The 72,089-nt window shown below is 37.7% G+C and overlaps 2 protein-coding genes across 2 annotated transcripts; both read right to left on the bottom strand.

The window, feature by feature from the left end:
- Positions 1 to 52,747: 52,747 nt before the first annotated feature.
- LOC128133037 (uncharacterized) lies at positions 52,748 to 55,923 on the bottom strand. Its single transcript, XM_052770049.1, has 7 exons — positions 55,649 to 55,923; positions 54,401 to 54,534; positions 54,066 to 54,313; positions 53,670 to 53,996; positions 53,521 to 53,604; positions 53,218 to 53,421; positions 52,748 to 53,019 (listed from the first exon to the last, which is right to left on the bottom strand). The coding sequence occupies exons 2-4, from the start codon at positions 54,525 to 54,527 to the stop codon at positions 53,769 to 53,771; spliced, it is 603 nt and encodes a 200-aa protein (XP_052626009.1). The 5' UTR covers positions 54,528 to 54,534; positions 55,649 to 55,923; the 3' UTR covers positions 52,748 to 53,019; positions 53,218 to 53,421; positions 53,521 to 53,604; positions 53,670 to 53,768.
- A 10,814-nt stretch (positions 55,924 to 66,737) lies between these two features.
- LOC128132634 (uncharacterized) lies at positions 66,738 to 69,943 on the bottom strand. The gene is made up of 7 exons (XM_052769327.1): positions 69,641 to 69,943; positions 68,391 to 68,524; positions 68,056 to 68,303; positions 67,660 to 67,986; positions 67,511 to 67,594; positions 67,208 to 67,411; positions 66,738 to 67,009 (listed from the first exon to the last, which is right to left on the bottom strand). Exons 2-7 carry the CDS (start codon positions 68,515 to 68,517, stop codon positions 66,887 to 66,889), a joined length of 1,113 nt encoding a protein of 370 aa, XP_052625287.1. The 5' UTR covers positions 68,518 to 68,524; positions 69,641 to 69,943; the 3' UTR covers positions 66,738 to 66,886.
- Between the last annotated feature and the right edge of the window lie 2,146 nt (positions 69,944 to 72,089).

Consider the following 72,089-nt stretch of genomic DNA (forward strand, 5'->3'; position numbering starts at 1 on the left):
CTAGCGGCGGCGGACTAGGGTAGCGACCCGTATGCATTTTGCTCGGATCCCCGAAAGCAGCCACCCACATGGTGGCATTCAACGAACGACAGAGACCCACGAAGGTGGCAGTAGCGATCAATGATCGAACAAAATCGGCAGCCACGCTCCAGCTCCCCGGCGGCGGCAGCCGCAAGGTAACAATGGCAGTTGGCGGCTCGTAGCCACGTCGTCGACTGATGTTGCGGCTCCACCGACGGCGTAGGCGACAGTCGGTCCATGCGGCGGTTGAAGAAGAAGAAGAAGAATAAGAACGGTGGAGGCTTGGAGGCAGTCGATCGATTCTTCAGCGTGCCTCGGGTTCTTTGGCACTCGTCGGGGAAACATCTCCGGTCTCGGTGGCCCTCTAAGCCACTCACAGCGTCACCGACAGCAATGGTCTCGACGGTCTTTGGTTGATCGGAACAAGAAGGGCCGATGGGAGTGGCGGCTACGCAAACAAGGCGGCGGCTGGAGAATTAGGGCGCTTATGGTTAGGGTTTGATGGACGCTAACACCATATATACCGCTGCCTTAGAACTTTGAACCAAAATGACATAATTAGTCCCAGCCCTTCAATTTTCTTTCAAATGAAATCCAAAACCTACATTACAGCCCCTAAGCCTATAAAATCCCTTCAAATAAAGTCCCAGAAGTTACAATTTAGACCCCGCCCTCATTAATACTTACAAATTAAGTCCGGATTTTACACTTTTAACCTCCATCTTCTAAACTTGTGACAATTATCTCCTCGAGACCATCCTTTGATATGTAATTATTTATTTTAGGGCTACCATTTGTTCAATAATTTATTTATTTATCTAATAAATAAACATGGTATTACAACTCTCCCTCACTTAAATTAGATTTCACCCTCGAAATCATTCCTTACCATTCCTTGCTCGCCCAACCACTCTAGTAGCATGGTCACCAATCTGGGCATGCCCTAGCCTTCCCAGGGTAGCCATGACCAATCCTCGTAAAGCCCTAAAATCCGCAGGTGCCGAATTCCTTGCAACAAGACCACATGTACTCTGTTCGAAATCTGCTGTCTCGAGATGGTCTAAATCCCTGGTAGACCACTCATACTAAATCATTACCTATGGAACCAGCCCGCTTATCCCTCAACTGACTACTTAACTTCTGATAGCATGTGGTTCCCACCATAAACCTGGGTCACAAACCCAATTACCTCTGCAGATCACTTATTCTCGACTAAGGCTCAGCTAATCCCGGTGTGGGTGACTTGCCACTCCCCAATAAACCAGCTATTTGTGCGCACATGCACTAAAACACACATACTATCACTGCACAAACGTTGAAACTGCCTGAACCCTGAACTTCCTGAAGCAGTATACGCTGCTACATAGCTGCTTACCAAAAGCTATCGAGACCTCCTGGGTCTCAATTCGCTTGCCAATCCTCTGAAATACTGGGTTTTCACCCGGATGCTGAGCCAAAGGACTTCCTACTTAGTCGCCTCACACGACTTTCGAACGAAATCCTTCTCTGGAACTGGTTGTCACTAGTTATCCTGCCACTATGGCTCTAACGACTTTCTGATCTAACCGATCGGGTCCATGCATCGCATCCTGTCATCATCCAATCCAAGAATAAAAGTGATCGCTACCTAACCAATGGTAGCCTTACATCACCAACGCCCTTACGCGGTCCATTGCTTCCCTGATCTGATAACTGTAGTGGCGTTCCTACAATCTTATCACTGGCTCAACCAGATCTAATCCATCTGGGTAATACCGAAATCCAGAATGGGGATTTCTTTATCCTCACTGCCGCACCCGAACTGGTGGGTACTACTGTTCCTTTCGCGTTCTAACAACACGCTCATGCCATCTACCAACCTAGTGAATGCTACGGCTACACCCGCAGACTTACAACATTCTATCACTATCTAACTGCTAGTGAATGCTACGGCTACACCCGCAGACTTACAACATTCTAGTACTATCTGCCAACCTGGTGAATGCTACAGCTACACCCCCAGACTTACAACACCCCTCACACGATCTGCTGCTAGTGAATGTTATGGCTACACCCGCAGTCTTACAACAGTCTAACACTATATGATCGCTAGTGAATGCTATGGCTACCCCCGTAGTGTTACAACACTTCCCATGATAACTGACTGCTAGTGAATGCTACGGCTACCCCCGTAGTCTAACAACACTTTCCATATTGGGTCGAACACACACTCGACCTAACACACAACTGAACTTGAGTCCTAACTGGAATTCAAATCTGGTTCCCAAAACCTGTTATCATGTGACCCCATTCTATCAGTATCGTACCCATGTCCGTGATCAAAGCGTCACGGTAAACCACGAAATCATCAATACCCTCTGACAGGGTGAGAATCGGTGCCTCGCACAACTGCTGTCTGAGAGTTTCGAAGGCTGCCTGCTGCTCAGGCCCCCAACGAAAGGTCACCGACTTCTTGGTCAATCGGGTTGAAGGAAACCTCAATCTTGAAGAAGTCTCGCATAAATCTCCGGTAATAACCCACTAGACCAGGTAATTCTGAATCTCAGATGGAGATCTCGGAATCTCCCACTGCATCACGGCCTCTATCTTGGACGAATCAATTAGAATACCCTTCTGGTTGACAGGGTGCCTAAGAGATTGCACCCCGTGCAACCAGAACTCCCAGTTGGAGAAATTTATAAAAGTCTCTCCCCCACTTGGATTCGACTAAATCTTCACATCACATGAGAATTGAAGGATTCCTAATCCTTCTCTCTTTCTAATATCCCACTGATGACAACATGTGCCTGCCAATGCTGGCGTTTAATCGTCGATTAAACCTTGAGATCTACCATCCTCGGAAATCTCGATGAGTACTCTTGGAACCTGATCCAGTCTGACACCTCGATCCATCTATCATGTTGTCAATAGAAGATCTCAATCTTCACTCTGGCTGACGAATCCTCGTTCTCATTTCCAATATCGCAGTACCACTGAACTCTAATCGATCATAGCCCATGCGAAAACACAATTCTCTTGAACATCCAGTGACCAACCACTTATGCATCTAACACCCATGACTAACACTACCCTCTTCCTGTCACCAGTTATGTCCTAGCAACGATAGTGCCTTGAACTCCAAGGTTCATCCATAAACAATTACCGACCATACCTGAACAATGATAGAACCTATGAACGCTGAGTTCATTGGAGAACAATCACTCCAACCCTGATCTAGTATCCTCTAAATAATACTCCTGCATAGATCCCGACAAAGATCCGAAATGATAATGGTATGTGTGGAAGCCACTCTGCAAGATGCATCCCTCTTTGGGTTCATCAAGGACTTTTCAGCATGCAGAATGGCATATATGATCCTTGGTAACCCAAATACTAGCAGAAAAACCGACCCGAGGTCTGACTTACCCAAACTCGCTCACAATTCCAAAGCGGTACGTATTCTAAGCATCCACCTAATATCATAGAAGATGACATTCTTACAACATCTGGAGGAACCCTAGTCACCTCCAGCTGACATGATCAACCTTGCCACACCCGTAGCAGCCTAAACCCTTGGAGTGAAAAACTCCCTCATGCACTCTCTCATACGCATTGCACTGACTCTGGCCCTGCTGGCCTTCCACCCGATGATCAAAAGTCATGGGTCTCTTCCCGGGATCCTCTACTATATCCGCCTAGCACAACCCTCTCTTTCTAGGGTGCTCCCAAATCGATCCCGCATCTGCAACTCTTGGAAATCATATCCTTCAGGGTCTAACACCCTGTCACGCACCCTAGCTCGCTTGCCAATGGCTAAGCTGCAAAAACTGGAACATCCTCTGTCCCCAAATTGGGTCACAAACTCTTCTGTGAAACTTCTTAGATTCTCCAAGACTCTCGCTAATTCGAGTATGGATCCTGTGCTTTTAGTAGTACGGGCCCAATACTACCTTCTACACCTATCCATACTTTCCTCAACAATCCTCCCGGATCCTCCAAGTCACTTCCTCAATTGGTACACCCAAGTCTAACTGAGCCTCACTACTAACTCACTGAAATATATCCTAGGTTTCCCTAGGTTCCCGAACTCACCCAGTCCTCAGCTGCTGAAAGATTCCCGGTAATGTCAACTAGCTACCTCATGAATATAGCCACATGCAACAGAGATCAAATAATCCTTCAAGTAACAGACTCATCCCTATAACGGTTAGACTCAAATGAGATTTGCGCAATAGGGTCAAATCTATCACTATGAGATTATCCAGCCTGTGCCACATGTGACTTAGCATATTCACTTAATAGCTAAATCACATTACTAAGAGTCCACAAAGCACAAAGCAAGCAGCATTCAGACAATGGAAAATCTAACCATCATACACCAATTGAATCATTCTATCTTCTAATTAGGAATCTGTACATGAAATTCAAAGGCTCATACAATCAGGCATAACCTAAACAGGCTATCCTATCACTGACTGCTCAGTACTAGCATGCAAGTCTACAAGAACATACAATAGGCATAAAAGGCATCCTCCGAGATCCTCAGTCCTACCCTAGCATGCGGTTCTCGTAACCATATCATATCATAAAATATCATAACATGTATGGGTATCTTGGGGAAAACTTACTTAAGCTCGGCTGATTGCACGCATCACACACCTTATTCTTTTCAAAGTCATTTTCTCTTTTCAAACTTCTTTTTATAAAATCATTTTACTTTTGAAAATTTTCATACCAAGACCTTAGTTTGAGATCAGACACACCTGTGAGTGTGCCCGAATCCCTCAAACCAAGGCTCTGATACCAACATGTAACATCCCAAAATACAGGCCAAAAATTTTATTTTTAAATACATTATTATATAAAACCATCGGTATAAAAAACATTCATATTAATATCTCATGTCAAAACCAAAGTGTCAATAGTCAAAACACATTATCATAAAACCATATCAGAGTGTAATCCCAAAAATCACATGTGCGGAAAACATAGTGTGATGCGTTGCGACCAAGCCGACTCCTTTCCTTTGAAAGTGAGTACCTGTAACCAAAACTGTAAACCGTAAGCACAAAGCTTAGTGAGTTCCCACATCATACCACATACCATACGGTCATATAACATACATATACTGTCAGACATATATGGGTGCCCGACCTACCCGTTTGGTCCTCTCGACCGGATACTGCCTAGCATATCTGGGTGCTAGCCTCCCCTTCGGTCCTCTCGACCGGATACTACCTAGCATACCTGGGTGCTGGCGTCCCCTTCGGTATCTTTCAACCGCTAACTGGGGACTATTTCATCCCTAACACTACCACATAAAAGCATAGCATAAACACATAAGTCATATACTGCCTAGCAGATCTGGGTGCTGGCCTACCCCTTCGGTCTTGTCGACCAGTAAGTGGGGACTATTTCACCCCCTACTACTACCACATAATATCATATCACATATCATAATCTGTCTAGCATAGTTGGGTACTAATCTACCCCTTTGGCCCTATCGATCGGTAACCGGGGACTATTTCACCCATACTACCACTATCACATATCATCATATCATGCTAGCACATAAACATAACAGGTAGTAGAAAACATAGTCAATTATCACAAAGACAATCATCTAACAACAAATCCTACTGGTGGGTCGACATTGTGGCCGTAGACCCACCGCTACTGGAGGGTAACTCACCTCACACTGCTGAAGTCTCGTAGACACAATCCCACACTGCTAAAGTCCCGCAGACCTAACCCCAGCTGCTGGCTGACAGATTCCCGAACTGTCAACACCAAAATAACACCCAATTAATAATTGGGTCCCACTACATAACCATAAGTACATTCTTTGGATAATTACTACATTACCCCAAGCTTGTCTTATTTAATCCAAAGGGCCAATCCATAGGCCCAAAGTCAATTAGGAATCAAAGCCCAACACATGGCCCAATTTTCCAAATTGGGCCCAACCCCCTTACATGGGCCTTACCCTAGGCCCATTACATTATTCTAGTCTAATTTCTTGACTTTGGATCGCCAATTAATAACCCGATCATCAAGGGCCAATAAAGAGGCCCAATAATAAACCCAAATGAGATTAGGGTTTCACATAAAATGATAATTAGGGTTAGGTTTCCTACTTAACCCATTAAGGACTTAATCCTCTAAGGACTTTAATCCATTAAGTCTAATATCGTTTAGATTAATTTTTGCCAATGATTATTATTTAATATCTCAAGTTATTAATAAGTCCCGCGTGTCTCGATTAATTCCCCAAAATTAGGGTTTTGATGGCATTAGGGTTTTCCAAACCCTAATTAGGGTTTCAAACCCAATACTAGCCCATTTATTAATTTATTGGGCTTTTAGATCAATCAGGGCTTTATTGGGCCTATTAAGCCCACTAAAATATCATTTAGCCCATTAGGGTTTTATTGGGTCATTTAAAGTCCATTAGACTCATTAGGGTTTTCATTAAGCCCATTTGGCTTCATTGGCCCCATTAGGCTAACGAGGCCCATTAGGGTTTCTAGCATTCCCAACCGAGTCAACTCACAAGACAAGCACACCGCGACCCGACATAGCGGCCGGTGGCGGCAGCCACTAACCAACGGTGGTGGTTTGAGATTTCATTTCATTATTTCGACACTATTACAATTACAATGCAAAATCTCAAAATAACACACACTCACACTAATACTAACATACACACACAACCACCTAATGGTGGCCGGCGGCGGCGCATGGTGGTAGCCACCATGGCTGGCGGCCATGGTGGTTATCTTCATAGTTTCCGGCTAACCAGCATCCACACAACACCCACTCTACTGCAGCAATAAACCATACACACCAAAGCACACACAACCACCTTCTCCGGTGGCTAGCGGCGGCGGACTAGGGTAGCGACCCCTATGCATTTTGCTCAGACCCCCGAAAGCATCCACCCACATGGTGGCATTCAACGAACGATAGAGACCCACGAAGGTGGCAGTAACGGCTAATGATCGAACAAAAGCAGCAGCAAGGTAACAATGGAAGTTGGCGGCTCGCAGCCTCGTCGTCGAATGATGTTGCGGCTCCACCGATGGAGTAGGCGGCAGTCCGTCCATGAGGCGGTTGAAGAAAGAGAAGAAGAATGAGAATGGTGGAGGCTTGGTGGCAGTCGATCGATTCTTCAGCGTGCCTCGGGTTAGTCGACACTCGTCGAGGAAACATCTCCGGTCTCGGTGGCCCTCTAAGCCACTCACAGTGTCACCGGCAGCAATGGTCTTGATGTTCTTTGGTTGATCGGTACAAGAAGAGCCGATGGGAGTGGCGGTTATGCAAAGAAGGCGGCTGCTGGAGAATTAGGGCGCTTACGGTTAGGGTTTGATGGACACTAACACCATATATACCGCTCCCTTAGAAATTTGAACCAAAATGACATAATTAGTCCCTGCCCTTCAATTTTCTTTCAAATGAAATCGAAAACTTACATTACAGCCCCTAAGCCTCTAAAATCCCTTCAAATAAAGTCGCAAAAGTTACAATTTAGACCCCACCCTCATTAATACTTTTTCAACTCACAACACTTTTTCATCACACAGCCTTTTTTCTTCATACAGATCTATCTTAAAAAAAACATAATCACACATCACACAGATGCAGTTTTAATCACACAGTTATCTGATTTTGAACTCAGCTCACACAGAGCTTCTACTTTCTCTGATCTCTATGGTTCACATAGAACCCCTTCGGTTTCCTCCTCAAACATTCACCACAGGTTTCATCAGAACCTACATCCTTGGTTCGCTCTGATACCAATTGATGGAGCATTCTCTACACAAGATCAAACATGCAATAATACTCACAGTAAAAGAAGGAACATGCAATCTAAAGATAGGACAATTTTCTGTGTATTACTCATTCATGAAAATAGAAAATACATACATACACGTCCTACACCCTAGAAGGTAAACCCTACTCTATTTATAATAATAAACATGCTATGAAAAAGGAGAACTATGAGCTAAACCCATAAACATAGGACTACTAAGTTCACGTTTATTGAAGCTCCACCAAACCAGGTCTTTCATTAGACCAAGTCATGATTATTCAACTTGTGGAAAAGGAAATTAGAGCGACCCATTCAAATCCGTACCCACGAACAACTTAACCCATCAAGATTACCCAACATTCACCCCCGTAATCTTGATGCTTCTTCACCCGTTTCTTCACCACAACAAAGTCGGTTCTTGCTCTTGTTGCATGCTTCTTCTTTCTTTCTTGCTAACATACAACACCCTTCTACTCCTTCTACTTTCTTCTGATCAATAAGAGTAACCAACCTGCTACTTGCTTAGTTGCTTTCATTCCTTCTTTTGATCACCCTTCCTGCTTGCTTTCTTTCTTTCTTGCTACGTGCTACAGACTACATGCTTGCTATCTTGCTTGCAACCGGCCCTCTCCTGCTTGTTAACCACTTCCTGCTTGCTTTCATTCCTCTGAACACGCCTTCTTGTTTTCTTCCTCAACAGTCGTCTGCTGCCATCTACGGGATCAAACCACCATAGCTAGACCTTCATCAGTCGACACCACTGTGAGCCTTTAATGCCACAGTAGAACTGGAATGCATCACAGCCAAGCATCACTCTAGTTTGATCCTATTTTTTCTTTTTTCTTTCCTTCAACCCACCCACACATACTTGCAGGTGAATAATGTTCCCATCTTCTGATCACACAGATCAACATTGTTCTCGTCTTCTAATCACACATATCCATTTTTTTCATGATGACTTGCTTTACCACATAGATTAGCTTCACCACACATGTTTCTTTCTTCTTGGTTCACCAAGAACTTCAATCTAGCATACAGCCTTCCTTCAACTCACGACACTTTTTCATCACACAACCCTTTCTCTTCGCACATATCTATCTTCAAAAAAAACATAATCAAACATCACACAGATGCAGTTTTAATCACACAAATTTCTGATTTTGAACTCAGCTCACATAGAGCTTTTTTCGGCTCACATAGAGCTTCTACTTTCTCTGATCTCTATTGTTCACATAGAACCCCTTCGGTTTCCTCCTCAAACATTCACCACAGGTTTCATCAGAACCTACATCCTTGGTTAGCTCTGATGCCAATTGTTGGAACATTCTCTACACAAGATCAAACATGCAATAATACTCACAGTAAAAGAAGGAACATGCAATCTGAAGATAGGACATTTTTTTGTGTATTACTCATTCATGAAAACAGAAAATACATACATACACGTCCTACACCCTAGAAGGTAAACCCTACTCTATTTATAATAATAAACATGCTATGAAAAAGGAGAACTATGAGCTAAAACCACAAACATAGGACTACTAAGTCCACGTTTATTGAAGCTCCACCAAACCAGGTCTTTCGTTAGACCAAGTCCTGATTATTCAACTTATGGAAAAGGAAACTGGAGCGACCCATTTGAATCTGTACCCATGAACAACTTAACCCATCAAGATTACCCAACATTCAGCCCCGTAATCTTGATGCTTCTTTACCAGTTTCTTCACCACAACAAAGTCGGTTCTTGCTCTTGTTGCATGCTTCGTCTTTCTTTCTTGCTAACATACAAGACCCTTCTACTCCTGCTACTTTCTTCTGATCAATAGGAGTAACCAACCTGCTACTTGCTTAGTTGCTCTCATTTCTTTTTTTCATCACCCTTACTGCTTGCTTTCTTTCTTGCTTGCTACGTGCTACAGGCTACATGCTTGCTATCTTGCTTGCAACCGGCCGTCTCCTGCTTGTTAATCACTTCCTGCTTGCTTTCATTCCTCTGAACATGCCTACTTGTTTTCTTCCTCAAAAGTCGTCTGCTGCCATCTCCGGGATCAAAACACCATATTCAGACCTTCATCAGTCGACACCACTGTGAGCCTTTAATGCCACAGCAGAACTGGAATACATCACATCCAAGCATCAATCTAGTTTGATCCACTTTTTTCTTTTTTTTTTCCTTCAACCCACCCACACATACTTGCAGGTGAACAATGTTCCCATCTTCTGATCCACAGATCAACATTGTTCTCGTCTTCTGATCACACAGATCCATTTTTTTCATGATGACTTGCTTTACCACACAGATTAGCTTCACCACACAGGTTTCTTTCTTCTTGGTTCACCAAGAACTTCAATCTAGCACACACAACCTTCCTTCAACTCACAACACTTTTTCATCACACAACATTTTCTTTTCCCACAAACCTATCTTCAAGCAAAAAATAATCACACATCACACTGATGCAGTTTTAATCACACTGATTTCTGATTTTGAACTCAGCTCACACAGAGCTTTTGTCGGCTCACGCAAAGCTTCTACTTTCTCTGATCTCTATGGTTCACATAGAACCCATTCGGTTTCCTTCTCAAGCATTCACCACAGTTTTCATCAGAACCTACATTCTTGGTTAGCTCTGATACCAATTGTTGGAACATTCTCTACACAAGATCAAACATGCGCTAATACTCACAGTAAAAGAAAGAACGTGCAATCTGAAGATAGGACAATTTTCTGTGTATTACTCATTCATGAAAACAGAGAATACATACATACACGTCCTACACCCTAGAAGGTAAACCCTACACTATTTATAATAATAAACACGCTATGAAAAAGGAGAACTATGAGCTAAAACCACAAACATAGGACTACTAAGTCCACGTTTATTGAAGCTCCACCAAACCAGGTCTTTCATTAGACCAAGTCCTGATTATTCAACTTGTGGAAAAGGAAACTGGAGCGACCCATTTGAATCCGTACCCATGAACAACTTAACCCATCAAGATTACCCAACATTCACCCCCGTAATCTTGATGCTTCTTCACCCGTTTCTTCACCACAACAAAGTCGGTTCTTGCTCTTGTTGCATGTTTCTTCTTTCTTTCTTGCTAACATACAACACCCTTCTACTCCTGCTACTTTCTTCTGATCAATAGGAGTAACCAACCTGCTACTTGCTTAGTTGCTCTCATTTCTTTTTTTGATCACCCTTACTGCTTGCTTTCTTTCTTGCTTGCTACGTGCTACAGGCTACATGCTTGCTATCTTGCTTGCAACTGGTCGTCTCCTGCTTGTTAATCACTTCCTGCTTGCTTTCATTCCTCTGAACATGCCTGCTTGTTTTCTTCCTCAAAAGTCGTCTGCTGCCATCTCCGGGATCAAAACACCATATTCAGACCTTCATCAGTCGACACCACTGTGAGCCTTTAATGCTACAGCAGAACTGGAATACATCACATCCAAGCATCAATCTAGTTTGATCCACTTTTTTCTTTTTTTTTTTCCTTCAACCCACCCACACATACTTGCAGGTGAACGATGTTCCCATCTTCTGATCACACAGATCAACATTGTTCTCGTCTTCTGATCACACAGATCCATTTTTTTCTTGATGACTTGCTTTACCACATAGATTATCTTCACCACGCAGGTTTCTTTCTTCTTGGTTCACCAAGAACTCCAATCTAGCACACAGCCTTCCTTCAACTCACAACACTTTTTCATCACACAACCTTTTCGCTTCACACAGACCTGTCTTCAAAAAAACATAATCACACATCACACAGATGCAGTTTTAATCACACAGATTTCTGATTCTAAACTCAGCTCACACAGAGCTTTTTTCGGCTCACACAGAGCTTCTACTTTCTCTGATCTCTATGGTTCACATACAACCCCTTTGGTTTCCTCGTCAAACATTCACCACAGGTTTCATCAGAACCTACATCCTTGGTTAGCTTTGATACCAATTGTAGGAATATTCTCTACACAAGGTCAAACATGCACTAATACTCACAGTAAAAAAAGGAACATGCAGTCTGACGATAGGACAATTTTATATGTATTACTCATTCATGAAAACAGAAAATACATACATACATGTCCTACACCCTAGAAGGTAAAACCTACGCTATTTAAAATAATAAACATGCTATGAAAAAGGAGAACTGTGAGCTAAAACCACAAACATAGGACTACTAAGTCCACGTTTATTGAAGCTCCACCAAACCAGGTCTTTCATTAGACCAAGTCCTGATTATTCAACTGATGGAAAACGAAACTGGAGCGACCAATTTGAATCTGTACCCATGAACAACTTAACCCATCAAGATTACCCAACATTCAGCCCCGTAATCTTGATGCTTCTTCACGCGTTTCTTCACCACAACAAAGTTGGTTCTTGCTCTTGTTGCATGCTTCTTCTTTCTTTCTTGCTAACATACAACACCCTTCTACTCCTGCTACATTATTCTGATCTATAGGAGTAACCAACCTGCTACTTGCTTAGTTGCTTTCATTCCTTCTTTTGATCACCCTTACTGCTTGCTTTCTTTCTTGCTTGCTACGTGCTACAGGCTACATGCTTGTTGTCTTGCTTACAACCGGCCCTCTCCTACTTGTTAATCACTTCCTGCTTGATTTCATTCCTCTGAACATGCCTGCTTGTTTCCTTCCTGAACAGTCGTCTGTTGCCATCTCCGGGATCAAAAAACCATATTCAGACCTGCATCAGTCGACACCACTGTGAGCCTTTAATGCCACAGCAGAACTGGAATACATCACAGCTAAGCATCACTCTTGTTTGATCCTCTTTTTTCTTTTTTCTCTCCTTCAACCCACCCACACATACTTGCAGGTGAACAATGTTCCCATCTTCTGATCACACAGATCAACATTGTTCTCGTCTTCTGATCACACAGATCCATTTTTTTCATGATGACTTGCTTTACCACACAGATTAGCTTCACCACACATGTTTCTTTCTTCTTGGTTCACCAAGAACTCCAATCTAGGACACACATCCTTCCTTCAACTCACAACACTTTTTCATCACACAAAATTTTCTCTTCACACAGATCTATCTTCAAAAAAACATAATGGCACATCACACAGATGCAGTTTTAATCACACTGATTTCTGATTTTGAACTCAGCTCACACAGAGCTTTTTTCGGCTCACGCAAAGCTTCTACTTTCTCTGATCTCTATGGTTCACATAGAACCCCTTCGGTTTCCTCCTCAAACATTCACCACAGTTTTCATCAGAACCTACATCCTTGGTTGGCTCTGATACCAATTTTTGGAACATTCTCTACACAAGATCAAACATGCACTAATACTCACAGTAAAAGACGGAACATGCAATCTGAAGATAGGACAATTTTCTGTGTATTACTCATTCATGAAAACAGAAAATACATACATACACGTCCTACACCCTAGAAGGTACACCCTACTCTATTTATAATAATAAACATGCTATGAAAAAGGAGAACTATGAGCTAAAACCACAAACATAGGACTACTAAGTCCACGTTTATTGAAGCTCCACCAAACCAGGTCTTTCATTAGACCAAGTCCTGATTATTCAACTTGTGGAAAAGGAAACTAGAGCGACCCATTCGAATCCATACCCATGAACAACTTAACCCATCAAGATTACCCAACATTCACCCCCGTAATCTTGATGGTTCTTCACCCGTTTCTTCACCACAACAAAGTCGGTTCTTGCTCTTGTTGCATGCTTCTTCTTTCTTTCTTGCTAACATACAACACCCTTCTACTCCTGCTACTTTCTTCTGATCAATAGGAGTAACCATCCTGCTACTTGCTTAGTTGCTTTCATTCCTTTATTTGATCACCCTTACTGCTTGCTTTCTTTCTTGCTTGCTACGTGCTACAGGCTACAAGCTTGCTATCTTGCTTGCTATCTTGCTTGCAACCGGCCGTCTCCTGCTTGTTAATCACTTGCTGCTTGCTTTCATTCCTCTGAACATGCCTGCTTGTTTTCTTCCTCAAAAGTCGTTTGCTGCCATCTCCGGGATCAAAACACCATAGCCAGACGTTCATCAGTCGACACCACTGTGAGCCTTTAATGCCACAGCAGAACTGGAATACATCACAGCCAAACATCACTCTAGTTTGATCATCTTTTTTCTTTTTTCTTTCCTTCAACCCACCCACACATACTTGCAGGTGAACAATGTTCCCATCTTCTGATCACACAGATCAACATTGTTCTCGTCTTCTGATCACACAGATCCATTTTTTGTCATGATGACTTGCTTTACCACACAGATTAGCTTCACCACACAGGTTTCTTTCTTCTTGGTTCACCAAGAACTTCAATCTAGCACACAAAGCCTTCCTTCAACTCACAACACTTTTTCATCACACAACATTTTCTTTTCACACAGATCTATCTTCAAAAAAAACATAATCACACATCACACAGATGCAGTTTTAATTACACTGATTTCTGATTTTGAACTCAGCTCACACAGAGCTTTTTTCGGCTCACGCAAAGCTTCTACTTTCTCTGATCTCTATGGTTCACATAGAACCCCGTCGGTTTCCTTCTCAAACATTCAGCATAGTTTTCATCAGAACCTACATCCTTGGTTAGCTCTGATACCAATTGTTGGAACATTTTCTGCACAAGATCAAACATGCATTAATACTCACAGTAAAAGAAGGAACATGCAATCTAAAGATAGGATAATTTTCTGTGTATTACTCATTCATGAAAACAGAGAATACATACATACACGTCCTACACCCTAGAAGGTAAACCCTACGCTATTTAAAATAATACACATGCTATGAAAAAGGAGAACTATGAGCTAAAACCACAAACATAGGACTACTAAGTCCACGTTTATTGAAGCTCCACCAAACCAGGTCTTTCATTAGACCAAGTCCTTATTATTCAACTTGTGGAAAAGGAAACTGGAGCGACCCATTTGAATCCGTACCCATGAACAACTTAAGCCATCAAGATTACCCAACATTCACCCCCGTAATCTTGATGCTTCTTAACCCGTTTCTTCACCACAACAAAGTCGGTTCTTGCTCTTGTTGCATGCTTCTTCTTTCTTTCTTGCTAACATACAACACCCCTCTACTCCTGCTACTTTCTTCTGATCAATAGGAGTAACCAACCTGCTACTTGCTTAGTTGCTTTCATTCCTTCTTTTGATCACCCTTACTGCTTGCTTTCTTTGTTGCTTGCTACGTGCTACAGGCTACATGCTTGTTGTCTTGCTTGCAACCGGCCCTCTCCTGCTTGTTAATCACTTCCTGCTTGCTTTCATTCCTCTGAACATGCCTGCTTGTTTCCTTCCTGAACAGTCGTCTGTTGCCATCTCCAAGATCAAAAAACTATATTCAGACCTTCATCAGTCGACACCACTGTGAGCCTTTAATGCCACAACAGAACTGGAATACATCACAGCTAAGCATCACTCTAGTTTCATCCTCTTTTTTCTTTTTTCTCTCCTTCAACCCACCCACACATACTTGCAGGTGAACAATGTTCCCATCTTCTGATCACACAGATCAACATTGTTCTCGTCTTCTGATCATACAGATCCATTTTTTTCTTGATGACTTGCTTTACCACACAGATTAGCTTCACCACACAGGTTTCTTTCTTTTTGGTTCACCAAGAACTTCAATCTAGCACACAGCCTTCCTTCAACTCACAACACTTTTTCATCACACAACCTTTTCTCTTCATGCAGATCTATCTTAAAAAAACATAATCACACATCACACAGATGCAGTTTTAATCACAAAGATTTCTGATTTTGACATCAGCTCACATAGAGCTTTTCTCGGCTCACACAGAGCTTCTACTTTCTCTGATCTCTATGGTTCACATAGAACCCCTTCGGTTTCCTCCTCAAACACTCACCACAGGTTTCATCAGAACCTACATCCTTGGTTAGCTCTGATATCAATTGTTGGAACATTCTCTACACAAGATCAAACATGCACTAATACTCACAGTAAAAGAAGGAACATGCAATCTGAAGATAGGACAATTTTCTGTGTATTACTCATTCATGAAAACATAAGATACATACATACACGTGCTACACCCTAAAAGGTAAACCCTACTCCATTTATAATAATAAAATGCTATGTAAAAGGAGAACTATGAGCTAAAACCACAAACATAGGACTACCTAGTGCACGTTTATTGAAGCTCCACCAAACCAGGTCTTTCATTAGACCAAGTCCTGATTATTCATCTTGTGCAAAAGAAAACTGGAGCAACCCATTCGAATCCGTACCCATGAACAACTTAACCCATCAAGATTACCCAACATTCACCCCCGTAATCTTGATTCTTCTTCACCCGTTTCTTCACCACAACAAAGGCGGTTCTTGTTCTTGTTGCATGCTTCTTGTTTCTTTCTTGCTAACATACAACACCCTTCTACTCCTGCTACATTCTTCTGATCAATAGGAGTAACCATCCTGCTACTTGCTTAGTTGCTTTCATTCCTTCTTTTGATCACCCTTACTGTTTGCTTTCTTTCTTGCTTGCTACGTGCTACAGGCTACATGCTTGCTATCTTGCTTACAACCGGCCGTCTCCTGCTTGTTAATCACTTGCTGCTTGCTTTCATTCCTCTGAACATGCCTGCTTGTTTTCTTCCTCAAAAGTCGTTTGCTGCCATCTCCGGGATCAAAACACCATAGCCAGACGTTCATCAGTCGACACCACTGTGAGCCTTTAATGCCACAACAGAACTGGAATACATCACAGCCAAACATCACTCTAGTTTGATCATCTTTTTTCTTTTTTCTTTCCTTCAACCCACCCACACATACTTGCAGGTGAACAATGTTCCCATCTTCTGATCACACAGATAAACATTGTTCTCGTCTTCTGATCACACAGATCCATTTTTTTCATGATGACTTGCTTTACCACACAGATTAGCTTCACCACACAGGTTACTTTCTTCTTGGTTCACCAAGAACTTCAATCTAGCACACATAGCCTTCCTTCAACTCACAACACTTTTTCATCACACAAAATTTTCTTTTCACACAGATCTATCTTCAAAAAAAAAACATAATCACACATCACATTGATGCAGTTTTAATTACACTGATTTTTGATTTTGAACTCAGCTCACACAGAGCTTTTTTCGGCTCACGCAAAGCTTCTACTTTCTCTGATCTCTATGGTTCACATAGAACCCCTTCGGTTTCCTTCTCAAACATTCACCACAGTTTTCATCAGAACCTACATCCTTGGTTAGCTCTGATACCAATTGTTGGAACATTCTCTACACACGATCAAACATGCACTAATACTCACAGTAAAAGAAGGAACATGCAATCTGAAGATAGGACAATTTTCTGTGTATTACTCATTCATGAAAACAGAGAATACATACATACACGTCCTATACCCTAGAAGGTAAACCCTACTCTATTTATAATAATAAACACGCTATGAAAAAGGAGAACTATGAGCTAAAACCACAAACATAGGACTACTAAGTCCACGCTTATTGAAGCTCCACAAAACCATGTCTTTCATTAGACCAAGTCCTGATTATTCAACTTGTGGAAAAGGAAACTGGAGCGACCCATTCGAATCCGTACCCATGAACAACTTAACCCATCAAGATTACCCAACATTCACCCCCGTAGTCTTGATGCTTCTTCACCCGTTTCTTCACCACAACAAAGTCGGTTCTTGCTCTTGTTGCATTCTTCTTCTTTCTTTCTTGCTAACATACAACACCCTTCTACTCCTGCTACTTTCTTCTGATCAATAGGAGTAACCAACATGCTACTTGCTTAGTTGCTTTGATTCCTTCTTTTGATCACCCTTACTGCTTGCTTCCTTTCTTGCTTGCTACGTGCTACAGGCTACATGCTTGCTATCTTGCTTGCAACTGGCCGTCTCCTGCTTGTTAATCACTTGCTGCTTGCTTTCATTCCTCTGAACATGTCTGCTTGTTTTTTTCCTCAAAAGTTGTCTGCTGCCATCTCCAGGATCAAAACACCATAGCCAGACGTTTATTAGTCGACACCACTGTGAGCCTCTAATGCCACAGCAGAACTGGAATACATCACAGCCAAGCATCACTCTAGTTTGATCCTCTTTTTTCTTTTTTCTTTCCTTCAACCCACCCACACGTACTTGCAGGTGAACAATGTTCCCATCTTCTGATCACACAGATCAACATTGTTCTCGTCTTCTGATCACACAGATCCATTTTTTTCTTGTTGACTTGCTTTACCACACAGGTTTCTTTCTTCTTGGTTCACCAAGAACTTCAATCTAGCACACAACCTTCCTTCAACTCACAACACTTTTTCATCACACAACCTTTTCTCTTCATGCAGATCTATCTTAAAAAAAAAAACATAATCACACATCACATAGATGCAGTTTTAATCACACAGATTTCTGATTTTGAACGCAGCTCACACAGAGCTTTTTTCGGCTCACACAGAGCTTCTACTTTCTCTGATCTCTATGGTTCACATAGAACCCCTTCGGTTTCCTCCTCAAACCTTCACCACAGGTTTCATCAGAACCTACATCCTTTATTAGCTCTGATATCAATTGTTGGAACATTCTCTACACAATATCAAACATGCACCAATACTCACAGTAAAAGAAGGAACATGCAATCTGAAGATAAGACAAGTTTCTGTGTATTACTCATTCATGAAAACATAAAATACATACATACACGTCCTACACCCTAGAAGGTAAACCCTACTCCATTTATAATAATAAACATGCTATGTAAAAGGAGAACTATGAGCTAAAACCACAAACATAGGACTACTAAGTGCACGTTTATTGAAGCTCCACCAACCCAGGTCTTTAATTAGACCAAGTCCCGATTATTCAACTTGTGCAAAAGGAAACTGGAGCGACCCATTCGAATCCGTACCCATGAACTGTTGGATAAGGTGTCTAAGTCCATAACTATTTCGGGCCTGTACTTGACCCGACCCGGCATGGTCCATTTGGGTTGCATGGCACCATGCAATTGGATAGACTAAATGAGAGAAATAACACTTGGAGATTATTAATATATTATAAGTTCTAATATATTAATAATAATATTTGATTAGTTGATCAAAGAATTAATTTGGAATTAATTAAGTGATCAAAGGATAACTAATTAAATATATGGGTTGATTATGTAAATCATCCATATCTTGTATAGTGGGCTAAAAGGCTCCATGGATTATCAAGTTGGGTTCTACCCATAGGATGCTCCATGGATGCTCCATGGGAGTTACAAACCCATGGGTCATGGAAATGAAGAGTCATGACACATTAGGGTTTACATGGTGAAACCCTAGATGTGTCAACACTATATAAGAAGCATATTCTCCACCAAAATCGGCACTACTAAGATACAAGAGGGCTTGGCCGATTTTTGAGAAGTGTGTGTTATCTCAAGAGTCTTTCCAAGAGCATTTGGTGTTGTGTGAAGCATTTGAGGCATCACACTTGGGGTGCTAGGCTCACAAGGTTTCAAGGAACACAAGCAACAACAAGGTAAGTTATTCTATCTATGATTTAAGTTAAAATTGTTCCCCATGTATGCTAGATAGGAATATAACCTTGGAATTCAACTTTGCATGATAATTAGACAAACATAGATCCAAGGTTATTAGGGTTGCATGTACACTTAGGAAGTGTTAGAATGCTCAAAACCCATCAGTGGTATCAGAGCCTAGGCTTGTTTGTTTGTTATTTGTGCTTAAAAGTTGAAGAAAGTCGAAAATCTTGCTGTCTGACTGATGGACTCGGCGAGTCCATGGGGAGGACTCGACGAGTTCATGTGTATCTTCAACCTACTCGGCGAGTAGGTTTATGCACTCGGCGAGTAGGGTCGACAGAGTGCAGAATTTCGACTTGTGTTGCTGGAAATGGATTAGAATCATTACCCTAAAATGTTTTGGTACTTGAAAACTTATTTTAGAAGGTGTAATGTCTTTTCTAACACATTTACAACAACAAATTATCAAAATTACAAAGATTAAATGTGATTTTGATTCTTGAAAGTGTTCATATTCATGTTCTTGTTCTTATGATGTTTAGATGATCATAGGAATTATTTGTAACCTATGTGGTAGATTAATTCATGATCATAATGTGCTTTAATGGAGTCCATAACTTGTCCTCAAGTTATGGAAAACCAAAAGTCTCTTGGATTAAAAAACCATTAAAAGAACACAAGAGTTAGAAAAATGAAAAGTCCTCATTTTATTACTCTATTAAACTCATAAGTTACAAGAAATGAAAAGTTTTGAAAGTTTACAAAACTTGCCCTCAAGTTTTGGAACAAGTAAAGTTAAGTTAAAACTTTAGTTCCAACCCCTAGAATTTTAAAAGTTAAAATTCAATCCTTATACTTATATTATTATGATTTAATAATTATATATATATGTATAAGAACAAAGTCGTCTTACCGCTAGTACGCCTCATTCACGAAGCCGGTCTATAAGGTGGGTATAAGGTTGTTGCCTATAAAATGGTGACTTAATGGGTGTCCACTCTCACCCACCGCTTGCTTGATCGGTGGAGGGTCGTTAGCCGAACGGGTAAGACAAGGACTTATTAATTCTCATTCAAAGTATGATGAATATTATAAAGTAACTAAATGTTTTATTAAATTCCCAATCTTAGTTACTTTAGGAAAAATGTGAATAAGGTGCTATTCCATGAAATTACACTTTACACTTTGATTAAGTCGTTGGTGGAGCGTGTGTGGTTAACCGGCACACTAACTTGGACTTAACAAGGTAGGTAAAGGGTGACTTAGGGTTTATTATAGTATCGATGGAGCGTGTGTGGTTAACCGGCACATCGATTGAGTGATAAACTTTAAGGGTACCAAGTGATTTGCATGGTTACTTCACACCTCGTTTTGTGATCCTCGGTATCCCAGTCACAAAACTTGGAGGGCACACTCGAGATTGAAACATGCCTTTGAAAAGTTCATTGAATCTCAAAGAATCTAGGAATTTCTAAGAACCATTCAAAAACCTAATACTAAAATATTGCGGTTTTCGTGGTGGAAATTGGTGAATCGTCATTCACCTACCTTTCAAATATGATATAGCTTAGATTACGGCATACCTCTTCTAAGTTATATTATATTGTGATTGGATCCTAGCCTTAATATTACATTTGGGTGTTTTATTAAGGACTCTCTTATATCTAAACTAATCTTGTCCTATTTCCTTCAGATGTCTTTCAACAATGCTTCTGGCTCTAATCCTAATGGCTCCTTTTCCCTTATGAACTTGTGTGGGAAAGTCACCTTTGATGGATCCAACTTCAATGAGTGGATCAGAAACATCAGGATGATTACCCGCTACGAGGACAAAGAATATGTCCTTGACAAGGAGCTTAAGGAGATTAATGAGTCCACTGCAACTCCTCAGGAGATCGCTGAATTTCGGGCACATGAAAGGGATGCTACGAAAGTGGCTTGCATCATGACAGCCACGATGACAGCAGAACTCCAAAAGTCTTATGAAGATTGCTACCCTTATGACATGCACCAAGATTTGATGGAAAGATACCATCAAAGTGCAAGACAAGAGAGGTATGAGATCATCTGATCCATGATAACAACCATGATGAAGGACGGGGAATCCGTCACGAGCCACATGCAGAAAATGCAAAGGTATGTGGATCGTTTGCTGAAGCTTAATGTGAACTTCCCGGAGGATCTTGCAATAGATATTATTTTGCATTCCTTACCATCGTGCTATGATCAATTCCGCATGACATATCACATGAACAAGGAAGAAGTCACCCTCAGCAAACTTCAGGGACTTCTCAAGACCGCAGAAACAGGTCTTAAGGGGAAGTCGGTTGCTATCACTCCTAATCAAAACTCTACTCCGGTTTTGGCAATCGGGAAAAGTCGAGGGAGGAAGAGAAAGAGCTCTTCTAAGGGTACCAAGGCTCGGACCCTTGATGGCTCTTCTTCAAGTGGAACCAAGAAAGGTTTCATTACTCCTTCTTCTGACCCAAAAGAGGCTGAATGCTTCTATTGCCACGAAAAAGCTCATTGGAAGCGGAACTGCCCAAAATACCAGCAAGATGTGAAGGATGGGAAAGTTAAACCCAACCATGCAGGTATTTACACTATCATTTCTAATAACTCACCCCATTCTAATTCTTGGGTCCTTGATACCGGTTGTGGTATTCACATTTGTTGTGACTTGCAGGGACTAAGAAGAAGTGAGGATGTGGAGCAAGGAAGGATAAACTTGATCATGGGGAATAGGAAAGCTATACCTGTTACCAAGATTGGAGTTTATACTTTATCGCTAAGTAGTGGGTTTAGCTTAGATTTGAATAAGTGTTGTTATTCGCCAGGAATGGCAAGAAATATTATTTCCTTTCATGCTTTGTACAAACAAGGGTTTACCTTTTCATTTAATAATGAAGTTGGTTCTATAGAAGTTTTCTATAATAATGTCTTTTATTTTAAAGCATTACCTTGTGATGGTGTGTATGAAGCTGTATCTGTTGTAGATAACTTGGGAAATAATGTTTTGTGTATTGATTCTACTAATAATAACTTGGATAAAGCATCTTTATGGCATTGTCGTCTTGGACATATAAGCAAGAAACGCATAGGCCAACTCCAAAAGGATGGAGTCTTGGAGTCGTTTGACCTAAAGTCAGATGATAGTTGCGAATCATGCTTACGTGGAAAAATGACAAAGTCACCCTTCACAGGTTCGTGTGAGAGGGGTGAAGGTTTGTTGGACCTTATACACACGGATGTGTGTGGACCATTCAAACATGCCACAAGGGATGCTAATCGTTATTATTTGACTTTTACTAATGATTATAGTAGATATGGATATGTCTACTTGATCAAGCATAAGTCAGAGACTTTCGAGAGGTTTAAGGAATTTAAACAGGAAGTCGAGAATCAATTGGGCAGGAACATTAAGATGCTTCGATCCGATCGTGGTGGTGAGTATCTTAGTTCAGAGTTCCTCGACTATCTAAGGGAATGTGGGATAGTCTCACAATTGACACCTCCCAGGACACCACAGTTGAATGGTGTGGCTGAGAGGCGTAATCGAACCTTGTTGGATATGGTTCGTTCCATGATGAGTCGAGCTTCGCTACCAATCTCATTCTGGGGGTATGCCTTAGAGACTGCCGCCCATATTCTTAATCTAGTCCCTACAAAGAAAGTTGCCAAAACTCCTCACGAGATGTGGACTGGTAAAGTACCTAAACTAGACCACATCAAGATTTGGGGTTGCGAGGCTTTCGTGAGACGCGAGACTCATGATAAGCTCGAACCTCGAAGCGAGAGGTGTATTTTCATCGGTTACCCACAGCGATCCTTTGGTTACCTCTTCTACAGACCTAGTGACAATGTGGTCTTTGTAGCAAGAAGAGGAGTCTTTCGAGAAAGAGAGTTTATAAGCCAAGGAGACAGTGGGAGGCAAATTGATCTTGAAGAAATTCAAGAATCAAGCGGTGAAGGAACTTCAAACTCTAGCCCTCAACTTGAGGAGGAAACTCCTGTTGAGCAAATTGACAAATCTATACCTCTGAGACGTTCCACGAGAGTTAGGAGTGCACCTGAGCATTACTATGGATTCCATATTACTGCAGAAGGTGAGACACTTATTAGTGATGGAACACTAGTAAGTCAAGATGACCCTAACAGCTACGAGGATGCCATGGCAGGCCCCGAGTCTGCTAAATGGAAAGAGGCTATGGATAGCGAGATACAATCCATGTATGACAATCAAGTTTGGAACTTGGTTGAAAATGTACCAGGTCGTAAGACAGTAGGGTGCAAATGGGTCTTCAAGAAGAAGACCGACATGGATGGTAAAGTACACACTTATAAGGCTAGACTGGTTGCAAAGGGCTTCTCTCAAATTCCTGGAGTGGACTATGATGAGACCTTTTCTCCAGTAGCCAAGATTAAGTCTATTCGGGTTCTGTTAGCCATAGCTGCGTTTCATGATTACGAAATATGGCAGATGGATGTCAAAACCGCTTTCCTTAATGGGAAGCTGGCTGAAGATGTTTACATGAGTCAGCCAGAGGGTTTTGTCAGCAACGAGTACCCTAATAGAGTGTGTAAGCTTGAGAAATCCATTTATGGATTGAAGCAAGCACCTCGCAGATGGAATCTTTGCTTTGATGAAAAGGTCAAGGAATTTGGCTTTTCTAGGAGTGAAGATGAATCTTGTGTGTATGTCAAGGCTAGTGGGAGTATAGTTAGCTTCTTGGTATTGTATGTGGATGACATACTACTCATGGGAAACGACATTCCAACCCTGCAGGAAGTAAAGTCCTGGCTTGGGAAGTGTTTCGCTATGAAGGACCTTGGTGAAGCTGCCTATATTCTAGGGATAAGAATCTTGAGAGATCGGAGTAAAAGGCTAATTGGACTTAGTCAGAGTACCTACTTGGATAAAGTGCTGAAGCGATTCAGCATGCAGGATTCCAAGAAAGGAGAGTTACCCATCCAGAGTAACACCAGATTGAGTAAGACACAAAGCCCTAGCACTGAGGCTGAGATAGCAGAAATGAGTCGAACACCTTACGCTTCGGCTGTAGGATCGATCATGTATGCTATGACGTGTACTCGACCCGATGTAGCTTTTGCCTTGAGCATGGTTAGCAGGTATCAGGCGAACCCTGGCAAGGCACACTAGACTGCGGTAAAGAATATCCTCAAGTACCTACGGAGGACTAAGGACTGGGTCCTTACCCTTGGTGGAAGTGATAACTTGAGAGTTGTAGGGTATAGTGATGCTAGCTTCCAGACTGATAGGGATAATTTCCGCTCTCAGTCGGGCTGGGTCTTTACCCTAAACGGAGGAGCAATTTCTTGGAAGAGTTCCAAGCAAGAGACAGTGGCAGATTCTACTTGTGAATCAGAGTATATTGAAGCTAGTGAAGCAGCAAAGGAAGCGATATGGCTGAAGAACTTCATTGGAGACCTTGGAGTTGTACCAGCTATTAAAGAGCCAATGGAAATTTTCTGTGATAGTGAAAGTGCTGTTGCCTTAGCCAAGGAACCAAGGGATCATGGGAGATCCAGACACATCGACAGAAAATACCATTTCATCAGACATCGGATCGAAGAAGGACTCCTCGTGGCAAAGAGGGTATCATCGGATGAGAACCCAGCAGATCCCCTCACGAAGGGACTGAGTAGGGTTAAGCATCTCCAGCATGCTCGGAGCATAGGGCTGAAGGATGATATAAGTTTTAGTAGTTAGATAACCCAGAAATTTGTAAAGTGTAATTGACATTAGATGATGAATAAAAGGAGTTTTATTTATGAGTAAAGTGTTGCTATCTCTTGTCGATCGTTTACTATATTTCTTTTGCATGTTTTGACTTCCAGAATAATTTTGTTTGGTGTAACATATTATTCAAACCTCCACAGTCGGTCATATGTCGGAAGTAGGTATGAATCAAGACTGTCATGATGGGTTGTAGAGGTCTAAGGTGTTGGACAAGGCTACAACAATCATGAGTGCTCATAAGTTCTGAGTATTGGACTCAACCCACGCTCACTGGAATCACTTCATGGAATTCTATCTCGAGTGATCGTGAGACGGTAATATCATATAAGTCTTCAAACCTAGAGATATGATTTGTTACTTACAAGTTGGTTATGCATTGACTGTACGAAACCGCATTGGTAACTCGATGTTATAAAACGTACTTTTGTGTGTAATTCAATGAGTGGTAGAACAAACATATGAGTCGAAGTTTATCTGTTCCTTCTTGGATTAGAAGCTGATATCTGGGCCCCTCGATGATTTTGTTTTGACCCATGTACCGGGCCCGGTCAGAACTAAGTTGATGTGTTCAATTAAGTTCTATGTCAAACAAATCGGAAATCGAGAAACAAATGCTGGACAAGAAGTAAGACAATGTTCCATGTATTTGTCCGGCTGATATCTAGAACGGAGGATTATATGATCACTTATCTTAAATGGCGTACTATCATCTTCTCAGTTCCGAGAAACCTTGAAAGAGCTACGATTGCCGGTCGGTTCCTGAAGTACTAGAGATATAGTTATTAGACTTATCCAAGTGGGAGACTGTTGGATAAGGTGTCTAAGTCCATAACTATTTCGGGCCTGTACTTGACCCGACCCGGCATGGTCCATTTGGGTTGCATGGCACCATGCAATTTGATAGACTAAATGAGAGAAATAACACTTGGAGATTATTAATATATTATAAGTTCTAATATATTAATAATAATATTTGATTAGTTGATCAAAGAATTAATTTGGAATTAATTAAGTGATCAAAGGATAACTAATTAAATATATGGGTTGATTATGTAAATCATCCATATCTTGTATAGTGGGCTAAAAGGCTCCATGGATTATCAAGTTGGGTTCTACCCATAGGATGCTCCATGGATGCTCCATGGGAGTTACAAACCCATGGGTCATGGAAATGAAGAGTCATGACACATTAGGGTTTACATGGTGTAACCCTAGATGTGTCAACACTATATAAGAAGCATATTCTCCACCAAAATCGGCACTACTAAGAAACAAGAGGGCTTGGCCGATTTTTGAGAAGTGTGTGTTATCTCAAGAGTCTTTCCAAGAGCATTTGGTGTTGTGTGAAGCATTTGAGGCATCACACTTGGGGTGCTAGGCTCACAAGGTTTCAAGGAACACAAGCAACAACAAGGTAAGTTATTCTATCTATGATTCAAGTTAAAATTGTTCCCCATGTATGCTAGATAGGAATATAACCTTGGAATTCAACTTTGCATGATAATTAGACAAACATAGATCCAAGGTTATTAGGGTTGCATGTACACTGAGGAAGTGTTAGAATGCTCAAAACCCATCATGAACAACTTAACCCATCAAGATTACCCAACATTCACCCGCGTAATCTTGATGCTTCTTCACGCGTTTCTTCACCACAACAAAGTCGGTCCTTGCTCTTGTTGGATGCTTCTTCTTTCTTTCTTGCTAACATACAACACCCTTCTACTCCTGCTACTTTCTTCTGATCAATAGGAGTAACCAACCTGCTACTTGCTTGGTTGCTTTCATTCCTTCTTTTGATCACCCTTCCTGCTTGCTTTCTTTCTTTCTTGCTACGTGCTACAGGCTACATGCTTGTTATCTTGCTTGCAACCGGCCCTCTCCTGCTTGTTAATCACTTGATGCTTGCTTTCATTCCTCTGAACATGCTTGCTTGTTTTCTTCCTCAAGAGTCGTCTGCTGCCATCTCCGGGATCAAAACACCATAGCCAGACCTTCATCAGTCGACACCACTGTGAGCCTTTAATTCCACAGCAGAACTACAATACATCACAGCCAAGCATCACTATAGTTTGATCCTCTTTTTTCTTTTTTCTTTCCTTCAACCCACCCACACATACTTGCAGGTGAACAATGTTCCCATCTTCTGATCACACAGATCAACATTGTTCTCGTCTTCTGATCACACAGATCCATTTTTTCATGATCACTTGCTTTACCACACAGATTAGCTTCACCACACAAGTTTTCTTTTTTCTTGGTTCACCAGGAACTTCAATCTAGCGCACCCAGCCTTCCTTCAACTCACAACACTTTTTCATCACACAACATTTTCTCTTCACACAAATCTATCTTCAAAAAAAACATAATCACACATCACACAGATACAGTTTTAATCACACTGATTTCTAATTTTGAACTCAGCTCACATAGAGCTTTTTTCGGCTCACGCAAAAATTCTACCTTCTCTGATGTCTATGGTTCACATAGAACCCCTTCGGTTTCCTCCTCAAACATTCACCACAGTTTTCATCAGAAACTACATCCTTGGTTAGCTCTGATACCAATTGTTAGAACATTCTCTACACAAGATCAAAGATGCACCAATACTCACAGTAAAAGAAGGAACATGCAATCTGAAGATAGGACAATTTTCTGTGTATTACTCATTCATGAAAACAGAAAATACATACATACACGTCCTACACCCTAGAAGGTAAACCCTACTGTATTTATAATAATAAACACGCTATGAAAAAGGAGAACTATGAGCTAAAACCACAAACATAGGACTACTAAGTCCACGTTTATTGAAGCTCCACAAAACCAGGTCTTTCATTAGACCAAGTCCTGATTATTCAACTTGTGGAAAAGGAAACTGGAGCGACCCATTCGAATCCGTACCCATGAACAACTTAACCCATCAAGATTACCCAACATTCACCCCCATAGTCTTGATGCTTCTTCACCCGTTTCTTCACCACAACAAAGTCGGTTCTTGCTCTTGTTGCATTCTTCTTCTTTCTTTCTTGCTAACATACAACACCCTTCTACTCCTGCTACTATCTTCTGATCAATAGGAGTAACCAACATGCTACTTGCTTAGTTGCTTTCATTCCTTCTTTTGATCACGCTTACTGCTTGCTTCCTTTCTTGCTTGCTACGTGCTACAGGCTACATGCTTGCTATCTTGCTTGCAACTGGCCATCTCCTGCTTGTTAATCACTTGCTGCTTGCTTTCATTCCTCTGAACATGTCTGCTTGTTTTTTTCCTCAAAAGTTGTCTGCTGCCATCTCCGGGATGAAAACACCATAGCCAGACGTTTATCAGTCGACACCACTGTGAGCCTCTAATGCCACAGCAGAACTGGAATACATCACAGCCAAGCATCACTCTAGTTTGATCCTCTTTTTTCTTTTTTCTTTCCTTCAACCCACCCACACATACTTGCAGGTGAACAATGTTCCCATCTTCTGATCACACAGATCAACATTGTTCTCATCTTCTGATCACACAGATCCATTTTTTCTTGATGACTTGCTTTACCACACATGTTTCTTTCTTCTTGGTTCACGAAGAACTTCAATCTAGCACACAACCTTCCTTCAACTCACAACACTTTTTCATCACACAACCTTTTCTCTTCATGCAGATCTATCTTAAAAAAAAAACATAATCACACATCACATAGATGCAGTTTTAATCACACAGATTTCTGATTTTGAACGCAGCTCACACAGAGCTTTTTTCGGCTCACACAGAGCTTCTACTTTCTCTTATCTCTATGGTTCACATAGAACCCCTTCTGTTTCCTCCACAAACATTCACCACAGGTTTCATCAGAACCTACATCCTTGGTTAGCTCTGATATCAATTGTTGGAACATTCTCTACACAATATCAAACATGCACCAATACTCACAGTAAAAGAAGGAACATGCAATCTGAAGATAGGACAAGTTTCTGTGTATTACTCATTCATGAAAACATAAAATACATACATACACGTCCTACACCCTAGAAGGTAAACCCTACTCCATTTATAATAATAAACATGCTATGTAAAAGGAGAACTATGAGCTAAAACCACAAACATAGGACTACTAAGTGCACGTTTATTGAAGCTCCATCAACCCAGGTCTTTCATAAGACCAAGTCCTGATTATTCAACTTGTGCAAAAGGAAACTGGAGCGACCCATTCGAATCCGTACCCATGAACAACTTAACCCATCAAGATTTTCCCAACATTCACCCACGTAATCTTGATGCTTCTTCACGCGTTTCTTCACCACAACAAAGTCGGTCCTTGCTCTTGTTGGATGCTTCTTCTTTCTTTCTTGCTAACATACAACACCCTTCTACTCCTGCTACTTTCTTCTGATCAATAGGAGTAACCAACCTGCTACTTGCTTAGTTGCTTTCATTCCTTCTTTTGATCACCCTTCCTGCTTGCTTTCTTTCTTTCTTGCTACGTTCTACAGGCTACATGCTTGTTATCTTGCTTGCAACCGGCCCTCTCCTGCTTGTTAATCACTTGATGCTTGCTTTCATTCCTCTGAACATGCTTGCTTGTTTTCTTCCTCAAGAGTCGTCTGCTGCCATCTCCGGGATCAAAACACCATAGCCAGACCTTCATCAGTCGACACCACTGTGAGCCTTTAATTCCACAGCAGAACTAGAATACATCACATCCAAGCATCACTGTAGTTTGATCCTCTTTTTTCTTTTTTCTTTCCTTCAACCCACCCACACATACTTGCAGGTGAACAATGTTCCCATCTTCTGATCACACAGATCAACATTGTTCTCGTCTTCTGATCACACAGGTCCATTTTTTCATGATCATTTGCTTTACCACACAGATTAGCTTCACCACACAAGTTTTCTTTTTTCTTGGTTCACCACGAACTTCAATCTAGCGCACCCAGCCTTCCTTCAACTCACAACACTTTTTCATCACACAACATTTTCTCTTCACACAAATCTATCTTCAAAAAAAACATAATCACACATCACACAGATACAGTTTTAATCACACTGATTTCTAATTTTGAACTCAGCTCACATAGAGCTTTTTTCGGCTCACGCAAAGCTTCTACTTTCTCTGATCTCTATGGTTCACATAGAACCCCTTCGGTTTCCTCCTCAAACATTCACCACAGTTTTCATCAGAAACTACATCCTTGGTTAGCTTTGATACCAATTGTTAGAACATTCTCTACACAAGATCAAAGATGCACCAATACTCACAGTAAAAGAAGGAACATGCAATCTGAAGATAGGACAATTTTCTGTGTATTACTCATTCATGAAAACAGAAAATACATACATACACGTCCTACACCCTAGAAGGTAAACCCTACTCTATTTATAATAATAAACACGCTATGAAAAAGGAGAACTATTAGCTAAAACCACAAACATAGGACTACTAAGTCCATGTTTATTGAAGCTCCACAAAACCAGGTCTTTCATTAGACCAAGTCCTGATTATTCAACTTGTGGAAAAGGAAACTGGAGCGACCCATTCGAGTCCGTACCCATGAACAACTTAACCCATCAAGATTACCCAACATTCACCCCCGTAGTCTTGATGCTTCTTCACCCGTTTCTTCACCACAACAAAGTCGGTTCTTGCTCTTGTTGCATGCTTCTTCTTTCTTTCTTGCTAACATACAACACCCTTCTACTCCTGCTACTTTCTTCTGATCAATAGGAGTAACCAACATGCTACTTGCTTAGTTGCTTTCATTCCTACTTTTGATCACCCTTACTGCTTGCTTCCTTTCTTGCTTGCTACGTGCTACAGGCTACATGCTTGCTATCTTGCTTGCAACTGGCCGTCTCCTGCTTGTTAATCACTTGCTGCTTGCTTTCATTCCTCTGAACATGTCTGCTTGTTTTTTTCCTCAAAAGTTGTCAGCTGCCATCTCCGGGATCAAAACACCATAGCCAGACGTTTATCAGTCGACACCACTGTGAGCCTCTAATGCCACAGCAGAACTGGAATACATCACAGCCAAGCATCACTCTAGTTTGATCCTCTTTTTTCTTTTTTCTCACCTTCAACCCACCCACACATACTTGCAGGTGAACAATGTTCCCATCTTCTGATCACACAGATCAACATTGTTCTCGTCTTCTGATCACACATATCCATTTTTTTCAAGATGACTTGCTTTACCACACATATTAGCTTCACCACATAGGTTTCTTTCTTCTTGGTTCATCAAGATCATAAATCTAGCACACAACCTTCCTTCAACTCACAACAGTTTTTCGTCACACAACCTTTTTTCTTCATGCAGATCTATTTTCAAAAAAAACCTAATCACACATCACATAGATGCAATTTTAATCACACAGATTTCTGATTTTGAACGCAGCTCACACAGAGCTTTTTTCGGCTCACACATAGCTTCTACTTTCTCTGATCTCTATGGTTCACAAAGAACCCCTTCGGTTTCCTCCTCAAACATTCACCACATTTACATCAGAACCTACATCCTTGGTTAGCTCTGATACCAATTGTTGGAACATTCTCTACACAATATCAAACATGCACTAATACTCACAGTAAAAGAAGGAACATGCAATCTAAAGATAGGACAATTTTCTATGTATTACTCATTCATGAAAACAGAAAATACATACATACATGTCCTACACCCTAGAAGGTAAACCCTAAGCTATTTAAAATAATAAACATGATATGAAAAAGGAGAACTATGAGCTAAAACCACAAACATAGGACTACTAAGTCCACGTTTATTGAAGCTCCACCAAACCAGGTCTTTCATTAGACCAAGTCCTGATTATTCAACTTATGGAAAAGGAAACTGGAGCGACCCATTCAAATCCGTATCCATGAACAACTTAACCCATCAAGATTACCCAACATTCACCCCCGTAATCTTGATGCTTCTTCACCCGTTTCTTCACCACAACAAAGTCGGTTCTTGCTCTTGTTGCATGCTTCTTCTTTCTTTCTTGCTAACATACAACACCCTTCTACTGCTGCTACTTTCTTCTGATCAATAGGAGTAACCAACCTGCTACTTGCTTACTTGCTTTCATTCCTTCTTTTAATCACCCTTACTGCTTGCTATCTTTCTTGCTTGCTACGTGCTACAGGCTACATGATTTCTATCTTGCTTGCAACCGGCCATCTCTTACTTGTTAATCACTTGCTGCTTGCTTTCATTCCTCTGAACATGCCTGCTTGTTTTCTTCCACAAAAGTCGTCTGCTGCCATCTTCAGGATCAAAACACCATAGCCAGACCTTCATCAGTCGACAGCACTGTGAGCATTTAAAGCCACAACAGAACTCGAATACATCACAGCCAAGCATCACTCTAGATTGATCCTCTTTTCTCTTTTCACTTTCCTTCAACCCACCCACACATACTTGCCGGTGAACAATGTTCCCATCTTCTAATCACACAGATCAACATTATTCTCGTCTTCTGATCACACAGATCCATTTTTTTCATGATGACTTGCTTTACCACACAGATTAGCTTCATTACACAGGTTTCTTTCTTCTTGGTTCACCAAGAACTTCAATCTAGCAAACACAGCCTTCTTTCAACTCACAACACTTTTTCATCACACAGCCTTTTCTCTTCAGACAGATCTATCTTAAAAAAACATAATCACACATCACACAGATGCAGTTTTAATCACAAAGATTTCTGATTTTGACATCAGCTCACATAGAGCTTTTCTCGGCTCACACAGAGCTTCTACTTTCTCTGATCTCTATGGCTCACATAGAACCCCTTCGGTTTCCTCCTCAAACATTCACCATAGGTTTCATCAAAACCTACATCCTTGGTTAGCTCTAATACCAATAATTGGACCATTCTCTAAATAAGATCAAACATGCACTAATACTCACAGTAAAAGAAGGAACATGCAATTTGAAGATAGGACAATTTTCTGTGTATTACTCATTCATGAAAACATAAAATACATACATACACGTCCTACACCCTAGAAGGTAAACCCTACTCCATTTATAATAATAAACATGCTATGTAAAAGAAGAACTATGAGCTAAAACCACAAACATAGGACTACTAAGTCCACGTTTATTGAAGCTCCACCAAACCAGGTCTTTCATTATACCAAGTCCTGATTATTCAACTTGTGGAAAAGGAAACTGGAGCGACCCATTCGAATCCGTACCCACGAACAACTTAACCCATCAAGATTACCCAACATTCACCCCCGTAATCTTGATGCTTCTTCACCCGTTTCTTCACCACAACAAAGTCGGTTCTTGCTCTTGTTGCATGGTTCTTCTTTCTTTCTTGCTAACATACAACACCCTTCTACTCCTTCTACTTTCTTCTGATCAATAGGAGTAACCAACCTGCTACTTGCTTAGTTGCTTTCATTCCTTCTTTTGATCACCCTTCCTGCTTGCTTTCTTTCTTTCTTGCTACGTGCTACAGGCTACATGCTTGCTATTTTGCTTGCAACCAGCCCTCTCCTACTTGTTAATCACTTGCTGCTTGCTTTCATTGCTCTGAACATGCCTACTAGTTTTCTTCCTCAAGAGTCGTCTGCTGCCATCTCCGAGATCAAAACACCATAGCCAGAACTTCATCAGTTTTAATTGGTAGCGAATTGAGATGCTATTAATTTTAATTTAGTTTCTTGTAGAATTAAAACGTTTTAGGCAACAAAATAAAATATTAATTATTACTTATGATTAATATTTTTGTAGATATGAAATGTTGATAATTATTGTGAGGAAATTGAGATATTAAGAATTTTATTTGAGTTTTATGTAAAAAAAACATTTTACATAACAAAATAAAATATTAATTATTTCTTATAATTAATATTTTCATTGAAATATTTATATCAAATTTGGAGAAAATTGAAATATTATTAACGTTATTTGAGTTTCATATAAGAATAAAACGTTTTAGTTAACAAAATAAAATATTAAATATTACTTACAATTATTAATTTTGTAGATATGAAATATTTAAAATAAATTGTGAGGGAATTAACATATTATTAATTTTATTTGAGTTTCATGCAAAAATAAAACCTTTTAGGTAACAAAATAAAATATTAACTATTACCTATAATTAATATCTCTCGTAGATATGAAATATTTATATTACATTTGGAGGAAATAAAAAAAATTATTAATTTTATTGCGTTTCATGTAAAATAGAACGTTTTTGTTAGAAAAATAAAGTATTGACAAAATTGCAAAAATTGTCCTCGTATTTATCAAAATTATGTGGTTTTGGTGCATACCCAACTTATAATGACCAATTTTTTTGTACATATATGTCACACCCCAAAACCAAGAATGACGGAAACGTTCTGGGCAGAGGACGTCATGTAATGTATTATAACAATCTAAAATAGTAAACAAGCAACAACATCATCCATTGCATAAATAGTGTAATTTTAATTACAAGTGTGTTCTTTTATAGTATAAGACAACATAATAACTAATCAAAATAAAAGAGGAGTCTTGATTGCTCCTTCTTCACAAAACCTGATCATCGTACCTGTCTATTGTGACCTGAGAATACAAGTTATTTTGAAAGTGAGTATCAGCAATAAAGCTGGTGAATTCATAAGTATTAATATGTCTTTGATTTGTAAATACTGTAAAGTAAAGACTTGTAAACATTTGGAGAAAAGTATGAATATGTTTGTAAGTAATCGTAAACGTTTGAAAACCCTAGAAAATCCTATATTTCCTACTAGTATAAAATTAGTCTTCTACCAAGACTCGACTGTTTTGAAAGTAGTCTTCTACCAAGATCCAACTGTTTTGTAAGTAATTTTAAATGTTTGAAAACCATAGAAAATCCCATATTTCCTACTAGTATAAGAAGTAGTCTTCTACCAAGACCCGACTGTTTTGTAAGTAAGCATCACTGTAAATGTGACGATTTTTCCCTGTTTAACTATTATTATAAAATTATAATCTACCTCGTCGTTTACGCGTATGAGTCGCAATATAAATGTAATGTGGAAAATAGTCTATCTATATCAAATATGTCCTACCTCGTCATTCATGTGAATGTGTCACAAAATAAAGGAATAGGAATAATATAATAACTAAAGATGTATCCTTTTGCATTAGGATATTCACGGCGTGGAAACTTGCCGAACAGTACAACCGTGGACACCCGTCGATGCTCCTTTTCCCTACTGTAGCTAACAGCTTTGGGTGTGGAATGGTAAGTCCCGAAACATTTATAACAGAACCTATGTAATAGTATCTATTAAACGTATTAATCTAGACGTGTTCATGTAAGCGTATCTTTGTAAACGTATCAATGTAAACGTATCTTTGTAAGCGTATCTATGTAAACGTATTCATGTAAGCGTATCTATGTAAATGTACCCATTGAGCATGTAAGTCCCTAATCTGCCCGTGTATCAGTCAAATGCGTTTGATGGTACAGAATCCCAATCAAACGGATGATGTCAGATCAAATCAGAAGAGAAGGAGAAGGAGAATATTAAGAATCTTGAATGTATTGATAATATGAATTAAGTTCCTTACACAAGATTCACCCACACAAACGTTCCTTTCTCTCTTCTCTGGCCGTAAACTCCTTAGGGTTCATCTATCAGTTCCTTTCACCCTAACACCTATATTTATACTTGAATATGGGCCGGACACACATGGGCCGTAAATGAGTTTACGGCCGTAAACTCAGCCGTAAACATGGCCATAAATTCATAAATATTACATAAAAAATACAATTGCCCAGAAAAGTAAAGTATAAACCATATTTTGACCCAACAATCTCCCCCTTGGTTTATAGATTTCTTTTCTTAATTGACCCAACAAGCTCCCCCTAAAAAGTAGTTGACTCTTCTTGTTAATCTTCAATGGGAGCTTTGGATTGAGCATTAACCTTCGATTTCTTCACAGCATCAGGATGAACATATGAATCTTCAATGAATGACTTCATCTTGAGCAGTTGAGGTTTTCTTCAGAATTTAACATTGAACGCACGTTAGGTGAGGAGGTTTTACTTACTGATTCTTGAAAGATAGTGCTTTCATGTTGAGAATCTTCAGAGATAAACATCAGAGAGAACAAATCTTTTGGATCACTTTAGCAGGTACAACGATAGCAGTTGACTGATTGAGGAGGCTTCAATGCAATCGGTAACATAATCTTCAATTGCAGCTTCACCTTGCTTCTGGGGATGAAGGATTGAATGTTGAAAGAATAGTCTTCATTTCTTGCTCCTTCAAATGAGAATTCTTCGATGCTCACGAACGAGGCTTTGGCTCAGAAATCTTCAACACAAACTCCATGAGTCTTATCTATACCTGAAATCACTTTTCAAGACAAAAACAAAACTAAAAGAAAACTTGGCACACAAATTAAAATATAAACAAAAATATTTTTGGATTTTTTATTTTTGTGAACAAGAAATAAAATAGAAATAACACTATTTTTGGATTTTTAATTTTTTTGATTTTTTTTTATTTTTGAATTTTTTTTTTGTTTTTTTTTATTTTCATTATTTTTAATTTTTAGTTCTCCCTTAATATTTAAATTAGAAGAAACTATGACAAATTTAACAAAAATAAAAATGATATCTAACTTTAAGAGTGATTTGGGATCAAAGTTTTTAGACAGCCTTTATCCACTTGTCGGTACCTTTCATATTCACATCTTTGTCTGGTCGATCGTCGGTATTGTTGTCCACTTAAACACGAAAAATTGTGACAAATTTAGGACATACTATTTGTTACAAGACAAGGTGAACTTAAGTTCCTAAAAATTATATCTTATCCTAATTCCTTAGATACTATATCTTAAGGACCATTCATCTGACGACGACCAGGGATATTGTTGTCCACTTAAATTGAGCAGCGAGATCTACAGACAATCTGTATGAGTTCAATTTTAAGTGTACTGGAACGTGTTTCCCGCTTCCTGATATGCCCCAGCCATCAAGAACTTCCAAAGTACTCCTTACACCGGATGAGCAGACAACCATTCAGAGAAAGAAGAGATTCAGAATTCTATTGCTAACGACTTCAGAGGGGTTGAGAAGAAGAAGGTTGCATATGCTGTGTACCAGGTCGGATTAGAAGTCGCGCAAAAAAGACATCATATGGCTTACAGATAAGAAGTATTTCACACATTTATATATAACCTGTAGAGAAATACAGTTGCATATGTTGTGTACCAGGTCGGACTAGAAGTCACGCAAAGGAGACAACATATGACTAACAGAAGGAAAGAAAGAAAATGATATTCTACAGACCTAATTTATCGGAATTTACCAGTCGCCCCATCCAACCGGAATTAAGGACAGAATCCGCACATCGAGGAAAAGTTAAACCACGGTTTCAAGTACGGGTTCAATTAATGTGACGAGTAGATTCCCATATATATCTCCCTGCTCAACCTATCCGAGCGTTGTATTGTCAGGCTGAACGTATCTAACTAGGTCAAGATTTGTCAAGTCTATAAATTTCTTAAGTTCAACTCTGCCTAGTCATGTCCATTTAAAATTTTTCGTGCCTACCGACGCATCAAACCAGAGCATAGACACTTCAACTTTGGGTACGTTACGCAGACTCAGGTTGCCTGTTATCACTAGATAATATCACTTCCCAGAACATCTCCCTCAAGCAACACATTTCATAACCAACAATTTTTTTAATTTTTTTTTTAATTTTCTAATTTTTTGTTTTGTTTTTATTTCTCCCCCTAAATTTGTGCATAGGAGAGAAATGAAAATAAATGCGCAAACTTAAACTATCCTAAAACAAAAATTTGTCTTTAAAGCGAATCAGCTTAAGAAAAACTCAGGAGTATAGAGAAGAAAACGCAAACCGTAATTCACCGATTGAATCTGCATTCAGAAAGTCTGAGAACAACAAGCATAATCTCATAACAGATCCAAAAATTCTTCATATCATTAAGCACTTACCCCACTTGTGATCTCTTCCTTTCTTCCTTTCCCGCAAAAGGACACTTACTCTCAAGCAAAAGTCTGAATGTTGTACAGTTGAGAGATGTCCCCAATCATATGCCAGGAGCAGCCACTACCAATAAACCGAAGTCTGATGATATGCCTCCATAGCTGCTTCGACACAGAGCGGGATCAGTTGGTCTTTGGATCCCAGTCCAGTTTGAAACTGGGTCGACCTTTGTCATCAACGCACAATACTCTCTCCCATGACATATCCTGTTTATCACAAACAGAAGATGTAGAAACGTTAGAAGCATTAGGAGATTTGGGAGAATGATCCTGTGGAACCCATTTGTAGTTGGGTTTAACCCATTTCTTTTTCGATCCTATGGGTGGCTCAGTACTTGATTTGGAACTTGAAGCCGACTGCCGAGATGACTTTGACCTAACCGGTATTGCCTTCACAGGAGCATCTCTTGAACTGGGCTTGTTAGCTGGCATTCCCTTCTTGCCCTTGGGATTTAGATTCTTGGCCTTGTGGGATTGATTCTTAGCCTTCTGCGCGTTCCAGTCAACATTGTCTGAACGTGACTTTGAGGGGTTTTTTTTGAAAAATCTCCCTCTTGACGCGTTCTGCCAGCCTTGTGCATAATAGGGAACATATGCGCGATTAGGACAATTTTTGGCAATGTGTCCAGGTGTTCCACAGTGAAAACAAATCTTTTTCTTCACTGTGAAGTTATTTATTCCTGCCCTTGGTGGCATAACCTTACCTTGTCTCTTGTTGTTCCTATATGCACACTTACAACAGGCACTTTGTTGCGCTGGAATTGGAGGCCTATATTTCTCAACGACAGGTTTGTTAGAAGCAACCGAGTTCGAAGCAACACATTTAGAGTTCAAGGAGTCATTGGTTTGTTCAGAAGAACTCTCCTTGTTCTCATCCTCTGCTACTTTACCTGCACATGTAACAGAAACATCAATATTTTCAACATTAATAACTCCTCCTGACACAAATCCAGCTGGTTTTCCGTATTTAAGATGTGCCTCCCTGTCAATTTCTTCTTGTTTCATAGGGATGGATGTGTAGTTATGATTGTAAGGAGGAGGTCCACTATCATACCCTAGACCCTTGTTTTGATTCCTTTTAAACTGCATGCTTTGGTCTATCATATTTGCAACCACCTCACTTGAGAAATCATATTTTCTAACATCAAGTTTGGCGGTTTCAAACTTTCCTTTCAAAGATTCAACTTCAGCCACTAGCTCAGCATTTTGTTTGACTACATAATCATAGTTTTCACATTTGTTACTATAGTCTTCCTGAAGTTTCCTAAAGTCCTTGGTTTTAGCTTCTAACTCAGCCTTCAGGGGTTTCTGTCCTTTCCTGAGTTGATATCCTTTATATCTCAGGTCCTCAACTTCCCCTTTTAATAAATCAATTTGTTCCCGAAGAAATTTAATCGTATCTTCACATGATTGAGAACATGAAACTTCACATGAATGAGAACACGACACTTCATTGACCGGAAGGTTTGCTGAACTCATTGTTTTTTGACAATTCAAAGCGTTAAGTTGTTCAATTATATCAGCCAGACTAAGACGATTGAGATCTTTTGTCTTCTTGATGTCAGCCACGTCCATATCCCACGATTTTGGAAGTGAATTCAATAGCTTTTTGTTTGTCTCAAATTTAGACAAGAAGATCTCAGCTATATTCATCTCAGTAATAAGTGCAGTAAATCGCTGCAACTGAGTTTCAAGGGTTTCTCTAGGGATATAATAAAAAATGTTGCAATTTTGTCTTAACATATCTTGACGACTCTCTGTCATGTTTTCAAGACCCTCGTAGACCTTAAAATCAATTAAAAAAACACAACTAGAAGCTAAAATAAAACTTAAAAGCCAAATTAAAAAAAAACAAACTCAAAAGTCAAACATGAAAAAGTCAACCTTGAAAAAGTCAAACTAAAAAAAATCAAACTTGAAAGTCAAACCGAAAAGTTAAATTTGAAAATTAAAAAAAAAAATTAAACGAAAAATCAAAGGTCAAACTTGAAAGTAAAAGTCTAAATTTGAAATAAAAAGTCAAAAATAAAAACAATTTTTATTATTATTAATTTTTTTTATTTTGGATGAAAATGGAATTTAAAACTTAAAAAAAGTGAATTTTGGGTTAAAAGTGTCAAAAATACAAAATTAGAACCGAGAAAGAAGCTTTATGAATTAAATTCGGAAGGGATAAACCAAGATGCAGCGTAGAAGACTTGGTTAAACGCGTGGACCAGTAGAGAGTAGACCCGGGTTCGATCCCCAACACCTCCACCTTCGCTTCCTATTTTTTTTATATACGAAGGGTTCTTACTGCTGCGAGGTTGCAGCGAAGTGATGACAAGGACCGAGGTGCGAGGCGAAGACCGAGACTGCTGGACCGCAAAATCCGAGGCCGCAAGCTCAGACCGTGAACCTCAGGCCGTGAACTCCGAAACCCTAGCCGCCGACCGCCACCCCCTCGCTGTTTACGCCTAAAAACACCGTTTTTTGCCCTTTTTTGCTCCAAAACTCGATCAAAAAACCTGTTTTTATGAAAAACACAAAGAACAAACCCCCCTTATTTTTCAGAGATCTATCCAAAAACGCAATAATATTTCGAAAATAAGATCAAATAATGCCCCAAATCTCACAAAATTGACTGATACAACTTGGCTCTGATACCAATTGTAAGTCCCTAATATGCCCGTGTATCAGTCAGATCCGTTTGATGGTGCGGAATCCCAATCAAACGGATGATGTCAGATCAAATCAGAAGAGAAGGAGAAGGAGAATATTATGAATCTTGAATGTATTGATAATATGAATTAAGTTCCTTACACAAGATTCACCCACACAAACGTTCATTTCTCTCTTCTCTGGCCGTAAACTCCTTAGGGTTCATCTATCAGTTCCTTTCACCCTAACACCTATATTTATACTTGAATATGGGTCGGACACACATGGGCCGTAAATGAGTTTACGGCCGTAAGGTGTTTACGGCCGTAAACTCAGCCGTCAACATGGCCATAAATTCATAAATATTACATAAAAAATACAATTGCCCAGAAAAGTAAAGTATAAACCATATTTTGACCCAACAGAGCGTATCTATGTACACGTATCCATGTAAGCGTATATATGTAAACGCATTCATGTAACATGTAATGTACTAGTACAGACTCATGAATGAACTGACTGTTTTGTGATTCCTTGTACATGGAATCGTAAGTAGTATCTCCTAACTATACCTATTATAGTTACTAGTAATGTACGAGTATAACCGGAACTATACCTTTGCTCTCCAAAGGTGCTGAACTGACTAATGGAACCTTTATACCTATATATGTATACATGCTATATATATAATATTTAGACATTCGGACGAGCAACCGATACCCTAAGGCCACATCCTAAAGTGGAAAAGGAAATAAAGCGAGCTAACTGCCCTAAGTCCTTTAAACATTACTTATATAACTATACATATATGGGCATCCATTTGACAATATAAAAGTATAAAAGATGTTTTCTAATACCTTTGAAAAGTTTAATAACGAAGAAATGATGACTTGATATCAGTTTATAAAACGATTGAAAGTATTTTGTTTGATAAGACAATTTAAGTATAAGGAAAACCTTTGTTTGAAAACACCTTTGTAACAGAGTTTGAAAGGAACTTACAGTGTGTAAGACAGTTTGATAAAGAGTTTTAAACATGTAAAAATGTTTAAGAAAGTCATTTGAAGAAATTTGTTTGGTAAAACAGTTAACGTATAGTAATTCCATTTGCATGCTAGTTACTAATCACATGTGATTGATATAATAAATAAACCTGATTCAACTTGTATTCCCCCCCCCCCCATAAAGCATTTATAAACATTTAAAAGCATTTAAAAGGTTAACTAAGGGGTATTAACTTACTTGATTGATTGGGAGAAAGCGAGATGATAATCGAGCAGAACTTCGACTTGGAAAAGCTGATTTTCTCGGGAATCTCGGGAACACAAAACCTTCCTTCGGGACTTGAAGGTGAAAACCGGGGCTTTGGGAGGGCTTCGGGGGCTGAAACGTAGAGTTTCGGCGTGAGAAAGAAGGGAATTGAGCAATGAAACCCGGAGCCCTTGAAATCTATTTATAGGGCCATATTTTGGGTTCTACGTCGTGGCAAAGGGTGTGCCACGTCGTGGTGAGTCATCTTATCCTCTTACATTGATTAGACGCACTCAGTCACTGGCCGGGTCGCGGCCAACTATGTTGTGTCATGGCAGACCTGACAACCTCGGATTTTGAGCCTTAAACTTGTAATATCCGTAACTTTCGCGTACGAACTCCGTTTTCGACGTTCTTTATATGCACGCGTAGGTGAGAATATACTCTACAACTCTCGTTTAGGCTTCATAGACAAATTTTGAATTTATTTTTAATTATTTATTTTTAACAGGCCGGGACACGAAAAGTTCGTTAAAAATCCATAACTTCTTTATCCGATGTCCGTTTTCGTCAGACTTTTTACTGTTGCGCTAATATTGTTGAGACCTTCAATTCTTCTTTAGGTTGTTTCGGCCAAAAGTCTCTCTATCTCTATTTCGAGTTTTTAGTTGTCTACTTCTATATTCGGATCTTGAAAAATCATAACTTCCTCACACGAAGTCAGATTTGGGCGTTCTTTTTACGTACGTTTAAGGTTTGATGATATCTACAACTTCCACTTAGATACCTAAGGCTAAAAATTATTGTATTGAAACTTTGCGTTTTACGTCTATCAGTGTTGTCGGTTTTGCCGAGAATCTTTGGTTGATCATAACTACTTCGTTATAACTTGGATTTTAGGGTTCATTGTATGTACGAAAACCTTGATATGATTCCTACTATTTTATTTAAACTAAATAAGAATTTAGGAAAGTTAAATTTTGACCTAAATTTCACTAGTGTTACATTTTATTGTCTCAAAATATCGGGTTGTCACATCATCCCCCCGTTAGAGGGAATTTCATTCTGAAATTAGAGTTTCATCAGAATTAATAATCATGCTATGGATAGAAGTTTTATTTGCTACTCGTGTTCTTAAGTGACCTCTGGTCCTCGCTTGGTATTCCTGCGAATCTTTCACTATCAAGATACTGCTTTTCTTCTTTCATTTGACTTCACTGGTGTGATAACTCTTCTTGGTCGAATGTATGTTGAATGTTTTTTTGGATTGTGAAAACAGTACACCTAGTACCCTACAAGTAGTGTCTCTAGATCTTTAGAGCAATTATCGTTGTTCCTGACTCAAGATCATGTGTTGTATAGTTAACTTCCTGTGTCTTAAGCTGTCTTAAGGTATAGGTAGTGACCTTTCCTCTTGCATAAGAACACAACCAATTCATATTGATTATGATGTCAAAAACTTGTGGCCGATTAGATGTCGTGAAGATCTAAAAGAAAGTATGATTACTCATGAATTAAGGAAAAACGATAGGTACTTTTGTTCCATCTGTCTCTCTTGTCCCAGTCGACAAGAAGGGCATGTGTTTCGCTTCTAAGTTTATTCGTATGGACAGTCCCTCTTGAAGTGTCCCATTATGCCACATAGATGGAATATTCGAGAGATTTCAACATTGGTGGTTGAAGTAATGTGTTGGATCCGAGTCCTGCAGCAATTGGTAGTATGTCCGTTCTTGTCGCATTTAAAGCAGTGTAACGGATGACAACTACCCAGATGATGGAAGTTGTACTTATTGCATTTCGGTAGGTTTCCGGCATACTGCCTAGCTGGTGTAGGGACAATTGGGATACCAGAAGGGATGGTAGTAGGAGATACAGATGTCGTGCCTGCGAAGGTTGCCACAGGTTGTAGTCTTTTGTTCGCCCCCTTGGGGTGATTTGCCTTTAGCTTTAGCCCAAAACTTTCGTTTGTTATTCTTGGGCTTGGGATTCAGGGTTCTGTGGTAGTTTGTTGCTCGTTGAGGTACTTGATTGTTACTTGGATTGGAATTATTGTTAACAATCCCGCTAACATTCCCGTTGTTAGCATTAAGGTGGGTCAGAATAGCTGACACGACAGCCGAGACTGCAGCTTGAAAGGTAGTTGCATCAATCTGATGAGTTGGTGTTTGGTTGATGGGTTGATTGTTTTTCTTCGGCGACATGATTCTGTTACACGGAAAGAAAATGAATTTGTGAGCGAGTATGGTTGAACCTAGACGTAGTTCGATCGTTTATGTAAAGAATAGAAGTATGTTCTCGAAGGTTTGACCTACATCCCTATGACGCAGTCCCAGTACGGAATAGGAGTATGTTCACGAAGGTGTGACCTACATCCCTATGATGCAGTCCTAGTACGGAGTAGAAATAAGTTAATTGAATGGTCTCAAAACGCTTATCGTCCCAACTAGGGTATTATTGGTTGGTGGATAACATGATGGAACCTTTGAAAGAGACTTGGAAATGATTCCGGAGTTAAATTACCATAGTCCAATAACTTGACTAGATGGGGTTTCAGATAGACTCCAATGAAAGCATGATGAAAGCATTTGAACAAAGATTGACAGGGAAGTTAGCCAACTGTCGATATCATTGATGTTTAAGATGTAATAGGTTTGGGGAAATTGACCTTGTTGTAGGTCTTACATCATATTCGGAGTAGGAAAAGTCTTTGACAAAGACTTAACTAAAAGTACTTACAGTACAAGGTAGTCACATACAAAGTACTACACAGAACATAGACAGGAACACGGTTCTTTAAAACAAAGAAGGAAGTAAGGTATCTCCTACTGGCAACTATCACCCCTATGGTGAACCCTTAGTTCGGCTAGTTGGCATTCCATATCAAGCAGGTATCTTTCGTACACTTTCTGGCGTACTTGGAGCTCTATGACTTCGGCTCGGGTTTCAGCTAGTGCTTGCAGCAGGGTCTCATGGTTTCTCTCAGATCTCGCACTTGTGTGATCAAGGCGATTGGTGCGAATGGTATGCATTATTGCATTGGCATTAACCTCCTCGATACGTTGGAGAGCCGTCCTGCCCTGAATTTCGTTTCGGGCAACTCTACGGATCAGGATTGGTAGAACTTTGTCTGCTGAGCTCCCTTCGTTTACGTTGTGGAAGCTTCGGTCTCCATTAAACGACATAGGTTAATCTTGCTCTTCGCTCCATGTTTCCAAGCATTCTACCCAAGGAGGCATCGGGCCATGAAAAGCGGGACAAGGGTTAGGATTTAGAAATGGAGCTACCAGGGGTAGGTTATCTACCTCGGGTTTGAAGTTATCACCATCCGAAAGGTCTTCAGCATGGTGATCATGCAAAGGGATTGGATGATCATTCTCGGGTTCTTCTCCAAACCGTCCAACATTGCCTTCGTTCGGAAGGTACATGTTGTCATGGGAAGGAGTCCAGCCATGTTATCTACCCAAGAATTGGGGGTAAGGAAATAGTTATTAGACGAACTAACTAGATAATTATTAAACGATCTTCATTAGTTACATTACTATTTGTAAAGTGCATACCAGTTATATCTAATCAAAACATGATAGGCCTTCGAATAAGTGACCTTAACTCCAAATTCACAAGGAACAGAGGTAAAGCAAAATTTCACAGATTCTAAGTCTATGATATCCTAGTTACATATAACCTTAGTGCATCCACTTAGCAACTATTGACCTAGTAATGAAGATATTTTTAGTTCTCAAGTAAGTAATTATAGTAACACGAAATACTCCTATAGTATTTTAGACTTATGTTCTGTTCTAGTGTTCTCATAATGGTAGTGTTGGTAAGTTTTTAGACTTGTTGCCACATCACAACCATTCTTGGGCACGCGCTAATCACTCCTCGGACCAGCATAGTTGATCAGGCTATGCCACTCCCAAGACTGAACATACATCCCCGAGCTTACCTGTGATATTCAAAAATCGTAATACTTTTGTTCTCGTCATTATGACACAGATTTTAGTATGAATGCAGGCACATATACTTAGTTAAATATTTTATTATTTAAAAGTGTAAACTCTTGGTCAGAGTATTTTAATCCCATTGTGTTTATAGTTCATATATCGTTTATGGGTTGATACACTCAATTCACTATAAACAATGCTCTGATACCAATCTGTCACACCCCAAACCGAAAACGGCGGAAACGTTCTGCGGCGGAGGACATCATGTTATGTATCACAACAATGTAAAGTAGTAAACAAGCAACAACATCACCCATTGCATTAATAGTATAATTTTAATTACAAGTGTGTTCTTTCATAGTATAAGACAACATAATAACTAATCAAAATAAAAGAGGAGTCTTGATTTCTCCGTCTTCACAAAACCTGGTTGTCGTACCTGTCTATTAGTGACCTGAGAATACAAGTTATTTTGAAAACGAGTATCAATAATAAAGCTGGTGAATTCATAAGTATTAATGTGTCTTTGATTTGTAAATACTGTAAAGTAAAGACTTCTAAACATTTGGAGAAAAATATGAAAATGTTGGTAAGTAATCGTAAACGTTTGAAAACCTAGGAAATCCTATATTTCCTACTAGTATAAAAGTAATCTTCTACCAAGACTCGACTGTTTTGAAAGTAGTCTTCTACCAAGATCCGACTGTTTTGTAAGTAATTGTAAACGTTTGAAAACCATAGAAAATCCCATATTTCCTACTAGTATAAAAAGTAGTCTTCTACCAAAACCCGACTGTTTTGTAAGTAAGCATCACTGTAAATGTGATGATTTTTCCCTGTTTAACTATTATTATAATATTATAGTCTACCTCGTCGTTTATGTGTATGAGTCGCAATATGAAGGTAATGTGGAAAATAGTCTATCTATATCAAATATGTTCTATCTCGTCGTTCATGTGAATGTATCACAAAATAAAGGAAGGAGAATAATATATTAACTAAAGATGTATCCTTTTGCATTAGGATATTCATGACGTGGAAACTCGCCGAACAGTACAACCGTTGACACCCGTCGACGCTCCTTTTCCCTACTGTAGCTAACAGCTTTGGGTGTGGAATGGTAAGTCCCGAAACATTTATAACAAAACCTAAGTAATAGTATCTATTAAATGTATTAATGTAGACGTGTTCATGTAAGCGTATCTTTGTAAACGTATCAATGTAAACGTATCTCTGTAAGCATATCTATGTAAACGTATTCATGTAAGCGTATATATGTAAATGTACCCGTTGAGTGTATCTATGTACACGTATCCATGTAAGAGTATATATGTAAACGCTTTCATGTAACATGTAATCTACTAGTATAAACTCATGAATGAACTGACTCTTGTGTGATTCCTTGTACTTCGAATCGTAAGTAGTATCTCCTAACTATACCTATTATAGTTACTAGTAATGTACGAGTATAACCGGAACTATACCTTTGCTCTCCAAAGGTGCTGAACTGACTAATGGAACCTTTATACCTATATATGTATACATGATATATAAATAATATTTAGACGACATTCGGATGAGCAACCGATACCTTAAGGCCACATCCCAAAGAGGAAAAGGAAATAAAGTGAGCTAATTGCCCTAAGTCCTTTGAACATTACTTATATAACTATACATATATGGGCATGCATTTGACAATATAAAAGTATAAAAGAAGTTTTGTAATACCTTTGAAAAGTTTAATAACGAAGAAATGATAACTTGATATCAGTTTATACAATGATTGAAAGTATTTTGTTTGATAAGACAATTTAAGTATAAGGAAAACCTTTGTTTGAAAACACCTTTGTAACAGAGTTTGAAAGGAACTTACAGTGTGTAAGACAGTTTGATAAAGAGTTTTAAACATGTAAAAATGTTTAAGAAAGTCATTTGAAGAAATCTGTTCGGTAAAACATTTAACGTATAGTAATTCCATTTGCATGCTAGTTATTAATCACATGTGATTGAGATAATAAATAAACCTCATTCAACTTGTATTCCTCCCCCCCCCCCCCCCCCCACCATAAAACATTTATAAACATTTAAAAACATTTAAAAGGTTAATTAAGGGGTATGAACTTACTTGATTGATTGGGAGAAAGCGAGATGATAATCGAGCAGAACTTCGACTTGGAAAAGTTGATTTTCTCGGGAATCTCGGGAACCTCGGGAATCTCGGGAACACAAAACCTTCCATCGGGACTTTAAGGTGAAAACCGGGGCATTGGGAGGGCTTCGGGGGTTAAAACGTAGAGTTTCGGCGCGAGAAAGAAGGGAACTGAGCAATGAAACCCGTAGCCCTTGAAATCTATTTATAGGACCATATTTTGGTTTCCATGTCGTGGCAAAGGGTGTGCCACGTCGTGGTCAGTCATCTTATCCTGTTCCATTGATTGGCTGCCCTCAGTCACTGGCTGGGTCACGGCCAACTGTGCCGTGTCGTGGCAGACATGAGAACCTCGGATTTTGAGCCTTAAACTTGTAAAATCCGTAACTTCCACGCACGAGCTCCTTTTTCAACGTTCTTTATATGCACACGTAGGCGAGAATATACTCTACAACTCTCGTTTAGACTTCATAGGCAAATTTTGAATTTATTTTTAATTATTTATTTTTAACGGGCCATGACACGAAAAGTCCGTTAGAAATCCATAACTTCTTTATCCGATGTCCGTTTTCGTCAAAATTTTTATCGTTGCGCTAATATTTTTGAGACCTTCAATTCTCCTTTAGGTTGTTTCGGCCAAAAGTCTCTCGATCTCTATTTCGAGTTTTTAGCAGTCTACTGCTATATCCGGATCTTGAAAATCATAACTTCCTCAAACGAAGTCAGATTTGGACGTTCTTTTTACGTACGTTTAAGGTTTGATAACATCTACAACTTCCATTTAGATACCTAAGGCTAAAAATTATTGTATTTAAACTTCGCGTTTTACGTCTATCAGTGTTGCCGGTTTTGCCGAGAATCTTCGGTTGATCATAACTTCTTCGTTATAACTCGGATTTTAGGGTTCTTTATATGTACGAAAACCTTGATACGATTCCTACTATTTATTTAACTCAAATATGATTTTAGGAAAGTTCATTTTTGACCTAAATTTTACTGGTGTTACATTTTATTGTCTCGAAATATTGGGTTGTCACAATATAGTACGTATTTTTTGGTGGTTTTGGTCCATACTCCATACCCAACTTATAATGACGAATTTGCACTTAAACAATTTTTTTTCTATTTTTTTTATTTTCTCTTATTATTCTTTGAAGACATTTAAATTTAAAAAAAAAACAAAAAAATCCACCCACAATCCCCCTTTCTGTTTTTGTATCTCTCTCAACAACAAAATCCTCCCCGTTGACGGGTCATCACGTCTGACACAACCGGTAAAAAATTTATGCAGTTTAGTCGTCGCTGCTACTTTATCTCCTACAACCATAAATCAACACCACCACATGAAATTCCTAGCACATCTATTTCTCCTCGTATCCTCTATCTACATACTAGGGGATCTAACAATGATATGAATACACACATATGAATTTAGTTATCAAAATTAGATTGTTGTTTTTTCATCATTGCCCACCATTATCGGACCTCCATCATCACCCATCGACAGTCTGTCGCCAATTCTCTCTCCATATCTCTTACACATCTACTCATATCTGCTCAGTTCCATCAACTCACCTTCATTGTCACTACTTTTAGTTTAATGCCACCCTATCATCTTCTTCGGAAAACCTGAAAGAGTGATGTTTGTATATCTATAAATCTAATTTTTATTGATAACACTTGGAGCTTTTAAACGATGGTGGAGGCAGAGCAAAAGTTCAATCAAACATAGTAGAGCACCGAAAATTACCTTTAGAATGTGAATGAGACGGAGCCCTCTATAAAGGAAGAAAAGAACGATCAGACGTAAATCCTAATTTTCAAAAAAAGAGTTCAGGCAGACTTGGAAGAAGTTCCAGTGGTGGATGATGTTGACGATGACTTTAAAGAGGGGAATTTTGCAGAAGCTCCACCATTGCATCCATTAAAAGCCAAGTTTCGATCTGTGGTCATAAGATATAGGATAACGAGAACTAGAGGAGCACAATGGAGGGGATCATCACTAATACAAAAACACCCTTTAATAACACATATTGCGTTTCATTAAAGCCATAGATGACACGCAAATGTCTGTCAAGGAAGGCGCTGTCATAAAGGAAGACGACACACATTTGCGTGATGTAACCTTACGACGCACATTTATGACGCACTCTTATGAAACACAACATGTGTCAAGGAAAGCCCTGTCATAAAGAAGACGACACGCATTTGTGTATCGTAACCTTACGACACACATTTACGACTTGCAATGCGTATCATTGATGCCCCTATAAAAAAGAAAGACGACATATATTTTTACGTGTCATAATTTTAAATTTTATAAAAATTATATATTTTGATAGATTTAGTAATTTTCAAATTAAATAACACACTAAAAGTCTCATAATACAAAATAAAATACAATAAATAAGAAAGATAATTCATTGCAATAATATGTCAAATTCAAATAGTCATTCGAATAGTCAGTAATGTAATACAGTCTTAATATTGCATAATATTTATTATAGAAAAACAAAATATATATATGTACAACATTAAAAGGAACCCATGAGTATTTTTCTCCTTTGGCAATCTCCATGGCAACCTTAAGCCTTGCCACCTCACCATTTGAAGATGCATCAACCAATATCGACCACTTGGATGTTATTTTGCATGACATAGATTACAAAAATTGGATAAGTTAAGAATATGAAACAATATTGATGAAAAGACATAAATGCCCCTATGTTGTATTCTGTCAAAATGATTATGTGTGAGATGATGTTCTCAATATCTTAAAAGTAAAAGTGTTTTTCAATGTCTTCTTCTAGGGAGGACATGGAAACTATGAACTGGAAGCTCAAGTAACTCACCAACAGTGGCGGAGCCAGGATCAAAGTAAAGGGGTATCCCAACTTTTTTTAGGGTAACCTAATTTTTTTCCCGGGGTACTTGGGTTTCCCGGGTTCGGTTTCGGTTTTAAACCCAAATCTTAATCAAATCCTTAGCTAACCTAAAGTCTTGTTATATAAACATGAAGTTGAAGTATATTTTGATACTTCAATCGATGTGGGACCCAAAGTAGATATTAAATAAAGCATGAGCATAACAAGTTTATATAATAGAAAAAAATAGCTGAGTTTACATGTGATTAGCGAAGTGTGATAGAATAGCTGGAAAAATAAAACAAAAATAAACAAGGAATATGTAAGAAGCAAGAATAGAACTCAAGACCTTTGCTTGAATAAGTCAAAGCCTTAACCAGCAGACCAACTGTTTGTTTGTGTTTATAAGTGGAGGGATGCGTATATATACACTATACCGATTTTTTTTTGAGGGATACCTAAACAAAAATTACACCGCCGAAAAAAATTTGAGGGGTATCTCGGGGTAGGATCCACCCCTGCTCACCAATTACCTCTAAATCTTGACCTTCGATTAAAGCTTTTTGCCTATAAATTTTGTCAGTTATAAGTCATATAGAATCAAAGGAAGTGTAGATATACATACACACACACACACACACACACACACATATATATATATATATATATATATATATATATATATATATATATATATATATATATATATATATATATATATATATATATATATATATATATATATATCCACATTGAAACATACAGTTAGAATAGAAGAGTACCTCTTATTGTCAAGAGTTGATTGATAACAGCTTCCAACAGCTCAACTTCAAAATTCTTGAAGCCGACAACAATGTGTCGTCCATTTGAGGCCGAGTTGACATGTGTAAAAGGACCACTATGACCATTGTTTCATAAAAGTTCAAACTAGGGCTGACAATTCTCGACACGACACACGACACGACCTGCGACACGACATGAAATAAATGGGTTTGGGTTGAGTTTTTCAACCCGCCAACCCAATAACCCGTCAACCCGCCAACCTGTTTATTATACGGGTCATATATGGGTTTCTCAAAAAATAAACGGGTTGACCTGCCAACCCGTTTATATTCTTAATAAAAAAATTATTTTATTTTTAAATGTATTTATGTATCAAGTATGAATATTTAATTAGTATTATATAATATATACCATTGATTCATAGACTATTTGACTGTTTTGACATTTTGACTCATGGTGAATGGTCTAAGGTCGTAAGTCGTAACCTATAAGGCTAAGTCTGTAACATGTTTCTATGAATGTTTATAATTTTCATTTGGATGTTTAAGACTTTAATGTCTAAAATTCGGACTCACGAACCCAAATCTGACCCACAAACCAGCCAACTCACTACAAGAAAGTACACCATTACCGGCGACAAGCGTCGTCGCTAAAAGTGCGGTTTGTCGCCGCTAATACTATTTGCGGCGACGTGTCGTCGCTAAAACGTCGACGCTGATATTTTGTCGCTATTAATTAATCTGTCGCCGCTAATGCGTAGCTGTCGTCGCTAAAGACTTGTCGCCGCTAATAAGCTCACGTCGCCGCTAAAGGCGTGTCGCCGGTAATAACCTATTGTCGCCACTAAAGGCGTCGCCGGTATTGGTGTTTTTCTTTTATATATATATATATATATATATATATATATATATATATATATATATATATATATATATATATTTCACATTAAAATTAAAAAAAAAAAAAAAAATTGGTATGATATTAATTAATCTAATCCTATATCATTCCAATCCAAAATATTAATACAATATCCGTTTAAAATTACTCGTCTGATTTAACATATAACAAAATATTGAAAATACTAGTCTAAAATACTTGCACAAATAAAACATAAAAAAATCCTACAACTATCACTCGTCATCATCACTCTCCTCGTTTCCTCCGGTTTCATTTCGTTGTGGCAATGAACGAAACCAATCTTCAAGTGCAGCACTACATTCCGGATCTTTTAACATTGTTTGAAGCATTTCCAACTACAAATAAAACAACATAGTCTTATAAGTTAAAATAACATTATAACATTCTATACACAAAATATACATTCCACATATTGCGTATAAAACATTATAACATTGTACTATAACTAACAATTACCAAATTTTAAAACTATTACTAAACTAACAATTACCAAAACATTTTAAACAATTACCAAAATTAAATAGTCATGTCACCTGTGATTGTGGTGGTGGCTGTGTCAGTGGTTGTTCCTGATCGTACATCGACACAACCGTAGAAGGTTTACGCCCGATGCCTCTGATATGGCCACGTCGAACACCTAATATTTTTTCAAAACAATTTTTTGTATCCTTTGGTGTTAGACCGCTGGCTTCAGAAGATGCTTGAGTTTGTTGACTGATCTCAAAGAGTAAAGCATTCTGTATTTTCAAAAAAGAAATAAATATAATAAAAATTAGATTACTAACTACCCTTTGACGATATAATCACTTATATGATAATAAAAATTAACCACTTACGTATTGTTGCTCGACTGCAGGACTACTAAACACCCCTTGGCGATCAGTATTGGCCTTACGAAATGCTTCGATTCGAGCGATGTCCTATTTAACATTAAAAATTAGATTAATTATAATTTAAATAAACAGTTAAATATATCATAGCTTACTTCTTTGAAACATGCATTGCTATACGAGCATGATCCCCCTCGGTTTACAACTTGTTGTTGTGCATGGACTCCTTTGTTTGACGCCGAACGCTTTAGAAATCAGGAGTTTTGAAAATGCTCGACTGCTTGTGCCCAATTTTCACGTGACATACCATCGGGGGGGTTGGCTAATGCCCTTGGGATATCTGTAAGCCCCCCGACATTCTCAAAATAAGTATGCGCTTTATTTTTTCGGCCTCTATAAATTCTTTGCAAGGTCGCATCAATGCTCTGCAACAACTGAGCACGCTCGGGATCCAAGTTAACCTTGTCTAAATCAAACTTATTCTGCAAATACAAAAAAGTTAGTTAGTTAAATACCAATTAGAACTAAACTTAAAATATTGTCCAAGTTACCTTTAAATGAACCACTGTGGCATTCCTTAAAGCGGGGGAAACATTATCCCAACCAGATACGTTCAAAGGGATGTTCATCCATATATACTTCCCAATCTCACGGGTAAACCAATTACCATGGTTCCCGACAGGGGAATATGTCAGCTCCCTATCGAAATCCAAATCTACAGGCTTTCCCTTGTTTGCCCTTATTATCTTTGATAGTTGAATGTTTTTTGCTAGGCCTCTTCTTTTTTTAGGGAGCTCAGCTGAAAAATATAATTAAAAATATTAGTCACGATAGCTTATAATAAATGGATAAAAACATCTAGCAAATATATCATAATAAGACTTACCATCCTGTTCGTGTTGACCACGACCAAAGCCTACGGGAGGTGGTGGATCCCCGGCTCCATCACCTCCATGTCCTAAACCCATAACATCTGCCATCAGGTACAAGAGTATCGCCCAACTAAACCCCATATACAGCCTGCAAAATTACAATATGAATAGAATTATAGCAACATATTTTTTTTTCATTTTTTTCAACACATCACATACATAAATACATTTTTTTTTCATTTATTCCACATACTAATTACATATATTTTCTATTAAGTTAGTTTTATAATTAATTTAATATTTTCTTTTTTGTTATTAGTTTAATTTATTAAACTAACTTTATTTTCATTTTAATTTATTAAACTAACTTTAATTTATTTTAATTTTAACATTAACTTTATTTTAAGTCACTAAATGTATGTTGCTATTAAGTTAGTTTTATAATTAATATAATTTGATTTTATAAATGTAACTTAATTTGATTCTAAACGTAAATTAATTAGATTTTATAATTAATTTAATATTTTCTTTTTTTTATTAGTTTAATTTATTAAACTAACTTTATTTTAATTTTAATTTATTAAACTAACTTTATTTTATTTTAATTTTAACATTAACTTGATTTACAACTAATTTATTATTTTTTAATGTTTTTTTAAATTAATTTAAATTTATTCTATAATTAAATTAAAATTACTAGAAGTATATTGCTATTAATAACCTAATTAAAGCTAAAGTTGTAATGACCAACATTAAGTCACTAAAAGTATGTTGCTATTAAGTTGGCCAAACATTAAGTCACTAACAAAATTAAGCACTTTCAAACCATATACAATACATTACTAGAAGTAAGTTGCTATTAATAGCCTAATTAAGCTAAATGTATACATCCAATTTCATACAATTAAGCCAAATGAATATATTCAATTCCATACAATTTGCATATTCCAATTTAATCCAATTTGCATATTCCAATTTCATACAAATATATACATCTAAGTTTCATGTTAAGGCAATGTGGTATAACTTCAATGTAATCTAAACATAAATTTCAACAAAATACATACAATCCAACAAAATTCCCACAAATGTGAACAAAACACACATAATAATTCAACAATCCAACAAAATACATACAATCCAACAAAATGCATAACCAATTCATATATCAAAATACAAACATAATCACTCAACAAACTTGAAAAATACTCACTATTTATCATCTAAAACAGAAAAATCATAAAGAAGATGAGAAATTTGACCTTGGTTGGGGGCAATTTCGGAATTTTGGCTAAATGTCGACCTTGATTGGGGTTGTGGCGGTATTGTGGCTGCCTTGAGGGAAGGAGAAGCTAGCTAGCACCGGTCCAAGAAGCAATGCGTCCACCAAGTTGAAAATTTGCGAGATATTGAAGAAAAAACGAGAGAAAAATTGTTATGTGTATAAGCTGTGAATGGCAGAAAGGTAAACTGTGAAGGGTATATGCGTTTAGCATTAGCGGCGACAGCTATTAGCGGCGACGAAGGGTAATAGCGGCGACATTAGGGCATTAGCGGCGACACACGGAGGGCTTAACAACCGTTAGATTGAAAACAAATCGGACGGCTAGGGTGAAAATGACGCGGATCGCTAAATGAAAGCATTAGCGGCGACGCCTTTAGCGGCGACAGCCAGAAATAGCGGCGACACGTAACGCGTCTTTTACGTGTCGCCGCTATTGCTGGCTGTCGCCGCTAATGCTTTCTTTTCTTGTAGTGACTTGTGAACCCGTATAAATAAATGGGTTGGCGGGTCATATATGGGTTTATGTTTCAAACCCGCCAACACGTGACCCGCCAACCTGTGACCTGTATATTTAAATGGGTCATGTTTGGGTTGGCATATTTTGACCCGCCAACCCGCCAACCCGCGACACGCCAACCCAAACACGACACGATTGCCAGGCCTAGTTCAAACGGGGTCACCTATTAGAAGCTTTATTTTTATCTACATCTATGAACCTACCAAAAACACCAAAACCCACCAACAATTACAACAAAATAGCACCAAGGAACGAAAATTGTCTAATTTACCATATTGTGAATGTATAACGCGTGCCTTCGATTCTATAACCATACATTTATTTGTTGCAACCTGATCCTCCTCCATTTTTCATCTCAATGTGAAGTTATGCAAACTCACACCACCATTTCTAGTGTCATTGCCATTCCTAGCAGCACCACCAAAAACAAGAAAAAGTATTTTTTATTGACTTTTTTTTGTAAATAAGAAATTCAGTAATCAGTAAGTAAATGAGGCAAATAATAGAGTTATCCATCCATGTGTCCATAATCCTTCGGTTGCATCTGTATATGATCTAAGAATCGGAAGCTTTGATTTTACCTGAAATAGTAAAAAAAAAGTGAAAATCCATCCATTGACTCAATTGTAGAAAAACAAAAACATATTCCAGTTCTTTAATACTAACAATAGCAAGAAATAAGTAATTTTAGAGAAGGGAGTACGAGTGTTATCTTGTGTGTGACTGTAATTCTTTTAGACCTGATACCAAGCACACGAAAGACTAATTCGGCACCAAAATCTGACAGATAAGAAATAACCATCACATAATGAATCTGAAATTTTTTAAGCAATTTTTTCAATATACAAACACATCTTGAATCATGGGAACTAAGAAATAACCATCACATAATGATCAAAAAGAAAAAACAGAATAGAACATTTGTTCACATAAGAAAACTGTTGATCAAACCTACCTTGAACCTTCGACAGCCTAAAATCTGACAGTTGTAGCACATAATCATTTTATATTTATTAGTAATTATTTTTTCTTTAAAAAAGATGTTTACCTTGATATAGCATCTGGACAAATCAACATATTGTCTGGCTTCAGGTCTAGGTGAATGATATTCAAAGCATGTAAATACGCTGGTGCAAGAACCTGAAAATAATCAGTAAAATCATTCTAGTATGAAGGTTAAAAAAATTAATGCAGAAATGAAAGTGATCGGAGTGTGAAAGGAAAATGAAAACCAAATAAATATTTTTGCAGAAATATCATGATGACTACTTCACATTGAACTTGATCTTATCTTTCATTGAGGGTTAATGGGTTATATAATACCTATCATTCCAACTGTTACTTGACCACTTCTAGAGCCAAACATAGCCATTATCAAGAGAGGAGAGAAAAAGCCCAAAGGTAACCCTGTCACAATCTGAACCTCTAAGTTTTAAATCCTTGTTGCTTTTGTGTTCAATTTGGTTTCTTTTTGTAATAGTGTTAAAGTTTTACAAAGCATCAATAATCATGGTGGAAGAACAAACCTTGATGCCATTGTGGAATTGAGGGTAAGGCTTTCCCTATCTAGCAATTTCATTCCTATTTGTTTTTTTGTATGTTCATTTCAATCTCATTTCTCTATTATTTATCTTATTATTTACTTGGAGTATCTTTCTTTGTATTAAATGTGTTATCATACATGTCGAATACTAGTTACAATCATTACCAATAATGTATATAATTGGATTGCTCTTTAGGAATATTTTACGATTTTTGTATAATACCAAGCTTTTTGATATACAAGTTTTCAAAGTCATTCACTTATTTAATTATAGTTCAGCAATCTTGAGCACAAACCTTTTATTGCAAATGTGATTTCTTATAACAAATGGTACATCTTCTACATATGGATCTCCAGTCGACTAGTCATTTCGATGAATTGTTTCTTACAAGAAAATAATTATTAGATTTTATTATTAGTTACTATGTTATAAAAAAATTACCAAATTTAGTTAAAATATCTATGTTTAGAACTTATATTTATATTGTCTATTTATACATTAGATATAAATTAATTGTTATCGATATTTAGTTTAAGAGATATAAATTAATTTATATAGATAAATTTAATATTTTAAAATTGTCATTTTGTTCCAAATTAATTTTTTAATAATTTTTCTTAATTCAAAAGTTCAAAATTTTGCAAGTATTAATGATTTTGTTATGCATAATTGAGCTGTACAAAAACCTTCGTATCTTATATCTCTTAAAATTCAAGATATATAACTAATATGCATTATAATATAGTATAAGATTTGTATTTTTGATAATTTGGTCATTTGACAATAATGTTAATTTTTATGCACATTTTTCTTTTAATTCTTTTGCACTACCACTTCAACAATTCATTATTAGCATCTTTAATTACATAATCAAACAAAATTGTTGAAGATGTATGAACCAATATTGCATAAATCATATTCAAACAAAGATTACACTTCCTTAGAAATAATATACAAATGCATAAATTTTATATATTAAATATTGTTGATGATTGATCGATTAAAAAATAGTTAACAAATCGAGCACAACTGAAGAAAAAAAAACAAATTTTTATATTTTAGTTTTCCTCACAAACGGATCCAGTTAGACCTATAATGTTCAACATTAAATCATACAATGGCTAGAATATACCTTAATTATAAGGTCCTTCAATGTGGGAGAAGAGTAGTCGAAATAGGTTACCTCTACATTTATTTTCTCGTAGAGCTTGGAACAAAAACTATTTGAATTTCCCAAATATCGAAGTTGATCTCTCATTTGCTTGGTTTGAAATTGTGGAAAAATATGAAGAGAAAGGGACACTAATAAGAGGGTATGGGAGCGAGTAGACTAGAGTTTTGCCTAAGCATATGATTCCCCTTTGAAACTAAGTTACTAAGTGAGCTTTTGGCATTAACCTCCTCGATACGTTGGAGAGCCGTCCTACCCTGAATTTCGTTTCGGGCAACTCTACGGATCAGGATTGGTAGAACTTTGTCTGCTGAGCTCCCTTCGTTTACGTTGTGGAAGCTTCGGTCTCCATTAAACGACATAGGTTAATCTTGCTCTTCGCTCCATGTTTCCAAGCATTCTACCCAAGGAGGCATCGGGCCATGAAAAGCGGGACGAGGGTTAGGATTTAGAAATGGAGCTACCAGGGGTAGGTTATCTACCTCGGGTTTGAAGTTATCACCATCCGAAAGGTCTTCAGCATGGTGATCATGCAAAGGGATTGGATGAGCATTCTCGGGTTCTTCTCCAAACCGTCCAACATTGCCTTCGTTCGGAAGGTACATGTTGTCATGGGAAGGAGTCCAGCCATGTTATCTACCCAAGAATTGGGGGTAAGGAAATAGTTATTAGACGAACTAACTAGATAATTATTAAACGATCTTCATTAGTTACATTACTATTTGTAAAGTGCATACTAGTTATATGTAATCAAAACATGATAGGCCTTCGAATAAGTGACCTTAACTCCAAATTCACAAGGAACAGAGGTAAAGCAAAATTTCACAGATTCTAAGTCTATGATATCCTAGTTACATATAACCTTAGTGCATCCACTTAGCAACTATTGACCTAGTAATGAAGATATTTTTAGTTCTCAAGTAAGTAATTATAGTAACACGAAATACTCCTATAGTATTTTAGACTTATGTTCTGTTCTAGTGTTCTCATAATGGTAGTGTTGGTAAGTTTTTAGACTTGTTGCCACATCACAACCATTCTTGGGCACGCGCTAATCACTCCTCGGACCAGCATAGTTGATCAGGCTATGCCACTCCCAAGACTGAACATACATCCCCGAGCTTACCTGTGATATTCAAAAATCGTAATACTTTTGTTCTCGTCATTATGACACAGATTTTAGTATGAATGCAGGCACATATACTTAGTTAAATATTTTATTATTTAAAAGTGTAAACTCTTGGTCAGAGTATTTTAATCCCATTGTGTTTATAGTTCATATATCGTTTATGGGTTGATACACTCAATTCACTATAAACAATGCTCTGATACCAATCTGTCACACCCCAAACCGAAAACGGCGGAAACGTTCTGCGGCGGAGGACATCATGTTATGTATCACAACAATGTAAAGTAGTAAACAAGCAACAACATCACCCATTGCATTAATAGTATAATTTTAATTACAAGTGTGTTCTTTCATAGTATAAGACAACATAATAACTAATCAAAATAAAAGAGGAGTCTTGATTTCTCCGTCTTCACAAAACCTGGTTGTCGTACCTGTCTATTAGTGACCTGAGAATACAAGTTATTTTGAAAACGAGTATCAATAATAAAGCTGGTGAATTCATAAGTATTAATGTGTCTTTGATTTGTAAATACTGTAAAGTAAAGACTTCTAAACATTTGGAGAAAAATATGAAAATGTTGGTAAGTAATCGTAAACATTTGAAAACCTAGGAAATCCTATATTTCCTACTAGTACAAAAGTAATCTTCTACCAAGACTCGACTGTTTTGAAAGTAGTCTTCTACCAAGATCCGACTGTTTTGTAAGTAATTGTAAACGTTTGAAAACCATAGAAAATCCCATATTTCCTACTAGTATAAAAAGTAGTCTTCTACCAAAACCCGACTGTTTTGTAAGTAAGCATCACTGTAAATGTGATGATTTTTCCCTGTTTAACTATTATTATAATATTATAGTCTACCTCGTCGTTTATGTGTATGAGTCGCAATATGAAGGTAATGTGGAAAATAGTCTATCTATATCAAATATGTTCTATCTCGTCGTTCATGTGAATGTATCACAAAATAAAGGAAGGAGAATAATATATTAACTAAAGATGTATCCTTTTGCATTAGGATATTCACGACGTGGAAACTCGCCGAACAGTACAACCGTTGACACCCGTCGACGCTCCTTTTCCCTACTGTAGCTAACAGCTTTGGGTGTGGAATGGTAAGTCCCGAAACATTTATAACAAAACCTAAGTAATAGTATCTATTAAATGTATTAATGTAGACGTGTTCATGTAAGCGTATCTTTGTAAACGTATCAATGTAAACGTATCTCTGTAAGCATATCTATGTAAACGTATTCATGTAAGCGTATATATGTAAATGTACCCGTTGAGTGTATCTATGTACACGTATCCATGTAAGAGTATATATGTAAACGCTTTCATGTAACATGTAATGTACTAGTATAAACTCATGAATGAACTGACTCTTGTGTGATTCCTTGTACTTGGAATCGTAAGTAGTATCTCCTAACTATACCTATTATAGTTACTAGTAATGTACGAGTATAACCGGAACTATACCTTTGCTCTCCAAAGGTGCTGAACTGACTAATGGAACCTTTATACCTATATATGTATACATGATATATAAATAATATTTAGACGACATTCGGATGAGCAACCGATACCTTAAGGCCACATCCCAAAGAGGAAAAGGAAATAAAGTGAGCTAATTGCCCTAAGTCCTTTGAACATTACTTATATAACTATACATATATGGGCATGCATTTGACAATATAAAAGTATAAAAGAAGTTTTGTAATACCTTTGAAAAGTTTAATAACGAAGAAATGATAACTTGATATCAGTTTATACAATGATTGAAAGTATTTTGTTTGATAAGACAATTTAAGTATAAGGAAAACTTTTGTTTGAAAACACCTTTGTAACAGAGTTTGAAAGGAACTTACAGTGTGTAAGACAGTTTGATAAAGAGTTTTAAACATGTAAAAATGTTTAAGAAAGTCATTTGAAGAAATCTGTTCGGTAAAACATTTAACGTATAGTAATTCCATTTGCATGCTAGTTATTAATCACATGTGATTGAGATAATAAATAAACCTCATTCAACTTGTATTCCTCCCCCCCCCCCCCCCCACCATAAAACATTTATAAACATTTAAAAACATTTAAAAGGTTAATTAAGGGGTATGAACTTACTTGATTGATTGGGAGAAAGCGAGATGATAATCGAGCAGAACTTCGACTTGGAAAAGTTGATTTTCTCGGGAATCTCGGGAATCTCGGGAACCTCGGGAATCTCGGGAACACAAAACCTTCCATCGGGACTTTAAGGTGAAAACCGGGGCATTGGGAGGGCTTCGGGGGTTAAAACGTAGAGTTTCGGCGCGAGAAAGAAGGGAACTGAGCAATGAAACCCGTAGCCCTTGAAATCTATTTATAGGACCATATTTTGGTTTCCATGTCGTGGCAAAGGGTGTGCCACGTCGTGGTCAGTCATCTTATCCTGTTCCATTGATTGGCTGCCCTCAGTCACTGGCTGGGTCACGGCCAACTGTGCCGTGTCGTGGCAGACATGAGAACCTCGGATTTTGAGCCTTAAACTTGTAAAATCCGTAACTTCCACGCACGAGCTCCTTTTTCAACGTTCTTTATATGCACACGTAGGCGAGAATATACTCTACAACTCTCGTTTAGACTTCATAGGCAAATTTTGAATTTATTTTTAATTATTTATTTTTAACGGGCCATGACACGAAAAGTCCGTTAGAAATCCATAACTTCTTTATCCGATGTCCGTTTTCGTCAAAATTTTTATCGTTGCGCTAATATTTTTGAGACCTTCAATTCTCCTTTAGGTTGTTTCGGCCAAAAGTCTCTTGATCTCTATTTCGAGTTTTTAGCAGTCTACTGCTATATCCGGATCTTGAAAATCATAACTTCCTCAAACGAAGTCAGATTTGGACGTTCTTTTTACGTACGTTTAAGGTTTGATAACATCTACAACTTCCATTTAGATACCTAAGGCTAAAAATTATTGTATTTAAACTTCGCGTTTTACGTCTATCAGTGTTGCCGGTTTTGCCGAGAATCTTCGGTTGATCATAACTTCTTCGTTATAACTCGGATTTTAGGGTTCTTTATATGTACGAAAACCTTGATACGATTCCTACTATTTATTTAACTCAAATATGATTTTAGGAAAGTTCATTTTTGACCTAAATTTTACTGGTGTTACATTTTATTGTCTCGAAATATTGGGTTGTCACAATATAGTACGTATTTTTTGGTGGTTTTGGTCCATACTCCATACCCAACTTATAATGACGAATTTGCACTTAAACAATTTTTTTTCTATTTTTTTTATTTTCTCTTATTATTCTTTGAAGACATTTAAATTTAAAAAAAAAACAAAAAAATCCACCCACAATCCCCCTTTCTGTTTTTGTATCTCTCTCAACAACAAAATCCTCCCCGTTGACGGGTCATCACGTCTGACACAACCGGTAAAAAATTTATGCAGTTTAGTCGTCGCTGCTACTTTATCTCCTACAACCATAAATCAACACCACCACATGAAATTCCTAGCACATCTATTTCTCCTCGTATCCTCTATCTACATACTAGGGGATCTAACAATGATATGAATACACACATATGAATTTAGTTATCAAAATTAGATTGTTGTTTTTTCATCATTGCCCACCATTATCGGACCTCCATCATCACCCATCGACAGTCTGTCGCCAATTCTCTCTCCATATCTCTTACACATCTACTCATATCTGCTCAGTTCCATCAACTCACCTTCATTGTCACTACTTTTAGTTTAATGCCACCCTATCATCTTCTTCGGAAAACCTGAAAGAGTGATGTTTGTATATCTATAAATCTAATTTTTATTGATAACACTTGGAGCTTTTAAACGATGGTGGAGGCAGAGCAAAAGTTCAATCAAACATAGTAGAGCACCGAAAATTACCTTTAGAATGTGAATGAGACGGAGCCCTCTATAAAGGAAGAAAAGAACGATCAGACGTAAATCCTAATTTTCAAAAAAAGAGTTCAGGCAGACTTGGAAGAAGTTCCAGTGGTGGATGATGTTGACGATGACTTTAAAGAGGGGAATTTTGCAGAAGCTCCACCATTGCATCCATTAAAAGCCAAGTTTCGATCTGTGGTCATAAGATATAGGATAACGAGAACTAGAGGAGCACAATGGAGGGGATCATCACTAATACAAAAACACCCTTTAATAACACATATTGCGTTTCATTAAAGCCATAGATGACACGCAAATGTCTGTCAAGGAAGGCGCTGTCATAAAGGAAGACGACACACATTTGCGTGATGTAACCTTACGACGCACATTTATGACGCACTCTTATGAAACACAACATGTGTCAAGGAAAGCCCTGTCATAAAGAAGACGACACGCATTTGTGTATCGTAACCTTACGACACACATTTACGACTTGCAATGCGTATCATTGATGCCCCTATAAAAAAGAAAGACGACATATATTTTTACGTGTCATAATTTTAAATTTTATAAAAATTATATATTTTGATAGATTTAGTAATTTTCAAATTAAATAACACACTAAAAGTCTCATAATACAAAATAAAATACAATAAATAAGAAAGATAATTCATTGCAATAATATGTCAAATTCAAATAGTCATTCGAATAGTCAGTAATGTAATACAGTCTTAATATTGCATAATATTTATTATAGAAAAACAAAATATATATATGTACAACATTAAAAGGAACCCATGAGTATTTTTCTCCTTTGGCAATCTCCATGGCAACCTTAAGCCTTGCAACCTCACCATTTGAAGATGCATCAACCAATATCGACCACTTGGATGTTATTTTGCATGACATAGATTACAAAAATTGGATAAGTTAAGAATATGAAACAATATTGATGAAAAGACATAAATGCCCCTATGTTGTATTCTGTCAAAATGATTATGTGTGAGATGATGTTCTCAATATCTTAAAAGTAAAAGTGTTTTTCAATGTCTTCTTCTAGGGAGGACATGGAAACTATGAACTGGAAGCTCAAGTAACTCACCAACAGTGGCGGAGCCAGGATCAAAGTAAAGGGGTATCCCAACTTTTTTTAGGGTAACCTAATTTTTTTCCCGGGGTACTTGGGTTTCCCGGGTTCGGTTTCGGTTTTAAACCCAAATCTTAATCAAATCCTTAGCTAACCTAAAGTCTTGTTATATAAACATGAAGTTGAAGTATATTTTGATACTTCAATCGATGTGGGACCCAAAGTAGATATTAAATAAAGCATGAGCATAACAAGTTTATATAATAGAAAAAAATAGCTGAGTTTACATGTGATTAGCGAAGTGTGATAGAATAGCTGGAAAAATAAAACAAAAATAAACAAGGAATATGTAAGAAGCAAGAATAGAACTCAAGACCTTTGCTTGAATAAGTCAAAGCCTTAACCAGCAGACCAACTGTTTGTTTGTGTTTATAAGTGGAGGGATGCGTATATATACACTATACCGATTTTTTTTTGAGGGATACCTAAACAAAAATTACACCGCCGAAAAAAATTTGAGGGGTATCTCGGGGTAGGATCCACCCCTGCTCACCAATTACCTCTAAATCTTGACCTTCGATTAAAGCTTTTTGCCTATAAATTTTGTCAGTTATAAGTCATATAGAATCAAAGGAAGTGTAGATATACATACACACACACACACACACACACATATATATATATATATATATATATATATATATATATATATATATATATATATCCACATTGAAACATACAGTTAGAATAGAAGAGTACCTCTTATTGTCAAGAGTTGATTGATAACAGCTTCCAACAGCTCAACTTCAAAATTCTTGAAGCCGACAACAATGTGTCGTCCATTTGAGGCCGAGTTGACATGTGTAAAAGGACCACTATGACCATTGTTTCATAAAAGTTCAAACTAGGGCTGACAATTCTCGACACGACACACGACACGACCTGCGACACGACATGAAATAAATGGGTTTGGGTTGAGTTTTTCAACCCGCCAACCCAATAACCCGTCAACCCGCCAACCTGTTTATTATACGGGTCAACCCGTTTATATTCTTAATAAAAAAATTATTTTATTTTTAAATGTATTTATGTATCAAGTATGAATATTTAATTAGTATTATATAATATATACCATTGATTCATAGACTATTTGACTGTTTTGACATTTTGACTCATGGTGAATGGTCTAAGGTCGTAAGTCGTAACCTATAAGGCTAAGTCTGTAACATGTTTCTATGAATGTTTATAATTTTCATTTGGATGTTTAAGACTTTAATGTCTAAAATTCGGACTCACGAACCCAAATCTGACCCACAAACCAGCCAACTCACTACAAGAAAGTACACCATTACCGGCGACAAGCGTCGTCGCTAAAAGTGCGATTTGTCGCCGCTAATACTATTTGCGGCGACGTGTCGTCGCTAAAACGTCGACGCTGATATTTTGTCGCTATTAATTAATCTGTCGCCGCTAATGCGTAGCTGTCGTCGCTAAAGACTTGTCGCCGCTAATAAGCTCACGTCGCCGCTAAAGGCGTGTCGCCGGTAATAACCTATTGTCGCCACTAAAGGCGTCGCCGGTATTGGTGTTTTTCTTTTATATATATATATATATATATATATATATATATATATATATATATATATATATATATATATATATATATATATATATATATCACATTAAAATAAAAAAAAAAAAAAAAATTGGTATGATATTAATTAATCTAATCCTATATCATTCCAATCCAAAATATTAATACAATATCCGTTTAAAATTACTCGTCTGATTTAACATATAACAAAATATTGAAAATACTAGTCTAAAATACTTGCACAAATAAAACATAAAAAAATCCTACAACTATCACTCGTCATCATCGCTCTCCTCGTTTCCTCCGGTTTCATTTCGTTGTGGCAATGAACGAAACCAATCTTCAAGTGCAGCACTACATTCCGGATCTTTTAACATTGTTTGAAGCATTTCCAACTACAAATAAAACAACATAGTCTTATAAGTTAAAATAACATTATAACATTCTATATACAAAATATACATTCCACATATTGCGTATAAAACATTATAACGTTGTACTATAACTAACAATTACCAAATTTTGAAACTATTACTAAACTAACAATTACCAAAACATTTTAAACAATTACCAAAATTAAATAGTCATGTCACCTGTGATTGTGGTGGTGGCTGTGTCAGTGGTTGTTCCTGATCGTACATCGACACAACCGTAGAAGGTTTACGCCCGATGCCTCTGATATGGCCACGTCGAACACCTAATATTTTTTCAAAACAATTTTGTGTATCCTTTGGTGTTAGACCGCTGGCTTCAGAAGATGCTTGAGTTTGTTGACTGATCTCAAAGAGTAAAGCATTCTGTATTTTCAAAAAAGAAATAAATATAATAAAAATTAGATTACTAACTACCCTTTGACGATATAATCACTTATATGATAATAAAAATTAACCACTTACGTATTGTTGCTCGACTGCAGGACTACTAAACACCCCTTGGCGATCAGTATTGGCCTTACGAAATGCTTCGATTCGAGCAATGTCCTATTTAACATTAAAAATTAGATTAATTATAATTTAAATAAACAGTTAAATATATCATAGCTTACTTCTTTGAAACATGCATTGCTATACGAGCACGATCCCCCTCGGTTTACAACTTGTTGTTGTGCATGGACTCCTTTGTTTGACGCCGAACGCTTTAGAAATTCAGGAGTTTGAAAATGCTTGACTGCTTGTGCCCAATTTTCACGTGACATACCATCGGGGGGGTTGGCTAATGCCCTTGGGATATCTATAAGCCCCCCGACATTCTCAAAATAAGTATGCGCTTTATTTTTTCGGCCTCTATAAATTCTTTGCAAGGTCGCATCAATGCTCTGCAACAACTGAGCACGCTCGGGATCCAAGTTAACCTTGTCTAAATCAAACTTATTCTGCAAATACAAAAAAGTTAGTTAGTTAAATACCAATTAGAACTAAACTTAAAATATTGTCCAAGTTACCTTTAAATGAACCACTGTGGCATTCCTTAAAGCGGGGGAAACATTATCCCAACCAGATACGTTCAAAGGGATGTTCATCCATATATACTTCCCAATCTCACGGGTAAACCAATTACCATGGTTCCCGACAGGGGAATATGTCAGCTCCCTATCGAAATCCAAATCTACAGGCTTTCCCTTGTTTGCCCTTATTATCTTTGATAGTTGAATGTTTTTTGCTAGGCCTCTTCTTTTTTTAGGGAGCTCAGCTGAAAAATATAATTAAAAATATTAGTCACGATAGCTTATAATAAATGGATAAAAACATCTAGCAAATATATCATAATAAGACTTACCATCCTGTTCGTGTTGACCACGACCAAAGCCTACGGGAGGTGGTGGATCCCCGGCTCCATCACCTCCATGTCCTAAACCCATAACATCTGCCATCACGTACAAGAGTATCGCCCAACTAAACCCCATATACAGCCTGCAAAATTACAATATGAATAGAATTATAGCAACATATTTTTTTTTCATTTTTTTCAACACATCACATACATAAATACATTTTTTTTTTCATTTATTCCACATACTAATTACATATATTTTCTATTAAGTTAGTTTTATAATTAATTTAATATTTTCTTTTTTGTTATTAGTTTAATTTATTAAACTAACTTTATTTTCATTTTAATTTATTAAACTAACTTTAATTTATTTTAATTTTAACATTAACTTTATTTTAAGTCACTAAATGTATGTTGCTATTAAGTTAGTTTTATAATTAATATAATTTGATTTTATAAATGTAACTTAATTTGATTCTAAACGTAAATTAATTAGATTTTATAATTAATTTAATATTTTCTTTTTTTTATTAGTTTAATTTATTAAACTAACTTTATTTTAATTTTAATTTATTAAACTAACTTTATTTTATTTTAATTTTAACATTAACTTGATTTACAACTAATTTATTATTTTTTTAATGTTTTTTTAAATTAATTTAAATTTATTCTATAATTAAATTAAAATTACTAGAAGTATATTGCTATTAATAACCTAATTAAAGCTAAAGTTGTAATGACCAACATTAAGTCACTAAAAGTATGTTGCTATTAAGTTGGCCAAACATTAAGTCACTAACAAAATTAAGCACTTTCAAACCATATACAATACATTACTAGAAGTAAGTTGCTATTAATAGCCTAATTAAGCTAAATGTATACATCCAATTTCATACAATTAAGCCAAATGTATATATTCAATTCCATACAATTTGCATATTCCAATTTAATCCAATTTGCATATTCCAATTTCATACAAATATATACATCTAAGTTTCATGTTAAGGCAATGTGGTATAACTTCAATGTAATCTAAACATAAATTTCAACAAAATACATACAATCCAACAAAATTCCCACAAATGTGAACAAAACACACATAATAATTCAACAATCCAACAAAATACATACAATCCAACAAAATGCATAACCAATTCATATATCAAAATACAAACATAATCACTCAACAAACTTGAAAAATACTCACTATTTATCATCTAAAACAGAAAAATCATAAAGAAGATGAGAAATTTGACCTTGGTTGGGGGCAATTTCGGAATTTTGGCTAAATGCCGACCTTGGTTGGGGTTGTGGCGGTATTGTGGCTGCCTTGAGGGAAGGAGAAGCTAGCTAGCACCGGTCCAAGAAGCAATGCGTCCACCAAGTTGAAAATTTGCGAGATATTGAAGAAAAAACGAGAGAAAAATTGTTATGTGTATAAGCTGTGAATGGCAGAAAGGTAAACTGTGAAGGGTATATGCGTTTAGCATTAGCGGCGACGGCTATTAGCGGCGACGAAGGGCAATAGCGGCGACATTAGGGCATTAGCGGCGACACACGGAGGGCTTAACAACCGTTAGATTGAAAACAAATCGGACGGCTAGGGTGAAAATGACGCGGATCGCTAAATGAAAGCATTAGCGGCGACGCCTTTAGCGGCGACAGCCAGAAATAGCGGCAACACGTAACGCGTCTTTTACGTGTCGCCGCTATTGCTGGCTGTCGCCGCTAAAGGCGTCGCCGCTAATGCTTTCTTTTCTTGTAGTGACTTGTGAACCCGTATAAATAAATGGGTTGGCGGGTCATATATGGGTTTATGTTTCAAACCCGCCAACACGTGACCCGCCAACCTGTGACCTGTATATTTAAATGGGTCATGTTTGGGTTGGCATATTTTGACCCGCCAACCCGCCAACCCGCGACACGCCAACCCAAACACGACACGATTGCCAGGCCTAGTTCAAACGGGGTCACCTATTAGAAGCTTTATTTTTATCTACATCTATGAACCTACCAAAAACACCAAAACCCACCAACAATTACAACAAAATAGCACCAAGGAACGAAAATTGTCTAATTTACCATATTGTGAATGTATAACGCGTACCTTCGATTCTATAACCATACATTTATTTGTTGCAACCTGATCCTCCTCCATTTTTCATCTCAATGTGAAGTTATGCAAACTCACACCACCATTTCTAGTGTCATTGCCATTCCTAGCAGCACCACCAAAAACAAGAAAAAGTATTTTTTATTGACTTTTTTTTGTAAATAAGAAATTCAGTAATCAGTAAGTAAATGAGGCAAATAATAGAGTTATCCATCCATGTGTCCATAATCCTTCGGTTGCATCTGTATATGATCTAAGAATCGGAAGCTTTGATTTTACCTGAAATAGTAAAAAAAAAGTGAAAATCCATCCATTGACTCAATTGTAGAAAAACAAAAACATATTCCAGTTCTTTAATACTAACAATAGCAAGAAATAAGTAATTTTAGAGAAGGGAGTACGAGTGTTATCTTGTGTGTGACTGTAATTCTTTTAGACCTGATACCAAGCACACGAAAGACTAATTCGGCACCAAAATCTGACAGATAAGAAATAACCATCACATAATGAATCTGAAATTTTTTAAGCAGTTTTTTCAATATATAAACACATCTTGAATCATGGGAACTAAGAAATAACCATCACATAATGATCAAAAAGAAAAAACAGAATAGAACATTTGTTCACATAAGAAAACTGTTGATCAAACCTACCTTGAACCTTCGACAGCCTAAAATCTGACAGTTGTAGCACATAATCATTTTATATTTATTAGTAATTATTTTTTCTTTAAAAAAGATGTTTACCTTGATATAGCATCTGGACAAATCAACATATTGTCTGGCTTCAGGTCTAGGTGAATGATATTCAAAGCATGTAAATACGCTGGTGCAAGAACCTGAAAATAATCAGTAAAATCATTCTAGTATGAAGGTTAAAAAAATTAATGCAGAAATGAAAGTGATCGGAGTGTGAAAGGAAAATGAAAACCAAATAAATATTTTTGCAGAAATATCATGATGACTACTTCACATTGAACTTGATCTTATCTTTCATTGAGGGTTAATGGGTTATATAATACCTATCATTCCAACTGTTACTTGACCACTTCTAGAGCCAAACATAGCCATTATCAAGAGAGGAGAGAAAAAGCCCAAAGGTAACCCTGTCACAATCTGAACCTCTAAGTTTTAAATCCTTGTTGCTTTTGTGTTCAATTTGGTTTCTTTTTGTAATAGTGTTAAAGTTTTACAAAGCATCAGTAATCATGGTGGAAGAACAAACCTTGATGCCATTGTGGAATTGAGGGTAAGGCTTTCCCTATCTAGCAATTTCATTCCTATTTGTTTTTTTGTATGTTCATTTCAATCTCATTTCTCTATTATTTATCTTATTATTTACTTGGAGTATCTTTCTTTGTATTAAATGTGTTATCATACATGTCGAATACTAGTTACAATCATTACCAATAATGTATATAATTGGATTGCTCTTTAGGAATATTTTACGATTTTTGTATAATACCAAGCTTTTTGATATACAAGTTTTCAAAGTCATTCACTTATTTAATTATAGTTCAGCAATCTTGAGCACAAACCTTTTATTGCAAATGTGATTTCTTATAACAAATGGTACATCTTCTACATATGGAT

The sequence above is a fragment of the Lactuca sativa genome, chromosome 3, assembly GCF_002870075.4.
Source record: "Lactuca sativa cultivar Salinas chromosome 3, Lsat_Salinas_v11, whole genome shotgun sequence".
Lineage (NCBI taxonomy): Eukaryota > Viridiplantae > Streptophyta > Magnoliopsida > Asterales > Asteraceae > Lactuca > Lactuca sativa.

Excerpts from the sequence above, each read along its gene's own strand:
- LOC128133037 (XM_052770049.1), bottom strand. The coding sequence starts at position 54,527 with ATGGGGTTTAGTTGGGCGATACTCTTGTACCTGATGGCAGATGTTATG. Across the intron at positions 54,314-54,400 it reads TGGTCAACACGAACAGGATG|CTGAGCTCCCTAAAAAAAGA; the intron begins GTAAGTCTTATT and ends TATATTTTTCAG. Across the intron at positions 53,997-54,065 it reads CCACAGTGGTTCATTTAAAG|AATAAGTTTGATTTAGACAA; the intron begins GTAACTTGGACA and ends TTGTATTTGCAG.
- LOC128132634 (XM_052769327.1), bottom strand. The coding sequence starts at position 68,517 with ATGGGGTTTAGTTGGGCGATACTCTTGTACGTGATGGCAGATGTTATG. Across the intron at positions 67,412-67,510 it reads CTGCAGTCGAGCAACAATAC|AATGCTTTACTCTTTGAGAT; the intron begins GTAAGTGGTTAA and ends TTGAAAATACAG. Across the intron at positions 67,010-67,207 it reads AGCCACCACCACAATCACAG|TTGGAAATGCTTCAAACAAT; the intron begins GTGACATGACTA and ends TTTTATTTGTAG.